At 41.3% G+C, this 72,089-nt stretch overlaps 4 protein-coding genes across 5 annotated transcripts in view; 1 reads left to right on the forward strand and 3 right to left on the reverse strand.

Annotated features, from left to right (window-relative positions):
* Window positions 1-1,137: 1,137 nt before the first annotated feature.
* On the forward strand, window positions 1,138-7,092 carry LOC100699533 (uncharacterized). The gene is made up of 7 exons (XM_013267502.3): window positions 1,138-1,161; window positions 1,268-1,365; window positions 2,003-2,044; window positions 2,120-2,371; window positions 3,491-3,730; window positions 4,038-4,271; window positions 5,151-7,092. Exons 2-7 carry the CDS (start codon window positions 1,335-1,337, stop codon window positions 5,264-5,266), a joined length of 915 nt encoding a protein of 304 aa, XP_013122956.1. The 5' UTR covers window positions 1,138-1,161; window positions 1,268-1,334; the 3' UTR covers window positions 5,267-7,092.
* Window positions 7,093-17,267: 10,175 nt separating this feature from the next.
* On the reverse strand, window positions 17,268-23,902 carry LOC100699257 (uncharacterized). The gene is made up of 6 exons (XM_005465685.4): window positions 23,759-23,902; window positions 20,914-21,257; window positions 20,689-20,826; window positions 19,811-20,140; window positions 18,195-18,521; window positions 17,268-17,860 (listed from the first exon to the last, which is right to left on the reverse strand). Exons 1-6 carry the CDS (start codon window positions 23,830-23,832, stop codon window positions 17,781-17,783), a joined length of 1,293 nt encoding a protein of 430 aa, XP_005465742.1. The 5' UTR covers window positions 23,833-23,902; the 3' UTR covers window positions 17,268-17,780.
* A 1,466-nt stretch (window positions 23,903-25,368) lies between these two features.
* Window positions 25,369-40,013, reverse strand: LOC100698992 (NACHT, LRR and PYD domains-containing protein 12). Of its 2 annotated transcripts, XM_019357228.2 has the most exons (8): window positions 39,821-40,013; window positions 37,906-38,184; window positions 37,765-37,818; window positions 34,197-36,042; window positions 33,730-33,903; window positions 28,172-28,345; window positions 27,238-27,284; window positions 25,369-27,055 (listed from the first exon to the last, which is right to left on the reverse strand). In XM_019357228.2, the coding sequence occupies exons 2-8, from the start codon at window positions 38,177-38,179 to the stop codon at window positions 26,508-26,510; spliced, it is 3,117 nt and encodes a 1,038-aa protein (XP_019212773.2). In that variant the 5' UTR covers window positions 38,180-38,184; window positions 39,821-40,013; the 3' UTR covers window positions 25,369-26,507. The 2 variants fall into 2 exon arrangements, with proteins under 2 accessions (XP_019212773.2, XP_025761200.1); XM_025905415.1 differs by lacking the exons at window positions 37,765-37,818; window positions 37,906-38,184; window positions 39,821-40,013 and adding an exon at window positions 36,249-36,494 and having other exon boundaries at window positions 25,371-27,055.
* Window positions 40,014-70,576: 30,563 nt separating this feature from the next.
* LOC112846030 (uncharacterized) overlaps window positions 70,577-72,089 on the reverse strand; it is a 15,652-nt gene continuing 14,139 nt past the window's right edge. The window contains exons 9-10 of the mRNA XM_025905254.1: window positions 70,771-70,812; window positions 70,577-70,605 (exon numbers count right to left, since the gene is read on the reverse strand). Of these exons, the coding sequence (XP_025761039.1) occupies window positions 70,577-70,605; window positions 70,771-70,812 (71 nt within the window). The remainder of the gene's footprint in view (window positions 70,606-70,770; window positions 70,813-72,089) is intronic.

The following is a 72,089-nucleotide window of genomic DNA, read 5'->3' on the forward strand; positions in this document are numbered from 1 at the left end:
AATATATCTATGTCCTGTTTCTTACATTGAGGAGGCTGACTTTGCCTCTAAACAGGAAATGGACAGAGAAGAGGTTAAAGTGGTGGAGGAACCTTTAAACCAATCACAGTGCAGCAAACTAACCTGCAGAAGATTTTCATGCAGACTTTAAACCACACAGTCAGTCTGCCTCAGTTTGTTTAGCAGCAGGTTTCACAGTGTGAACAAACATAACATTTGATTTAAACACGAGGACTTACATCATAGCTTTAAATGAGCATCCTCCCCTTTAAATCTAAGCTCTCTTCTTCCTCTCCTGTCCTTCTTTCTTATCTTTCTCCAAATCCTATCAGATAAGTTGGCGTGTCTTAGAAAACTGAATCTGTCCTGATAACTTTCTCAGTCCTTGGATACATGGATAAGCTCCAGTTTAGCCTCTGTGTTCCTGTAGAGTCAGTCTCTTCTCCCAGCATCATCTTTCTGAGCGTGTAATAAAACATCTTCTCTGGTTTCATCTTTTATTTTATAATAAATAATAATGCCCCGGCAAACGTGTCTTCCTGAGCCCACAGTGAGTCAGTGTGGGTGAGCTGTGGGCAGGACAAACCCACAGTTATCACCCACAGGGCCCCTGCAGTTTCACGCATAAAGGCCTATAGGTTTAGTAAAATGTAGGTGGGATCACGTGGACTAACTGTGGGTTTGTCCTGGCCACAGCTCACCCACATTGACTCAATGTGAGCTTGTTTTACTTCTTATTTTCATCCAGTTCACTCTGGTGCATTTCACATGTCTCCTGTCCAACACGAGCCACTGAGAGTTAAAAAGACTCATGTCTGGACACGAGACCCACTTTAGAGGTCCAGTAGAAGAGCTGGAGGTCAGATTCAAACCAGTCACTGCTGGTCAGACGTGGTCTGCAGCTGTGTGTGCATCCAAAGAGAAGCCTCTCAACTCACAGGCAGGTGATGTGAGCAGGTGAGGAGCTTCTGTGGAGTGCTGCAGGAACTCATTAGCTCAGAGGTGGTGACGCTGCAGTCATGTGACTGTGGTGGAGTTTGTTTATAGACTAACAATCTCAGCTGTTACTTTAGTCGTACTTGTGTTTTCTTCAGACTGACAGAAGGATCTTTGATAGACTCACACAGCTCGCGAAGGATTTCTAAACTGCAGCGTTTGCAGGTCAGTTTTAAAAAGGCCGTACTTGAACATGATTGGCTCAGAGCTCAGACCTTTGCTCCTGTTACCCCTCCTTATACTGAGGCTTCCGTCTTTAATGTGGTAACAGGCGGCTGTGAAAGAGCTGAAGTGAAAGTCTGCAGCTCACACTGACCCTCGGTGCTGATCTAGACACCATGAAGACTGCACCTGTGGCTCTGCTCCCCGGTGAGTCACACACAGCAATCCTACACCCACTCACCCACTCAGTGATCCCAGCTACCACAGAGTGAGTCCAGCTCCAGGTAAAGGACGGACACTGGATGACCTGTGAGTTTACTCCGTGTTGTCGGGGGAGAAAACAGGAAGTTGGCTCAGTTCTGTTCTGTGTAAATCCAGAAAATAATCCAATCAGAAATCTTTAATATTCCGAAGGGTCAGGGTCTGTAGTTTAGAGTCACGGGTCTCTGTAAAAGATGTGCTTGTTTTTTAAATGTTCATTCTTAATATAGACACAAACAACAAAGGACACAATAAATATTACAAATGAGGAAAGAAAAGCAGGAACTGGGATTCTGGAAGGTTTTTGAAACCTTTAAAGTTTTTATATTTTGTCCCATTTAAACATAGGAGGAAACTTACATAATGATCTAAAAGCTGAAAACAATTTGGCTGTGATGATTCAGCAGTACTTCAGGTGCTTTATAGTGAGGAATGTGGTAACCAAGAAAATATTGGTCTTTCGTCCCGGATGGTCCAATCTTCTTCCTGATCTAACCGTGTGGACGTCTGCCACAGTATGTTAGTGTACACCTCTGAGGACATGAGAGGAAGCTCAAGTCTGTGGATTTTCCTCCTGTTGCAGGTGTGTGTGTGCTGCTGCTGTCTGCATCAACTGTTTCTGCAGGTGAGTTGATGAAGTGAAAACGATCAGTGAGACTCCAACAAGAACACAAATACATTTACTCTGTGTCTCCTCCAGTGTCTCTGTCTGTCAGTCCAAACCTTCAGCAGGTCTTCAGTGGATCCTCTCCAGTGTCTCTGAGCTGTGATGATGGATGGACGGTGAGGAGGACCAGAGGAAACCAGACTGATGAGTGTGGACCAGCGGCAGACTTCAGGAGACTTAATGAGTCCTTGTGTGTTCAGGACTTGCAAACAACCTTCACAGCGATTTACTGGTGTGAAACCAGTTCTGGGCAGAAGAGTGATGAAGTCACCATCAGTGTTTCAGGTAAAGTAAGTTGTTTCTTTTCTTCTTTTTTTCACAGTTGCTCTGGACATTTAAGGGCAATACAGTATCAGGACCACCTGTGACAGGTGAAGTACAACCATATATTTATTTTTATATATATATGCAGGTGGTGGGCATTTAGCATAAAAAGCGCCTTGAATGTGTGAATAACAGCTTGATCCATAGGCTAGTTCAACAATGTGGTGCTTATGTGGAGATGAGCCGTTAGAATCCAGTTTATACTTCAAATGACACGTTGTCTGAATTTTACTTTCATGTTGTTTTAATAGATGTTTAAATTAATGTCTCAGATTTTTGTTCATATTGTTTTGGATTTTTTAGGCTAGGAAACACTGATATACTTAAAATACTTGTAATTAGGAGATACTTAAATACTTAGAACTCACTGCTACACTAAACTAGATGGTGTTAAATCTGCTGCACTGTGGTACAGAACAGCCATTGACCTGCGGGGCTGAAAGTTCCTGCAGTTCCTCTAATGTCCACCAGAGGCTCCAGCAGGGAGTTAGCCCTCACAGGCTCTCATGTTAAAATATCTAATAAATAAATAAGTTAATCTAATTTTGCCCTTTATAACAATAAAACGGGAGAGAATTTTTTGTAACGCACCTGTTTAAACTGTATTAAAGTTTCATCAGTGGGGGCGTGGCCTCTTTAAGTGACAGGCCCTTGATAGGCAGCTGTGGTTACTAGCAAAGTTACCTCTGGAACGTGTTTATGCTTTTGGACCAATAGGATGGCTGCTGGTTAGTTAATTGTAATAACAGACTGTCTCAGAAATTTTTGCTGTACTTCAGTGAAATTCCAGTTTTAATTTGGACGATATGTAGCACTGATTAGCAAACATCAGTATGGTCTATGGAAGCAGCTTGACAGCTACACTAGCTATCTGTTCTTCTCCCTCATAACTAGAAGAAAATGCCTCTGAGTGATCATTATAAAAGCAGAGGGTCAGACTGCAGTGGCCACACCATCTTTTACAGTCTGTGATGATGAACGTTGATGAATTCAGTCCTATGACATCATCATTTGACCTCCTGCATGCTGTCTCCAGAAGCTTCCTGTCTAAATGTCTGTACTTTTGTCTCTGTCATCCAGAAAAAGGAGTGATCCTGGAGATCCCGGCACTTCCTGTGATAAAAGGAAGTAATCTCACTCTGCGTTGCAGGCTCAGCACTGGTGACACGGTGGCAGCTTACTTCTTCTACAGTGGACGTCATCTTGTATCTGGACATAAAGAGCACACCATCTCCAACGTGCAGCAGTCTAATGAGGGTTTCTACTGGTGTGCTACTGATCTGAGTGGATCATCTGCTCATAGCTACCTGAGGGTCAGAGGTCAGAACACTGACATCATTTGCTGTCATCATAAATTGGACCCCTTTTGTGTTTTTCTAATGTCCTTGACCTCAATGGAGAGGAGGTGGAGCAAAGAGAGAGAATTCATCACTCTGAGATTTGACTGTGGTTATTATCACAATCAATAATAATGTAATAACTAGCATGCTCCTCTTCAGCATCTAATACTAATAGATGGAAATGAAAGCCTGTGTTGGTGGTGTAGCCTCGTTGCACTGATCACATTGAGCCTTTCTATCGAACCCTGAGTGAATGAACTGAAGATGCTTCCTTATCTCTCCTGCAGATCCCCCGACGACCTCCGTCAGATCATCTGTCCATTCTCGTGAAACCATGTCCCCCATTCCCTCTCTTCCCCCTCCTCCCACCAACTGTTCCTCACCTCGTCCTCCTCCTGCTCCTTCTTCCTGTGCGCCTGTGTTGAGACTCCTCTCCCACCTGCTGGCCTTTTGTATTTACTCCATCACCACCGGCCTGCTGCTGTCCATCTGCTTGGACCGGCTGGCCACCAGGCGCTCAGGTAGATACCTCCACACAGGTCCATCACTGCTGCCATCCTGCTGGCAGCTGTGACTGTAAAATCACAAACGTCTGCACTGCATTTTTGATTATTACAATAACCGGACTGCTAAAGCCAAACCATAGCTTTAATCTGATATTTCACCTCTCTTAACCAGGATTAGACTCACATACTAACCTTTATACACCCAAATAACAGCAGAAAAGAACCAAAGGTAACAACTTCTAGTGTCTGAAACTATTTTAAGAAGTTGGAACTTGATTGTGAGCGCTTCAACTGTGACCTGGTGCAGTAAAAGGTGTACTGAACTGTAGCTGCACAGACCTCCAGAGCTGCATGGTTTAAAGCAGAGATCTCTTTGAGAGCTATTGTCCTGTAGCTTTTATGCAGAGAAACAGCTGAATCAAATGGTTGAATTACCTCTTCAGCATGTCATCAAGTTAGGCAAAGGCCTGGTAACAAGCCATTCATTTGATTCAGGTGTGTTGAAACAAAGATGCATCTAAAAGCTGCAGGACGGTAGCTCTGAGGACTGGAGTTGGAGACCCCAAAGCTGGAAGACATGATCGAGACAAGGCTAAAGGACTGGAGCTTGAGGTCACTGTGGAGGATCAGCATCAGATTACAGAAGACATCCACGTGACTGTCACACAAACATGTAGGATGAAAACCTGCATCTTAACCTGAACCCAGTGTCCTGTATCAATGAGTCACAGCCCTACAGTTCACCCACAGCTGCCCACTGTGCGCCTGCTGTGGGCCAACTTGGACATACGATGGTGCCCGCGGTGCAGCATGTTTCCAGTGAAAAGCAGCGATCAATGAGGACTGTATGCATATGTGTGGAGACTAACATTCACCCCGATGCTTTGCCCACAGGAAACAGACTTCCCGTCTCCGTGGAGATGACCCAGTGCATTGAACAAAACTACGAGGCGGTGGTTGACATCACAGGTGAGCGCGCGCTCTACGAGGACTCTGAATACTCTGAATGAGTCTGCTGCTCTGACTCCGGTAACGTTTCATCACATGTGAGCAGAGGGAAGCGTCCATCATGCGGGAAGCTCCAGCTTCTCATTTCTCAGACTGCACATGTGATACTGTTTCCTTCCCGCTCCTCACAGTCACTTCCTGAAAGATTTTTTACTAAATCATGTCACGTACTGTGGACATGCCTTTGTTCAGAGTCCAGGGTTTTCCCCCCTGCTCTCTGCTCACTCTCCTGTTGACTCTTTGAATCGCAGCTTTTGTGTATCGGCTCACAGATGAACGTCTGATGTTGGAGGTTAAACTGCTGTAACAGTGAAGCCCAGAGAGGGTTTCCCACTTTTACTAATAACATAACGTTTCAATCTGTATATGTTTAACTTTACACCTTGTAACAGTTTAATGCTGGAACTATTTTCTCTGTACTGTCTTCATCCGCCAGCCATATAACAGCTGGATGATGTTACAGCTCAGCTGATGGGGGGGGAAGCTTCCTGTGGTGTTGTCATGCCATGTTCTCTACAGTCATACAGCCACACTGTGGAAACTAAAACTCAAGACTAAAACCAACTGTGAAGAAAATATTGTCATCACATGATATAAAATTAACTAAACTAAAACAACTGAAACAATATTGGAAAAAAATAAAATGATATATTAAAATAATCCTAGACTTTTGTTGAGGTTTTTTTTAACAGAATTATTCAGAGGAGGCTTTAGTTTAGTTGAGCTTTGATGTAATTATGAGTCACGTTTTTATGTCTTCATGCATTTTCTAAATTCCTAAATGCGCCCCAGACGAGTGCCATAATATTAGAGTTAGCCTGCTTTTATTAGTGGACACATATCAGCTGAATAACAGAATCTGCTATTTAACACTTTTTTAACTTCGTCATGGTTTTTAACTGCTATTATGCGTGAAACTGCCCATAGGCCGGAGGGTGAACTGTAACCTAACCGACTCAGAGACAAGCGCAAACAAGTTTAACTCTTCAAAGCTCACGTTACCACACAGTTATGATGTTTTTATTCTCTTTCATCATTTTGATCTTCTTACATTCTCACATTTCATCATGTTTCCAGCCCGAGTCTCTTACATGACACACACTCCTGCAGTTCACTTTGTTCACTGTTACTAAGGTGAAAACCCAGCAGAGTTTCAGTCTGACACTTATTTAAAACCATCACCGCCCACAATGACCGAGAAACTTTAGTTTTCTATGTAATTTTATAAAATGCTCCATTTAAAGGAAACAACATTTACTGGATTGGCATACATTCAGTTTAACACATTTGAAAACATTTTCATTAATTATTTAAATAGACAAATAATTTAAAAAATATACATTTTAGTTGCATTTTTTTCTAAATGTTTGCTTCATGCTTTTTAGACGCAGCTGACTCGGAGAGCTCACAGATAAACCACGTGCAGCACTTTATAATAAAGTTATACTATTAAACATTAGTGAGTATTAGCAAATGCTTCATTACTGAGTCACTCATAAATACAGACATGTTGTTACTGTTAGAGTTGCTGATATCAGCTGTTACTGCTGCTGATAATCATGATCACAGTCATAATAACACATCTGTGTTTATCTGTGTTCATAAAGGTAAACTAAGGAGCAGTAATGGTATATAGAAGATTGATAAGACATACACTAAACTGTATTTATACACATCTATATAAATGTACACAGAGTACTCCTTATAAACTTTGTAAACAAACGTCACATCTGTGGTGGTCATTTTTAACACTTGGTTTGTGTTTTTGTGTCTCTCGTCTGACCAGAATCCTGAACTGAGATCAGTAAATAAAGCTTGTTTCCTCTTATCCACTTCTCTGGGCAGTGTCTCAGTTTCACTATCGGTCAGTGTCACTTCTTCTTTGCTTCAGCATTAATGGTCATGTCTGATAACCTGCAGTACAAACATGAGCTGTAACTGTGAATGTGGAGAAAGATGAAAGTAGAAGGCTGGCACGTGTTTTCAGTGTGAGTGGTGTGTGAGGTGTGTTCACAGCTCTAAATAAATGTGCCTGCACTGAGACCGGGATGCATTACACTTTAGGTTTATTGCTTTTTAATAAATGCTCAAAAAAGTTAAAATATGTAAAACAGCTCCACATGAGTCAGCCTGTCAATGGAAAATTGTACTTAGTAGTCAGTATAATCTTTTAATGATATAAGTTTCCATATATGCTTAGAGGTGTATAATCGATTGAGTAGTGATAGGATGTGTGATCTTTAGTAGACTTTGTGTGCATTCCAGGGTGTTCTGGTTTTCAAACCCACATCCTGGGAGCATGGGAGAGGTCATACCTTGTTTTATTGTTTTATGATAGGATAAACGTATCTATGTCTGTTTTAGGCTAAGTGCATTTTGTTTAGATGAACTGCTGGACTTCCAGACCAGCAGGTTTAGGGAAGTCGTTTATGGACACACACACACACACACACACACACCTAAACATTAAACATCCACATTCCAATGTAAAGAACAAACACCCACTGATGTATAAATAAAGACCAGGGCAGTCTCAGAGCGCGTGTCACAGAGCCCTGCTCTGTGCTGCCCTTGTATACAAGTAAAACTGTGTTTCTCCTCTCTGATTCTCAACTGAAGAAGTGTTTTAGAATAATTCTCCTGACATTTGTTTTGGTCCTTCGTAGCCGGAGCAGAAACATCAGAACTGTTATCTGTGACTCTGCTCTAGGATCTGGCGGACTGAGTCCTGACGCTGTGGGAAGCCAGCACCAAAGTCTGTGCACAGCCCTTTTAGAATTTGGGTCCGGACCGGTGTTTATAGTCTGGTCCACTGCGGTGGGATTCAGTCTGACGATCCAAACCACCAGTGAGTCGTCTGAGGGTGAGAAACACTATTTTGATATATAAAACGGCCGCAGAGGTTTAATGAAACGCGTAAAATAGGTTAGGGTTCGCTGAAAGGAACTGTGTTTAGACTGGTTTTAGAGGTAGCCGTAATTACTTCGTAACAAATTGTAAAAGCGCGCAAATGTCTATATGTGTGTGTGTGCATTGTGTAACAGTAATCTGCATTAAGCTTAAGGTTGCTCAAATTCAGTACAATGACATATGAGATGAAGTAAAATAGGTAAATATTTGAACTAATGACGTGCATAGAGGCACTTGACCTGTTTGAAAGACTGTCATCCTAATATGAGCCATTGTTGAGATATAGAGCACAGATATGAAAACAACTAATATGCTGAACCCTGTATGAAACCGTTGAAAACTATATGATGGAGAAGCTGAATTGAATATGAAAGTGCAAGTCTTTGACACTGTGGGCAAAGCACACAACCACTATGTGAGGTTGAGTTTCTGTCTCTTCTGAGCTGATTAGCAAGCTTCACATTATCAGATCGAGAGCTGCTGAGAACTCATTAAAGAGAGAGAAACAGAACTATGATAATTATGATAACTGGAGTGTGCAGCGTTTCCGTGAGTTCTTTCAGATGCGCAGCAGTTTTCCTGTCTCTTGACTCAGTGTGTAGAGTGTTTATAGCATCAGCATCATGTTTCTGTTTATTTGTTTTGTTGGGTTGAAAACTAACTAGATAAACTTGTGATCATACTTATGGATCACCATGGCACATATCATCAGCCATATGGTTTATTTATGCAGATGAAAAAGTGAGTGTGAATGTGTCTGACGTCGCAGTGTGTGTGTGCGCTGTGTAAAAGTAACTTTTAAGCCTCCAATTGTGAGAACAGTGATTCTGCAGGTCACCATGCAAAAAAAAAAAAAAAAAAAGAAAAAGAAAAAAAAAGTGTAGAGTAAAGAAAAGACAAAATTTACATTGAAAATGAAAAAAAAAAATCATAGGGAAAAGGTTTTGTGTTTATCAGCCAAGAACAAGACAGGAGAGTTCAAAAAAAGAAAAGAAAGGAGAGTTCTGTGTGTTGGTTAAACAGTGATGATAATAATGAAAAATGTCTTAGTTTTATCACTTTCAGATGAAAAGCAGACCTGGATTGATTTTCCACATGCAGCAGTCGGAATAAAGTTATAGTTTAACATCATTGGAAACATTCAGGCCAATTTCTGGCTAACTTATTTACAGCACCATGTGTCCCTCAACCTCGCAAGCGAGCTCTCACTCCTCCCTGAAGACAAGGAATGCAGTTCCAAAGAGCAATAACATGGCAGATAAAGAGACAGCAGCAAAGTCCTGAGCAAAGAGACCCAGCAAGCAGCAGCAGTGTGGACAAACAGCATCGGAGAAGAAGAGCAAACCATCATCCTGACTGGATGAATGACACTGTGTTTCCAACAAGCTGCAACTTCACTGTGCTTGTGAAAAGGACTTTTGAGGAGAACTGAGGAGACTGTTGGAGGTTGACATTTGCCGCCTTTGGAGAAAATGGCAAGAAGAGACAGTGGAACACAGGACAAAGCTGAAGAAGAACTGCCGGCTGTTGGACTGTTGAAGTGGGAGAGGACAACAGAGTGGGAGCAGTAGGTGAGAACACAGAGGAAAGCTGTTGTTTAATGTGGGAAATCAAAATTTGGGTTAGCAAACCTGGGGAAAAGAAAACTGACTGCTTAAGTGGAAAATTGAGAAGGAATCTGAAACACTGCAAAAAGAAACATATACAAAATCACACACACAAGCAGAACATGCATTAACCCTACTAACACAAACACAAGAGAGCTCATGAAGATTAGACAGCATCTTGAGCATGTGAGTCTGTTTATCATCTTGTCCAAGTCACCTCGTGTGATGCAAAGACCAGTGGACTCATAGCACATTAGTTACAAAATGATCAATTAATAGCAGAGAAGTGTGTAGGAAAGGCAGCTTTAAGAACATGCCCTGCTGGAGATGTAGCTCCAGACACATTGATTAAACCTGCCTAATAACACAAACACACATGCAATGAAGATCAGCTTGTTATCTCTCATCAGTGTTAAAATAGTGTAAATTTAACAGACACTTGTTATCAAATGCTGAATTTATCCAATGCTGACAGTTAACTCTCTGGGTTGCAGGACAACAGTTTAATTTTTGTGGGAAAAGAGATTCTGGTTTGACCAACCAGTGATCAGACAATAAATTTAGTTGTTAATATAGTAAATTGGGAGATGCTTTCTGCCTGACTGATGCAGCACAAGTAATTTACTGTATGAGGGAAATTCCATTTTTGTGATAATATTTTGAACATGCATTTCTGTTGTCCTGTCAACTTAGTGGGTTAATAGCTGATATGCAAATTAGTTGGTTGTTCTTTGATTAATGAAAGGTGATTGAATTCTAGCACGAGTGAATGAGATGTGTTGGAGTTTGTTGGAGTGGAGACTCTAAAACACTGAGTTTCCTGTTGTGATGTGCAAGTGAATCCTGCACCCAGATACACAACTCTGAATACATAAGAACAAACTTCTTTTGTGAAATGTATGACAACATGTCACATGTTTTATGATGAAGGGGAAAAAAGGAAAACTAAATAAAATCTGTGGCCTAAATGAGTAAAAAGTACAGATTAAATTCATAGCTAATAAGACATTAGGCTTATGTTGTGTGTTGTGCGGCTGATGGTTGGTTTGGAATTAATCTAGCTGATGATTTTTCTTTTGTTGTGAAGTTGAGCCTGCCAATTAGTATGATGGTATGATAAATCATGCTAATAGTATGATTTACCCGCCTGAGATGAGGAGCGTGTGTCATGACTGAACAAGGCCTTTTTATTTTGATACTTTCACAGTGCACTGAAAGTTTCGGTTGATAGAATAGAATAGAATTCAACTTTATTGTCATTGCACATGTCACAGGTACAGGGCAACGAAATGCAGTTTGCATCCATCCAGAAGTGCTTTAGTGATATAGATATATTACAATATATATTAGCAATAATATAGATATGCAAGTATATTACAGAAATGGGTCTATTGTGGTATGTTATAATGTACATGGTATGAAGTATGTTGTGAATATTCTATAACTATAGGTATGTACAGGCTGTAGTGAGTACAAGCTATGTACAGGATATGAACAGGATATAAATATGAAAAACTATACAGAATATGAAATAAATAACTTTACAGAAATATGAGATATACAGTTATACAGAAATGGGAACTATGCAAGTTGTAAACAGTTGTAAGGTTAAAAATTATTGTATGTACAGAATGATTATTTACACAGAACTATACAGTAGTGCAGTTAAGATAAGTGAGGGTGTGGATAATTTCTACAGAGGCTGTCAGATGTCAGGAGGCAGAAATGATCTCTGTTTGAGCAGATCTGCACGATTAGAACAGAAGCGCTATACGACATGTCGAGAAAACCGTTGCAAGTGACTTTCTCCAAAAAATTAAAATGGGCTCAGGAGAAAGTCACTTATCTGGGACAATTAAAATGAAAGTCCCTGTCAAAAAGGATTCAGCGAGGTAATCCAGTCTAAATTCTTTTTTTGAAATTTTCTTTTTTAAAATGACATCATCTTGCTATGAGTGGAAACTAAATGCGAAGATAGGTTCCTCTATCAGCAAAGAAAGAATGAATGAATGCATGAATGAATGAGTGGAAGAGAGAAAAGAAAAAAAACTGACTGACTGGTAAAAGCTGACAGAAGCTGACAGACTGACTGACATCACTGTGCGAAGTTAACCCCCAGCTGACAAACATGCAGATGAATTTATGTGTGTTTCTTTTACAAGGAGCAGGAAGATGATAACACCATCCTAGGTTGCATAACGATTTAACCTTTTAAATGCCACTTTCTGTGTCTGTGCATCTACCAGGGGTGTTATTCACTACCTTGTGTTGCTCACAGAGGTAACTGTGAGAAAGTGTGTGTACACCTGCGCAGCGCTAACATTTCTACAGCATGACAGTTCTTCATGTGATTTGATCATGTGATTTATACCAGGATGGCTGGTTGATGTTTTTCTACTACAGGATTTCTGGGTTCATGTGTGAAGAAAACAGGTTATGAGTTGGTGATGCTGTTACACTGTGTTGTTGGGGAAATGTGAAGGTTACTTTGACGATGTGAATAATATGTGAGACATTTCCTGTGTTGAAACTAGTGTTACTTCTTTCCACAGCTATGGATGGCTAACTTTATGGTCTTTTTATAGCACCTCTGGAACCTGTCAATTTGTGCCTGACCTCCAGGATTGTCCATGTGTGTTGCTGATGTTTGTTTTTTCTAAGATTGCATGTAGAGGATTCAGCAGAGACGGACAAGTAACATGAGAAAGCAAATAAGAGATGCAGTGTTTATGGAATAGTTTGATATGGGGCTCATTAGCTGGCCACTACTGAGCTCCTAGTGTTAAATACGTGGAGTGACTTTGTTAAGGGAAGTCACCGATTACATTAATGTTAACTGAGTACATGGGATGATCCATGTCTGAGGCAAATTATGGCAATAATTGTAGTTTTCTAATTTGAGAAAACCTGCACATGATACTTGTCCTGTTGATGCTGAATGCTTTATTACTCTAATGATACAGTTGTTTATAAGTGTGAAGTTTGATTTCACTTCCAGGTCTTCTTTTCCAGGCCATGATGGTGTGTATGCAGGCTCCTGGCGGAGTCGGGTTTTAAGCAAACTTAATATGCAAAACACACTAACAGCTTTTATTGCAGGGTTATAGGTCCGGGGTGGTGCTGCTCCAGAGGGGGAGACGCCCGGATGTTGCCTGGGACATGATCTAGCTAACCTTTTTCTTTCAGACAGGAATCTAGGTTTCATGAGTTGACTCATGGGAGTGTCCATGCGTCAAGAGGAGGGGTCCAGAATTATAGAGTTACATGAAACTATCTTTTCTATGTTTTCTAAACTATGTTTTTATGATTTTTGTGTGATTAACAGTTCATCTACGGGTATTAAACCTATGCAAGTGGTGCATCTGTTTTCAGATGAGGCTTTGATGGTTCATAAATGAAGCTCACTGAACTAAAGAATGTGGTTTGATGATGATTGACATGCTTTCCAAATAGAGGTTTTTCCTCCTAGCAAGGAAATACAGGTGCAGCAGTTAAAGTATTGCTGAAAGGAATCTCCTGAGAAATCTTCAGAGGCCCAGTGACAAGCAAACCCATTCCAGGCATAGCTGACAGCCCAGGCAGTGGTTGAGGTCAAAGGTCGAGCTGGTTGGGGCCCATCATGAGATCAGACTTTGGAGCCACAGCAAGGACCATGAAGCTGTGAAGGATGAGAGCTGTGCCAAGGGGGCTTTCCAGAGGCCAACAGAGGAGATTGTGGACGACAGACGGGCACCTGAAGGATGAGGGGAGCGTGCCAAGCTCCATCGACAACGCAGGGGGAGTCCAAGGAAGGCATCATGATTCTGTGAGAAGCACAGGAACCAGAAGCGATGGTGGTGATGACAGCAGTTTCCTATGAACATCACCTAATGCTGTGTCACTGTACTGTGCACACGATGGCACACTGAAGACTGCTGGGATCATAACAGCAGTAAGATAACGGGATCCAGTACCCTTTCCACAGAGGGTTTTCCTGCAGAGGATGGACAATGGAGGAGTCAAATGTCCCCCACAGAACAGAGGCCATAAAACTAGAGTGCTGACGAGGTCTGCAGCTTTGAAGATAGCTGAGACCCATGTTGACAAACAACAAACTCAACTGGTATGTTTGAATGTCTATTCTACATACATTTGGACTCTGGTCCTATGGACAGTGATGGAAACAACTGGAAGAGACATTTATGACGCCCTGCAGAACTTAAACCACTCTGCAGAAAGATGTGATTTACATGTCTTGCGGAAGAGCACCATCAAGCTGGAGTGATCATGAAAATGTTAATTTCTTATTTTGACCATTAACAATTCATTTGTTCACTTGTAGGATGCAGGTTACCATTGAAGGAGATCAATGAGAACTTGGATAACTGCTAATATGTTTGTCAAACTGTGTATGTTTACATATGCTGAGTATAAAAATGGTTGCATTAACACTATCAGACATGAGGTGTTCATAACTGGGGACTTTTACAGCATAACTGCCGAAAGAGGAGAATGTTGGATTTGTATTATTTATGTTTACAGCTATCTACTCATATATGCTTAGGGCTTTGTAATTAGTTGTAGATAGTGCATTTTGTGCATTTTGTTTAGATGAACTGCTGGACTTCCAGACCAGCAGGTTTAGGGAAGTCGTTTATGGACACACACACACACACACACACACACACACACACACCCCTAAACATTAAACATCCACATTCCAATGTAAAGAACAAACACCCACTGATGTATAAATAAAGACCAGGGCAGTCTCAGAGCGCGTGTCACAGAGCCCTGCTCTGTGCTGCCCTTGTATACAAGTAAAACTGTGTTTCTCCTCTCTGATTCTCAGCTGAAGAAGTGTTTTAGAATAATTCTCCTGACACAGCCCTACATAATTAATTAGCTTAGTGAGGGGTACACAGCCAATTCAGGTATAAGGACCAGTTTAATCTACAGCATAGACCTGTATGCATAATTACAACCACACACACATCACAGTTATAAAACTACAACAGCCTATCCCACCTTTCCATGACCTTGATGATCTCATCGAGGTCATAGAAAGGTGGTTTGGAGGATTACAAAGGAACAGCTTTCATTGATGATGAATGAAAGTCTGAGCTGCAGCCTGTCAGCATCAACGGGGAGTGTGTGGAAAGGGTCTCCAGTTTCAAGTTTCTGGGTGTGCACATAGACACAGACCTCCAATGGAGCTCTAACACCTCTGCGGTTTTAAAGAAGGCCCAACAGCGTCTCCACTTTCTGAGAATCCTCAGAAAAATGGACCTGAAGAAGGAGCTGCTGACCGTCTTCTACCGCTGCTCCATTGAAAGTGTGCTGACATATTGCATCGGTGTGTGGTTCTCTAGCTGCACCACAGCACACAGAAAGGCACTCCAAAGGGTCATCAATATGGCCCAAAAAATCATTGGACATCCTCTTCCCTCCCTGAAGGACCTGTACAGCACTCGCTGTCTCAAGAGGGCACGCAGCATCCTACGGGACGGTACACACCCAGGACACCGGCTGTTTAACCTGCTGCCGTCTGGCAGGAGGTTCAGGCTGCTGAGGTCCCGAACAAATAGACTCAAGGACAGCTTTTACAACAGGGCAATAGCCCTGATCAATGCAAATAGCTGACCTGACTGGCTACCTACCTGGACTTACCGTTAACAACGGTAAAAACAGTAATAATAATAATATTTATATTTATAACAAGGTGCAATAATAATTAATGTGCAATAATAACAGTAATACACATACACTTATTCTTCTTTTTTATTACTAAGTTATTATACTGTGTTGTGTTGTTTGTGTTGCGTTGTGATGTGTCGTATCGTGTCGTGTTGTGTTACATGTAGTGCCGACGTAGGACAGTTTTCCAATTTCATTGTACTATTGTACTATGTATGACTGTGCAATGACAATAAAGAGTTATCTTATGTTCAAACTACAGTGTTCAGAGATGGACGGCACCTCAACCTGCTGTGACCCAGATGTTTTTATGGAGGTCATATAAACAAGCTTTCTTTATTATACATGTTTGACGTTTAAAGAAGAACATTAAGGGTCAGATTCACTGCAGCACAAAGACTTCTTTACACATGGAGACCTTTGAGGTTTATTACAGAGGCTCAGAGTCAGTGACAGCCATAAACAGGAGTAAACACATCTCAGGAGTGAGAACACATCTCCTGAGATTTATAGTTAACCTCACATGTGTTGATGTCAGTGAAAGAGTCACTTAAAAACATCCAGCTGTGAATGTTTCACACCACCTTAGGGGTTCTTAGAGTGCTTCTTCTCTCTGAAGCTTTAGAGCTGCTCTGAGGAGTTTGCAGCTTTGAGCAGAGGAGACAAACCAGAGACAGTCTCAGCTCGGAGACCACGACTCTCTCTGCAGTGAATCATACTTATTATTAATCTCTGTCTCTCTTCCACAGCATGTCTTTATCCTGTCTTCCTTCTCTCACCCCAACCGGTTGTTGTGATTTGGCACTATATAAATAAAATTGAATTGAACTGAAATGACCCCGCTGAACCACATGACCACAGCGGTTAATACAGAAAACACCAGCCTTTAAAAGAAATGTGTAGTATCAGTCTGACATCTGCCCAGTTTCACTTTCAGTGTCAGAGTAAATGTGTGCTGTCGGACGGGGAACACAATGATTTCACAGCAGATGACAGTGAGAGAGCTTCTAGTCTGTGTCACTCATCTTCCCATCATGCACTGCCTCTCAATGACCTCTGTGATGTGTTTACTGACCTCTGACAGAGTCAGTTTTCTCTGTCTAAGGATGTAGACACCACTGTGGTTGGGATGGGGGTGTTTCAGGGTCAGACTGAGGTCTGTGGTTGTCAGTGGCTCTTCTTTCATCTCAGTGGGGCCTCGATGTTGACTTCACAGATTCACTACAATGTTCTCCCTCTGTGTTCTCTCTCGTCTGTAAAACCAAACAGTGTCAGACACTCGGCTCCTTTCCTGTGACTGTGGGTTCTGTATCTCACAGAACTTTAAAGCACGTTGAACTCTTATTTGCACAAGTAAATACACACACAAGGCCACTTTATTAGGTACACCATGCCGGTGCCCTGTTCCCTTGCTTGTCAATGGCACAGATTCATCACAGTCCTGGAAACATCCTCAGAGGATGTCACTCTACCAAAGATGCTCTGCTGGACCGAGATCTGTGACTGTGGAGGCGTCTGAGTGCAGTGAACTCATCGTCATGCCTGATCTGAGCTTTGTTTTCCTGCTGGAAACATCACAGGATGATGCACTGAGGTCATTACGGGATGGACACGGACAGCAGCACCGTCACATCACCATGTGCAGGAGTTCATGCAGCGTTAGCTGTTAGCCAGCAGTCTTGGAAGGTGAGACGTTATCAGCCAGTGTGAGCTCAGAGCTACAATCTCTACATCCACGTAATCCCCCAGATTACTGAGGATTAGTTTCTTCTATGCCCTCCACCCAAACCTGATTCATACATCAGAAAGCGACAGATGATGGAGTTTATTTCTTTTCTCTTCAGCAGCATTTTACAAAAACATTCTGTTCTTTTTCTTTGTACACTTCATTAGCTACATGTATATTAAAGTGTTAGTTGTCTTATATTTTGTGCAGTTTTACAGACACAGCCAACACTAAAGCCTCACACATGTAGGAGCTCTGTAATCTACCTGCTCAGAACGTGCAGACATGAGGTCAAAACATCAGCTAAACAGCACCCTGATCACAGCTGAGACCTGAACACCCAGGCATTATGGGTAAGTAAAATATAAAGTAACAATAAAATGCACATCATGAGTGTTGTTTGTGCTAAGGTAATGTGGTAACAAATCAAACAGCTGATGCTACATGAGTGAGCTGAGCTACGGTCACTGCAGGGTTCAGCTGTGTGAACAGCTCAGAAAACATCCTCACAGAACGTGGAGGAACTCAGCATCGTTCCCTCTTCATCCCCTTCAGTCCATTACTGGCGTTTTCTCTCTGACTCACAGACCAGTCAGATTAAGCTGATTGTTGGTCCATCAGAGGAGTCATTTCAATAGTGTTGTTGTCCTCGGCTTGATCCTGGACCTGATCTCTCCCTGCAGAGGAAACACAAGAAGTCACAAAAAAACACTCAGAGCTAAACTAACACTTTGATGTTTTAATTACTACATGCTGACCTTTGACCCTGAAGCATTACAGACTAAAACAGTGTACTGAAATCTTTGGCTTCTATAAGCTGTGTGTGTGTCTGACTTAGTGAAACTATGTAGCATCATTGTGACCTTGTAGGGCATCATAGTGAAAAAACAAAAAGTGTGTTGCACTTTAGTTAACTTTTTAAAGTTAACTAAACTGCTGACAAACAGACAGAACTGGTTAGATATAAGATAGGACAGTACATTAGACACATTCATACAGATTACAACTAACCTTTAACTGTGAGCCACACCCTCTTGTATCTCCAGGCTCCCTTGCTGTTGACCTCACAGGCGTATCTCCCACTATCTCCCACTGTGGGGTGTCCCAGGGTCAGACTGAGGTCTCCAGTGTTCAGCAGGTCTTTCTTCATCTCAGTGCGACCTCTGTAATGGTCGTCCTGTTTGTCGGGCCGATCAGAGCCGTTCTCATACACATAGACCTTCATGTATTCGGGTTCATGCCGTTTCCACTCCACATCACTGTCCTCAGGCAGGTTTTCTGTGGTTTTGAAGGGCAGCAGGACAGACTCCACCCCCTCCACCACCTCCACCTGACACTCTGAGAGGACAACAACACAACATGAGCTGTACGAAGACACAGCATTCATGTTTGTCAATTAATTTTAATTTATGCAGCATTGGAAACACATGTTCATCATGAAGCCACAGAATCATCACATCGAAGTCTCAGCAGCAACATCACTAAGTCATCAGGTTCATCTCTATATGCTGGTCCCAGCTGCTCTGTTAGACTGATCAAGTCAGTCATTTGAAGGCAAGGGGCCTGAAGATGTCTGATCAGTGACTTAGTTCAGAAATGCAGTTACATTGTTACTAAAAAAGCCATAATGTTTGCAGTTCATCTACATATCAGTCTAACTAAAAATGCATTGAAGTCACAAACATACTCATTAAAGAGGTCTGTCCAACACTAGGTTTGCTACAATCTTTATAGTTTTTCTTCACACAAATACACTGAATTGTTCTATAAGGAGGGTTGATTTTATAACTTTTATAAAGATTTGTACATCAGCAGAAATGCAGCACAAACATGGCTGAAAAAGCCCTGTTGTATATACATGGAAGTGTAATTACATCTTTCACTCTAAACAATGAATAATCATGACAAATGGAAATGATATTGTTATATAGTTGTTTTTAAATCTATCTGATTAGAGTCCTTGTTGTTTGATGCTGGTGCCTCACTTGGCCTTTATAAAACTAACTGTCATTATTTATTTACTGATTTGTTTCTAATTGCTTTCACAGTGTACAATACACATGTTTAAGATTCAGAGTAGAGTGCAGTCCTACTTTGTACCACATGAAGGCAGGAGCGTCCAGTATCAGCTGTTCCTGCTTTCTTCGCATATCAGCAGTAGTCTCTTGTTTCCATCACTGATAGAACAGTGCTCATCAGCCAAATGACAGACAACAGCATCATGTTCCTCAAAGACTCACTGCTGTTTCTCAGAGAACACATGAATGTTCCCCTGAACTCACATCTGTTCAGCAGCTGTTCAAACCTGCACTGTAACATCCCATCAAAGACAAAGTCCACTACTGGCCATATTTCTACCAGTGAGCAAACAGGAAGACCTAATGAAGTCCCTCCTCTGACAGGAAGAACAAAGATGGCCTCTGTGTTTGTCAGTATAACAGAGCTGCTGCAGAGCAGATGTGTGAGGATATTTGTTTGGAAAGTCTCTGTAGTCTCTTTCATTGGTAAGTGTGTGACAGGCAAAGTCAAAGACACACTCTGTGAGAAAATATAGAGACGGCTGATAAAACCTGTCAATAATGACCACATCTATTGAAACAGAAAATAATATCCAAAGCAGCACTGACCTTTGATTTTCAGCTCCACCTGTTTCTCCATTAGTTCTTTTCCCTCCCCGTTGTAGACGGTGCAGGTGTAGGTGTCTCTGTCTGTGTTTGTGGGGTATTTCAGGGTCAGACTGAGGTCTCCAGTCTTCTGTGGGTCTTTCTTCATCTCTGTTCGGTTTCTGTAACGTCTGTGCGGTTTTTCAGCCTGCTCAGAGTCTTTCTGATATATGTGGACCTTCCTCTCATTTCTGTCCTTCCACTCCACTTTAGCACCATCAGGCAGGGGCTGAACTGTGCTTCTGCAGGACAGCACAACGGACTCATCACCTGGTTCTGCTGTGACCTGAACGACTGAGAAGAGAACAAAGCACAACATGACCTATACAGACGGCATCAGCAGCACTGAGGAAATTTTCTTTGACTTGTCTTGTAATGAAAGATATTTGAAAGGTTCAAGCCTGTCTTTGCAATAGGAATAATACACTGGCTTACAGTAAGAGTAATGGCCATTAGACACAGAGTGTGTGGCATAAAAACAACACTAAGTTCTGATTTGTACGGATCCGAACTTGACTTGTAACCTACATACATCTGAACTCTTGTTAGCAGAGCTGTGACCACATATGAGGAGAAACCATTTCAGCTGCAGTATAGTTCTGCTGTGTCTGAGGTAAAATAGTATTTCTTTAAAAAAAGGATTTCCATGTCATTGCATATTCAGTGTTCAGTACCAGAAATAATACAAATTTAAATGTACTATCAGGGCCTGTAACTCAGAACATAGGTTAGATTATTAACAATCTAAAGTGCTGTAGGTCATCATAAGGTTTTGTAATGAGTGAATGAATGAGTGGGAAACACTGACTGATGTTCATGGAGTGGTCTAATAACACACATACCTTCTTTGTTCTTTAACTTTTTATATCTAAAATACATGAAGACACCAAAGCCAACAGCCAGGAGAACCACAGGAACCAGGACACCCGAGACAACTTTGGGCCAGACTGGAGGAGGAGTGGGACCAGGAGGAGGACGTTCTGTCCACACAAACAAACAACCTGAACATCACCCAACAGATTCTCAGAGTATGACTCTGACCTCTGACCTTTATCGACAGCACTGACCTGCCACCTTCAGTTGCAAATGGGTCTTGCTCTGATCTTGTCCATATCTTCGGGTGGTGCAGGTGTAGGTGCCGGTGTCATTGACTATGGGGTTCCTCAGAGTGAGGCTGAGGTCTCCAGTCTGCAGAGCGTCGGCTCTCATCGATGTTCGGTTGAAGTAAATAACATTCTGTTTCGTGAGATCATCCCCGCTCTGCAGACGCAGATGGACTGTTGGGATGCTGAGGTCCTTGCGATCCCAAACCACTGCAGTGGCGTCCCAGTAAACATCCTCTGGTACCTGACAGGGCAGCATGACAGACTCCGCCCCCTCATACACCTCAAGCCCGAGACATGCTTGAAAACTGAGAGGAGAAGCAGGAAACAGGTGAGAGCTGTGATGTTTTTAAAGCCCGTGAAACAGAGAATGACTTCAAACACTTTACTAATGTAAAGATGTGTGCATAAGTGACCGATCGAGCTCAGCAGGCAAAACCAAAAGAACTAGAGCGGGAAAAAACTGGGAATAGAAATGATCCAAAAACTGTCACCCAGACTCTGGTTTTAAGCTGTGTTAAGAGATTTCTCAGGATTTTGGTATTTTTATTATTATTTTATTTTATTACTTTATCCTCTGCTCTTTATGTTTATGTTTGCTCTCTCAGTAAGTCACACTTTGTGCAGACTCCTAAATGGGGAAGTTACACAGGAAGCCTGCAGTTCTATTTTCTCTCTTCCTGTATGTGATCTCTGAATAAAGACTCTTTCTTTTTACTGCAGCGGTGCGAGTCTCCCTCGACCGTGTACACGTAAACCTGTCTGAGCCTTTTTATTCCGACCTGGGTTGCAATACAGGAAAACTCCTGACAAGCTGGAAAACACATTTACTTCTTCTTTTTTCCATTACTGAAGGTCTCTCTAATATCAATGAATTAATGTTCACCAAGTTTCAATGTTGTTTCTTTGTGTAACTATTCAAGGGTTCCTCTGGCCGGCTGAATAAAGCTGGCAACTACAGCCATATAAAAAAAAAAAAAGGAACTTACAAAGAGCGAGCCCAGTCTTCATGCTGCTGCTTCTCTGCCTTAAAAACCACCAGGGAGAGAAAAACCCTGACACCTGCATGCAGCTACAAATAAACAGGCGGCCCTAAGAGAACCAGCACCATGCAAATCCATGAAGTCTTTTGAATTTTCCAAGTAAAGTGCATATGTAATGTTTTTCTTTCTTATTTTAGTCACTATTAGCAGATTTTTGAAACTGACCCACAGAAATGGGACTTCAAAGAACTCAAGCAAGTTGAAAAAAGTGTAGGACCTTTGGCTTAGTGCACCCACCCTTTTTACTCATCAGCCATAAAAGACTGACGGTCCAGTCGTGGGATTCCCAAACTGATACCATGGTGCAGCTTCATCTTGGATCAGTTTGAATCTCAGTGACCATCATTGACCATCCCAAGGTCAGAGGTCACCTTAGGATTTTCCCATTCGTATGACAGATGCATCTACTGGGAAGCTGAGGGGTGTCAGTACTTTAAATACAGCGTATTTTAGATGGCAACACATGTAACAGTGGACTGCAGTATTACCACACATTATACTTTTATGACAGCCCATTACAGCAGAGAGGCTTTAATAGGCTGCTGGGTCCCTTTCCCTCTCCTGGGAAGAACTGCCTGTGTCCTGAGCCGGCTGTGAGGACACGAGTGCAGCACTCCGGACACAAAACTAACAAAGCTGAGAAATTTAGGAACCGAATACAAAGTAAGAAGTACTGTGGCTAGGATCAGGAACAGAGAGCACACAGCACAGAGGGAAGACACGACAACAAGGTAACATAACATACGGGACCAGGGACTTTCAAAATAAAGCAGGAAACACAGCTCAGAGACAGAGACCGGGACTTCAGGCATATAAACCTGACACTGGACAAGGCGAACAACCACAGAGACGAAGCGCAGAGAGCAAGGAGACACGACTGGGGACAGAGAGTGGATGGACTTCCACAGGAGACGCTGAGGACAAAGAGACAGGAAACAGGAAACTGAGACACTGGAATGACCTAAACAGCACAAAGATGGAGCTCCAGTCATCATGATTCCAGGACAAACCTCACAACACAAAGACACGAAGTCACATATCTAACAAACTATACTTTAAATAGTCTGATGCTAATAATAACCTCACAGCTGATATTTATCATGAGAGCAGGGACGGTGTGTTCTTAGGTTTTACAACAGAGAGAAACATCTGTTATCACCTAACGTCACGCCCTGCTTTACCCACAACATGCCACACATACCACAGCAGCCACAAACATGAACACGAACAACCTGTTTCACCAGGACTTATAAGCATGTTTCCTCATTACAGTCTCACATCACTAATGAAGCCACAGCAACCGTTTGTAAAAGCTTTATTAGAAACAGCCAAACCATTACCCTCACATGCTGCTAACATTGCTAACTACATGCTACATTCATCCATCAATGACGCCTCCCCACATAAAGGTCTCCTCCTCCGTCAGTGATGCCGCTCAGAGACGTGTCTGTGTTTCGGGCTTTCACGTGTGTCACGGGGAGCTGATTCTTTCAGCGGGACAGGGAGCTACAGACGGCACAAGTCACTGCACCGCGGTCTGTAACCCGTCTGTACCTCACTGTGTGTGTGTCAGGAGGCTCCTGCACAGACGAACACGACAGGCCAGTCTGTGGGCGGCTGTGTGTGCTGCCGTGGGGTCGGTTAGCTAGAGCGGTCCGTGTTTTCCTGTCGGCTTTCTCACCTTTGAACTTTTTAGTTATGCCGGTCTTCGCGCGCGCCTGTGTGTGCGCGCGCCCATTCAGAGAGGATAGGAGTGGGTTTCTTACCGTGGGGCTTCTTTATCCTCCATGAAGACTCCCGTAAACACAGAAAAGCACAGCAAAACACCGACAGCTCTCATAGCGGTACTTTGTCATGCCACGCCCACTGTGACGTGGCTTTTAACTTTCGGTTTCAGGGGAGTTCCCGGGGATCACGCGTGTGTGGGTAAATATGGGGCAGGAGTTACAGGTATGCTGGGTGGAGGAAAGGTGGGGCTGATTTAGACTGTAGAGGAATTCTGTGATGGATTCATTTTCATAAAGTGGAAACAAAATAAAATATATAATCACACTGAAGCAGCTCACACGTAACAAAACACACCTCAAAGATCACGAGTGATAATATTGTCTCAGATATGAGGGAGTAGAAGCAGGAAGTACCAGAGCATGGCAATATTACATGTAATACCTCAGAGTCAGTGGACTGAGTCTCATCCTGTGCTGTGGGTTAGTTACATCATGTAGTTTATGTAGCTGTAGGATAAATACACATTAGACAGGAGTCTAGATGCATTCTCAATCATCCAGGTAAGTAAATCTCCAAAAGTTGATTCTGTTCATCTGGATGTAGCGTTTTCAGTGGGAGAAACGTTTCATCACTCAGAAGTCACTTGGATTAGACACGAGTGAAAACATAAGTCAGGTTTATTTCTCTCAGCTTTGCACTAACAAATTAAAATCCCTTAAATAACCGAGAAACAAAGAGAAGAAGAAGAGGAGCAGAGTGAAGGTTGTCCATCAGACCGAGTGTGTCCTAAGCTCCCTGTTCAGAGACAAACATCACTGATGTCAGCTGTTAGCTGTTCATCTCTGACCCCTGTAACACTGATCAATGCACAACACCTGGATCAGCTGACTGCTCTGATACAGACCTGAAGAAAGAAACAGAAAATGAAGAAAGACAAGAAGCTGCAGAAAAAGAAGGTCAGAGGTTGTGCCACAGCCAGGCTGGTCCTGGATCAGATTCTGTCGGGGTGCTCCACATAAACCTGTCTGTGTGTTTCCAGGCTGATTTAGCTCTGCTGATGGAGGACGACGGCGCTGACGCCAAACACAAACACTTCAACTACAACAAGGTCATGGATCAGCAGAACCTGAGCAAGAAGAAGAGGAAGAAGCTGCTGAAAAAAGAGGAGGAGACTTCCGGGTGAAAATCCTGATCTCACATATAATCCAGCAGTGATCCAGCATTGTCTGTCTTGCTCGCTGTTAGCCCACAATAGAGTAGAATAGAGTAATCTTTGTTGTTCCTGTATGAAAACAAAAAAGTTTAGACTCTCTCCTTTTACAAATAGTAAAAAAAAGACCTTATTACACTTTATTATCATTATTATTAATATCACTGCAAGCTTTCCTACTGCATGTGGAGCTTGGTTCTGATTTGTCTGTACGCAACAGGATCATTTGGTAATTAATAAGCAAACGGGTGTTCCTGTTTAGGCTCAGATCGTTTTGATGTTTAGAGACTCGCAGTGACGTGAAACAACCCAAATGTATTAAAGCAAATGTAAGGAGCCTGTTTTGAAAATGTAAGTAGAAAGTACATTTAAAGTGCTTAAAAAAAGAGAATTACTCAGGTACCTGAAAATTCTACTTAAATACAGAAAAAAAAAGTATTTGCACTTTGTTACTTCCCACCTCTGCGGATCAGTCAAATCCACATCTTTGCAATTATGTAATACAATGTGCAGGAGTTTAGCTCTGTTGCCTCTCAGCAAGAACGTCCTAGGTTTGAATCCAGTCTAGGTTCCTTCTGTGTGGAGTTTGCATGTTCTGCCTGTCTATGTGGGTTCTCTCTGGCTTCCTCCCACAGTCCCAACACATGCATGGACTTAATTGGTGATTCTATATCGGCTGTAAGTGTGAATGTGAGTGTGAATGGTGGGAAACATGGAAACAGTCATGGGAGAGGAGAGAGACAGAGAGACACGTTAAGAGGGACATGATAGGCTGGGAAGAACATACTTGATACACATGTGTTTCATGGGGTGAGGAAACATGTAAGCAAAAAGGGGAGACCAAACACAAAGGCATGACTGGGACCCAGGGAACAAGAAAGTGAGAGACACAGAGGGGGGGGAGACGTAAACACAGATGTAACAGTGGCACTTCCTGTCTGTTTCACACTTCTGTACCACCTTTAGGAGTCAGTCCAGCAACAAGCTTTTGAAGTGCAAGCAAGACCAGGTACTTTTCTTTCAAAAAAGATGTTTAATGAGACTTAAAATTAACATGGCAATACTCAGGCCAAAAAAAGCTGCGTTGCTTCCAGCCTGACTCCCCACATGTAATTACCATATACCAAAATACCAAAAAGCACATCAGAACTTCACATTTCCATATCCTATGTTTTTACCATAACAGTATTGGGAAATTAACTGGAAATTATATATTTAACAACAAAAATTTATATTTCTCATTTTAATCATTTTACCAGTACCAAGAAACTAGCCTTTAATTGGCTCTTACAACAGATGTCACAACAGACACATACTGGAAACACGGAGGAGAGACCAAAACATAACGGGAACCTAACACACAAGGAAGTAAACAGGGAACACAAGGAACTCAGAACACAGAATAACCTCAAGACTAACTAATGAACCTAAAATCATTATACATAACAATCACAAAAACACAAGAAAGTCATAGTCCTGGGTCAAATGACCCAGACCCATGACACACCAAGTTGACTAGGATTACTGATTTTTGAGTACCACCCTGAACTGAAACGGTTCTGTGGAGGCTTCCCCCACTACAGAGAGCAAAGAGACACTGAAGAACCGTATGACAATAACCAGAACCCAGGATAAAGAGTTTGAGTGAATGTGGTGTTGAAGGTGTGGAGGTGGTTCAGAGTGTCATCAGAGGAGACTCTGTAGAAGGACAGAGTGCCAGCAGGACAGTCCACATACACTGCTACTCTGTTAGAGACAGAGGAGGAGGAGGAGGAGAAGGAGAGGTCTGTTCTCCTGTTATTGTGACACACAGAGTACTGATCAGCATCGGAGCACCTCAAACTCCACGACTGACTGTTTACTCCAAACCTGCTGTCATTGCTGCCTCCTCTCCCTGTGACTCCTCTGTAAGTCACTGAAATGTGAACCTCTCCGCTCCACTTAACCTCCCAGTAACAGCGACCAGTCAGACCATTTGTACACAGCAGCTGAAGCCAGTACTCAAACCTCTCTGGGTGATCAGGATAAGGCTGCTCCTCTGTTACTGCCGTCACTCTTCTGTTGTTGTCGGACAGTTTAAGTTTTCTGTGCACTGAGTTTGTGTCCAGTTTAAGATCACAGGAATCTGACGGAGAGAAGAAGAAACAACAACAGCGGTTTATCACCTGAAGACTTCATCTGCTGCCTTATCCACAGACTGATGGAGACAACTTCACAGTGATTCATCCTCTAGAATCTTTAGTGTGATTTAAACTAGTGTAATGCGTGCTGTCTTATTTTCATAAATATAAGTGAGCACACACTCACACTTCCTCAGACCAGGTTTCAGCCTGTGCTGTCCACCATGGTCCAGCCTGGAAGAAGAAACAAATTTGAATTCATCTTTAAAGCAGAGACAAAGAGACACAGGGACATGAAAGAAATACATGAAAGGCCTTAAAATGCTTCTACTCATTTAAAAGACTTTCAAATTGCAATTCTGCTGTATGGTACCAACAGCCATGGGTAACCCTGGATCCAACAGAGACGCTGAGGCAGGAACATGGAAACTAGTTGATGGTATGAAAATATATGAAACAACCAGAATATCAATACATGTTTCTGATCCTCTACATCATGGAAAATCAAGATCAATGAGCTCCTGGCCTTCTGCTCCATGGGAGGTTTCTGTCTGTCCTGAGCTTGTGTTAGTGCGCCTATGTTACACTTTAACAGGTGTACTGTCCCAGTCCCCACCTTCCACTGACACCGGAACAGCACTGAGTAAATGAAAAATTGGAATGATGAAGTGAGAGGCTGAGGTTTCATGGTTCATTAAGAAACTGGACGAAAGCGCAGGAGATTGGAAAAAAGATTCACAGCTTTTTATTTCAAGGAAAGTACAAAGAACCAGGAGAACATGTGACCCATCTAACAAACAAGGTGAATTGCTATTTTGTTGGTGATGGTTTAGATTAGAGCATTTTTGTCAGATAAATACTCCTCCCTCAAGTCGGATTGATTAATGATCAGATTAATGTTTCAGGTGAGAGTTACCTACAACAAATATTGTAACTGCTACTGTGTTAAGAGAATACTGCTGTTAAAAAGCACGCTATTTGTTTAAAAGCTTTAAAACTGAATATTATACTACTCATAAAACAGCACTTTTAAAATAAGCATGTAATAAACTAATATAATATTACATGTAGCAATGTGATTAATCGATGACGAGCATTAATAAATACTGAAACTATCATACCTGAGAGTGCTCAGTCTCCAGCGTGGATCATCCAGTAAGCTAGACAGCAGCTTCATGCCCGAGTCTCCTGGATGATTGTAGCTCAGGTCTAGCTCTCTCAAATGTGAGGGGTTGGAGTTCAGAGCTAATACCAGAGAAGTACAACCATCCTGAGTGATCAGACAGCCTGAGAGCCTGAGAACAAACACAAAGATATAAAACATAAAGCAAAGAGAATTATGTATTTTATATTGATATATATCTTTAAGCTTGGTTCCAAAAAAATATGCTTTTATTTTTTCAGAGATACTGATTCACTCTATGGCACATGGATTCTTTACTGAACGATTGTCTCCAGAAAATATATTGAATCACACAGATCTATAATTCTTGAGGAAGCTGGATTTGAGAGCACTGTAAATACAACATGCTTCTATTACAGTGTAGATTCACTGTTTGCGTGATTTGTTTCAGGGTTGAAAAGTGTAGCAACGGCATGTTTCCAGCATCGTGCAAATTAGCATTGCTCTCTAGAAACAGTTTTCCCTTTTGTTTCAGGTGTAAAGGGACAGGAGAAGGGATTAAGACTGGGCTAAGATTTAAAGTTTTAAATGATCGAGGACATCCCTGTTGCTAGCCATTTGTTTGGTTGTGACTCAGCTAACATATTTGTGCTTTTTGTAGCACTTTAAATGTGTTTATCTAAAGTCCGTGATCATGCCTTTTTTATGGTGATGTGTGTTAGTGCTATGGCTTGTGTGTGCTCCAGTTTGGCCGTTTTTCTGTTTGTTTTGGTTTCCATGTTGAGGTCCAGCGTACTATGTGTATAATCTTTTGGTATTATTAATCTCTGGCTCTCTTCCACAGCATGTCTTTGTCCTATCTTCAATCTATTATGTTAAGTCTTTACCTTACAATATGAAGTGCCTTGAGTCAATTATTGTTGTGATTTGGCACTAAAGTTGAATGAAAAAATAAATAGCACTGAATATTGTCACATCCCACTACCTCACCAGAGCCAGGCATATCATAAAAGGCTCCTCACACTTTGGCCGTAAACACTTCCTGTTGCTATCAACAGTCACTGACCCACTAAGTCCTTTTTGACAACCTTGACATTACAGTGCACTTTATACAATTCTGTTTAACAGGTTCTCATTTTATATGGTTAGTTATATATACACAAGGGCGTAGATTTGGTTTTGGCATTGGTGGGGACGGATGATTCAACCACCGAACCCTGCCCTGTTTCTTATTTTTTTCCTTTTTGTCTTTGCTTCTTGATAAAAAAAGGAGAAATATACTTGCCTACATATGCTATTCTACATGCTTTTAAACCATTTAAAATTACAATTCATAGTTTTATATGTGAATTATATAATGTTAAATTACTATTAAACAAATTACTGACTAAGTATTTTAGACTTTAGTTTACTTCAGCCATATTCCATATAAATCAGTTATCATACAAAAATAAAAATAGCTTCAAATACAGTCATGACAATAAAAGAATGTGACTTTAAGGACTTAACAACATTACTTCAGTTATAGTACACCAACATCTCTAATACATTAGCACTAAGGGAACACTGAATGAGCTGGTCGTTTTTCTACATAAAACTAATCTAAGATTACCACAAAGTGAAAGATCTGTCAGCAAAATTATGCAACATTTTAGGCACATTATTGACCCAATCAGTTCAGTGAGCTGGGATTCTTTTATTCTAAACATGAACTACTGTTACAACAACAGACATGGACTACTGGTGCCCCACACAACAACTCAATGTCCACTATGTGAAGGAGCCAAACACATGCCTTCTCCTCTCGTTAATCTATAGCACCAAATCATCAGTCAGTCACCTGTGACCTCGCCTCTTCACCTCTGTCCGAGCTACAACATGGCAGAGCTGCCTCCGTCACCTGATAAATAACAGTGAGACATTCCAAATACATGCAGTCACACATGTGCTTCAAATACAGTCATGAACCACCAAGTCATCATCCAATTTCACCTGTGACCTTGTATCAACATTACTCTCTGAGCTTTGTGTTGGTTCTTCTGTCACCTGACAAATAGGACATACATGACAATAAGAATAAAATAGCTGCTTCAGTGTTTCTGTCTGTGCAGATCTTGACTCATCAGTAATGTTTGTAGGGTGAGTGCATTTTTAAAACAATTTGTGCAAACTGCACTACAAGGTGGAATATTTGCACAATCATGACTACCTCATGATATTTTGTCTCAAACATTAACCCTATGAATATGTCAGTACCATTAGGATGAAATTATTGTGTCACCAACATTTTAACGTTAGACATATAATTTTAACAGCCTCTGTAAACTAATATCCTGGCTTGCTCGAGGCTCCGTTTTCTCTGACAGTTTCAATCAAAATTAGAAATGCTGCTCTGAGACTGAGATAACTAATAGTGCTGCATGTCGTGCATTTAGTTTCCAAAACACGTTATTCATGGTTACATACAATTTTAGACTGATGTGGGCCAAAGCCTAGCATAGCCTGTAACGTTATTATGACGGACACATTCTATGAGTGAACTTGACTTTAAGTGACTTACAGGTTTCTTTGAAAAATACTTTCTTATATCCAGGTTCTTCCTTTTTGCTGCCATCCTCCTCTCCTCCTTTCAGGTCCTCGCAGCCAGTGGCGTGTCTAGAAAATTTTTGTTGGGGGGGCCAGGTAGGGGCACAGATTTGGAGAAGGGTGGCAGATGTAATTGGCAGATAACGTTAAAAAAAAAAAATCTACCAACCGTTAACCATCATTCAATAACCCTGTAAACCTAATAACTGAATTTGCTTTTGACTCTTATTAGAATGAGGTTTTAACCACTACGGTGCAAAGTTTTTAGATACTACGTTGATGAAGTACAAGAGATACAATCAGTGCTTTGTCAGTGTTTACTCAGCATTCAAGGACAGCAATATTTGCAAAGTATTTTTACGGACATATAGCGCACATATGTTTTGGGCAAAAACATTTTTGAATATTAAAATACAAACATTTTTAACATACAATTGCCAAATTAGCCAATGCAAAACTTAATCTGCCTATTAAAAAAAAGAAGATAATCTTCTTACAAACTAGTGTTTGATTTTGAAACAGGAAAAAAGTGGGGAAACAAATGAAAAGACTAACATTTGAATGAAACCTGAAAGCAAGTAAATACTTTCTATGCTGCCTTATGGTAAACTTTGGTAATATTGATGTATAAAGAACAACACTGGCTGATGATGAAATACAGTCAGCTGGCATGGTGACACTGCCAGTATTAACCTGCAGGGCTGGACTGGGACAAAAAATTGGGCATTTTGACTACAGACCGGCCAACCAGGTATTAAAGCCATAAAGCCTTTGAATGAAAACAAACGCTGTTGTGACAGTGATGTACAGTCTTGTTGGTGTATGTATGATTTCTATAAATTTTACGTCAGATAAAAACTTTGTTCGCAAGATTCAGATAATTATTTAATAAAAGCGAGATATTTTAAATGAGAATAAGTAAGAAAAGTATTTCTTTGTGCCCCCCTTTCCCTGTTAATGCCCTACCTGGCCCCCTGGCATAACTTTGCTAGATCCGCCCCTGCACAGTTACCAGCTGTCAGCTACGTAGAAAAGGATCCTGGTGTTATTTGTCTCTCAGAAACAGTTCATAACTTCCCTTCAACTCATTCATGTCACCTAAAAGGTAAACCTGTTTCTCCATCACCTGTTCAGCTCTGATTCAGTAAGGTCATCTCCTGGTTTCATCTTCATGTTTCCCTCTCACCAGATAACCAAACCGATATCATGACCAGCAGCTTTACAGCTGTGGCTCCAGCAAACATCAGCTGATACTAGAAATTAATATTAAATAAATTCTAACAACAGCTGATCAAGATTAAACGTGCTGCTGTTGTTTAGCGCGACAACCGCTGGCTTCCTCTTTCTGGCGCAAAGTGGGCGATAAACAAACAAGAGAGAAAAGCTGATCAGCTGATCATTGATCAGTTTCATGATTGAAGTAGCAACAGGAGAGAGAGGGGAGAGAATGAGAGAAGAGGAGGCAGCTGTGCAGCAAAGACACAGAATAACTCCAGCTTTGTGTCTTTTTCATTGTAGCTGAAGTTCGGGACAAACTGCGTCTCTTCTCAACTCAATACAAAACCTGTAATATTTTCTCTGAACGAGGGACCATTCCATTTTTAAGGAGCCGTTGGCAACTCTACTAACTAACCTTATGAATAAAATAAAGTTCACTATCAGTAACATCACAGCATCCGCCCAGCTGTATAGAAACTCTGTCATGCTAGCTAGTACGCAGTACGAGTTATTGTAACTGACTGTAAAAAGTCAGCACAACGAAAATAAACTCCACCTAAACTTGGTTTATATCTGACCCAGATAGACTGCAGGTCATAACTTCTTACCTGAAGTTCAGTTCACCTGACACTCGGACTGGCGGCTGCCTCGGGTCTCTCCTCCTCCTGCCTACACTTCCCTCATCCACCTGCTAGCCGCCGTGGAAGCTCCGCCATGCTCGATGGCCAGTCCACCTATGTTAAACTGTTAATCTTTCGCCGAAAAACTGTTTTCTGTGATGCTGTCTTTCGTGCTTGGCTCTCCTACCTTTGCTAACATGATGCTCATAGCGCAGAAGCCAATGCTGCATTCACTTACACTCGGATATCTGAGCTTCACTGTGAAAACATAATCGTACATTTGATATTTCATTGAATTTTATTGTTTTGGCTTCGGGGTGGCACCTGGGGTGGCCAGTCTGGTTGGGGGGGTGGCCTGTGCCCCCCCAGGCCACCCCGCTGGACACGCCACAGCTCGCAGCGCAGGCTTGCCGCTGCTAAAACTAAACAGAGCTCCCTGAAAGGCGTAGCCAATCACATTTGCCATAATTGTCACATGACGTAGGACTCCAGTAGAGAACTTTCTGCACCGCTGGGTGAATGAGATGTTGACAGATCGTTTTTTTTCTCTTTCTATCGGGTTTGTTTTTCTTCACTTGAAGAGATCAAATTATTGGTGGGGACAATTCAATAATGGCTGGATATTGGTTTGGACATGTCCCTTTCGTCCATGCCAAATCTACGCCCTTCTATATACATATATTTTAGTCATCTTGTGTGAATGTGTGTGATTGTGACTTTTTAATGCACCTGATAGTGGAGCAAATTTCCTGATTTAATTGTAAGTTCTACATCAATGACAATAAAGGCACATTACTTTTTTGGTAGTAAAATGAAAATATTATTTAACATATTTGCAATAATTAGTGGGTATCTGTATTTGTACCTTGTATCTATACATTGTATGAATGTGCCTTGTTGGCATGCCCAAAATGCAAACCAAAAAGGTTCATAATTCTGCACCACAAACCAATGATTGACATCAATGTGGCTATGAATTTTATATGCCATTTATCTAAATACACAAATAAAAGAGGGCTTATTATGACTGCATCATCAAATACCGCTTAAGTAGTTAATTAATGTGTATATAAAGCTACATATCAAGAAAGTCATCTGCTGGTCATCCACTAAAGATAAGCCGAACCCTAACCTCAGAGCCTCCAGTGTACAGTGTAGACTCTCCAATCCCACAGACAGCAGCTTCACTCCAGAATCCCACAGGTCATTGTTATTCAGGTCCAGTTCTCTTAGATTAGTCGACCGTGAGCTGATGACTGATAACATAGCTCCACAACTTCTTTCTGACAGATTGCAGCCACTTAGCCTGGAGAACAGATAAAGACACACAGTGAAACTGATTCTATGATAGACAGTGTAAAACGCTGTCAGGTTATTTCAGTTAAAGTTTCATGAGGAAAAAAAGATGGTAGTTGAGTAGTGCTTTTATGGTGCTATTTCACAGGATAATCTCAGCTATAATTCAAATATTAAACTTAAAGTAAGCTTTATACTAAATCTAAAGCCATAATTAATGTTAGCATGTAGTTATATGAAGATCTGCTGACTGAGAATTACTAGTTGATAACAGCCCTGTGTCACAGTTTTTCGTGCACTCACAGAGCTCTGTGGGAGGCTTTGACAACTGGCAACAGCCTCAGAAGAGCCTCCTCTGAAGCAGAGTATTTCTTCAGGTCAAACACATCCAGATCTTTTTCTGATGACAGTAAGATGAAGACCAGAGCTGACCACTGAGCAGAAGACAGTTGATCTGTGGAGAGACTTCCTGAACTCAGGGACTGTTGGATCTCCTCCACCAGAGAACGATCATTTAGCTCATTCAGACAGTGGAACAGATTGATGCATCTGTCTGGAGACAGATTCTCATTGAGCTTCTTCTTGATGTATTGGACTGTTTTCCGATTGGTCTCTGTGCCACTATCTTTCGTCATTAACAGGTCCTGCAGTTTATCCTGATTGGTCTGCAGTGATAGACCCAGGAGGAAGCGAAGGAATAAGTCCAGGTGTCCATTTGGACTCTGCAAGGCCCTGTCAATGGAAATCCTGTGGATCTTCTTTGAAGATGTCTTACTTAAAAGCAGTCGAAGGTTTTTCAGTGATGGTTGTGGTAAAGGCATGACATTTATGTTGCTGTTATTAAGTGACATCCTTACATAAAGAGCAGCCAGAAACTCCTGAACACTCAGATGGACAAAGCTGAACATCTCATCTTTCCCTTTCCTTCCTCGCTCTTCTTTGAAGATCTCTGTGAACACTCCTGAGCATACCGAGGCTTCACTAACATCAGTGCTGCTCTTTCTCAGATCTTTTTCATAGAAGATCAGGTTGCCCTTGTCCAGTTGCTGAAAGGCAAGTTTTGCTAATGACTTAATGTATTCAATGCTTTTCTGTGGGCCATACTTTTCTTTTGTCCGATCAATCTGAAACACCAGGAACTCTGCATACATCTCAGTCAGGGTCTTGGGCAGCTGTCCTCCTCTGGTTTTCAGCACATCTTCTAGAACTGTAGCAGTGATCCAGCAGAAGACTGGGATATGGCACATGATGTGGAGGCTTCCTGTTGTCTTGATGTGGGAGATGATTTTGACAGCTTGCTCCTTACCTTTGAATCTCTTCCTGAAGTACTCCTCCTTCTGTGGGTCAGTGAACCCTCTGACCTCTGTTGTGCTGCTGATAAACTCTCGAGGGATCTGATTGGCTGCTGCAGGCCGTGTGGTTATCCAGATGTGAGCAGAGCGTAGTAATTTTCCATTGATGAGTTTTCTCAACAAGACATCTGTTTTAGTTGACTTTGTTACATCGACAGAGCGAATATCTTCAGAATGAAAGTCGAGATGAAGGCGGCTCTCATCCAGCCCATCAAACACAAACAGAAGTTTGAATTTACTTTTGTCATAGTTGGTGATTCCCGATGACTGAATATCTTTAAAGATGTAATTAAGAGCCTCCTCTGTGATGCCTACAGTTTCTGGGATACATTCATGAATGAGCTCTGCCAAACTGAACTTTTCTCCCTTCAGTCGATTCAGCTGACGGAAGGTGAAGGGGAAAACCAGATGCACATCTTGATTGGATCTTTGTTCAGCCCAGTCCAACACAAACTTGTGAACAAGGAAAGTTTTTCCAATTCCTGCGATTCCATTGGTCATCACTGTTTTAATGGGTCTGTATTCTCCAGAAGGATGTTTGAATATGTCTGTGGGTTTAACAGCTTTCTCTGTTTCTTCCGGCTTCCATGCCTTTTCAATCTGCCGGACCTCATGCTGTATGTTGATATGTATGTCATACCCAGCTGTGATGTATAGTTCTGTGTAGATATCAGCCAGATGCTGTATATCTTCTGCCCACCCTTCTTGTGCACACATAAACTTGTCCTGGAAGTTTGATTGAAGCATCTGTTGGTAATGCGTGATGGGTTGAGGCTCTGGTACTGGAACCATCACATCTGTGTCAAACAGGGTAATAAAAATATTGTGTACAACTCATAGTGCTGTCATGTCATTCTCTAAAATGCAAAACTATGACTGGACTACTGGAGATGTATTGGCCATCTGCAGCTGACCATTTTTTCTGGAGTGATTTTATGCACGTCTATTAGTGGTCTGCATCTTTTGAACTCAAATGAATAAATGTGAATGGTATGAATCTCACTTGATCATCATGAACTTGAGGGATCACAATGTCTAGCGAGCCACAGTGAATCCATATCAGCTGATTTGGTGAACTGGAGAAAGAACAGGACAACTCCTGAAAATGGGAAGCATTTAGCACAGGCGTGGGGAACTCCAGGCCTCGAAGGACGGTGTCCTGCAGGTTTTGGATGTGTCCTTGATCCAACACAGCTGATTTAATTAGCTTGAAGTTCTCCAGAGGCCTAATAATGAACTAATCATTTGATTCAGTTGTGTTGACCCAGGGTGAGATCTAAAACCTGCAGGACACCGGCCCTCGAGGCCTGGAGTTTGACACCCCTGATATAGCATGTGGTGGCCATAGAGCAGGGGTGGGCACCGAGGGCCGGTGTCCCTGCAGGTTTTACATGTGTCCTTGAACCAACACAGCTGATTTAAATGGCTAAATTATCTCCTCAACATGTCCTGATGTTCTCCAGAGGCCTGGTAACAAACTAATCATGTGATTCAGGTGTGTTGACCCAAGGTGAGATCTAAAACCTGCTGGAACCTGTTTTATTACCGAAGCTCTCTCATTCTAGTCTAAACAACAGTGTCTCAGTAACCTTCCACTAGAGATAGTCTCCTCTTATCTACATTTTTCCCAGGCATGTGTGAGCGAGAGTCTGCAGCTTTCTACTCCCCAAGGACACATGGTCTCTTGCCTTTATTTTTCAGGGCTGTGTCAGCTTAATACTACACTACATAACTTTATAACACGTATTAATAAAAAGCATAGCTTTATTGAGGCACAGAAAATTTATTTATTCCCAACACAAGCTATCATTAAAGAACTGCACTAACTGAGGCTGTAATAATGTACTGCAGTAACTGAATTTACTACTGCAGTGAGCTAAACAATTCTAAAGACAATAGCAACACTGAAAAAAACATTTTTAAATAAACTTGGAGGATACCAATATACATGGGGCGACCATGGTTCAGGCGGTTGGGAAGTTCGACTTGTAACCGGAAGGTTGCTGGTTCGATCCCCAGCTCTGTCTCTCTTGGTCGTTGTGTCCTTGGGCAAGACACTTCACCTACCGCCTACTGGTGATGGCCAGATATGGTGCAGCCTCGCTTCTGTCAGTTTGCCCCAGGACAGCTGTGGCTACAACTGTAGCTTGCCTCCACCAGTGTGTGAATGTGAGAGTGAATGAACAGTGGAATTGTAAAGCGCTTTGAGGTCTCGAAAAGCGCTATATAAATGCAATCCATTATTATAAAGGTTTAGAGCTGTGCACCTCAAAGGGCTAACACTGGAATTTTTAACAAGTTCCTTTACAGTGGACAGTGGAGTTCAACATTATAAATGACTATAAAACAACAAAGAATTATGGGTAAAACCAGGTGACAGTTCAATATCCTGCTCACACAGTTACTGCTAGTATATGTTAAGTGATCTTTTTTTCCTCTATGTCCACAATGTGATCTTCACATTGAGATGTTTGGAGTAAAGAAACCTGGAATGTATGAAAAACAAAGCAGTGACTTACCTTCAGTCTGAGGAAGAGGAGCCTGAGTCTGAGAGGTCAAATCACTGACATTCACTGACAAACAGATGTTGAAAGTATTAAAGCTCTATAAAACTTTCTCAGTCTGCACTGACTTCCTGTTTGTCCCTTGCTGTGACTCACCTTCGGGTCTGGACCTGATAACAGACAAACTGAGCAGCAGGTCATTCCTGCTGATCCTCTCTAAAACCCTTCTGGTCACCTCAACAGCTCCAGAAAGTCTGTAGGTCTGCACCATCAGGTCCACGGTGTCCCACCTGCTTGTTGTTTCCAGTCGGCTCTTCTTGATGGTCATGGGGCCTTGAATGACATCGGTCTGCTGTAGGAACCACTTGAATTTATTAAACTCTTCATCTCCCAGATCTTCCAGAGTGTTTAAAAGGTCCTCTGACATCATCACAGCTGAATGAAGATAGATTAGCTGTTAAGTTAAGCCAGCAAGTATGGAACAGCTAGACAGATCTGAGTTTTCCGCCCTTCTATATATTATTAGTATAACACTCATACATAAAATGTTAAAATTATAACTATGTAACTGACATAATTTCTGGTTGTAATAGAGTGATGTTAACGATTGTATTAATAATGAGTATTGTTGCATGGCCCAGTGGAGCCACAGTTATGTTGAGCTAAGTACAATACTTAATTCTTGATGTTGGTGTTCTATATTTTCACTGGTATTGTATTTATGTTTTTAGTATTTATATGTTTTCTGTCATGGTCTGTGTGCAGGCAGGCTGGAGGAGAACCCAAGTGCAGGACTTATGGAGGCAAAAGTGAACTTAACAGAACCACAGCTTTATTGCTGGCTAAAATACAAAACTGAAATAACATAAGAACGGAACAAACAAGCAGAAATGATGGTATGACGCGACAACAAGCACCGAAGGACACGCACCATAAATACACAGACAGGAACGGGGGAGAACGAGGAACAGGTGAAATAACAGCTGGAACCAATTGGACAAGGTGCGGAAGACAGAATACACCAACAGAAGACACAGACTTTAAAAGTAAAAACAGGAAATCCATAGGCAAATCTCAGAGGCACAGAACTAAACTTATAAAACACTACAGATAACAAATTACAATAACAATACACAAAACACTCAGTCACTGACCGAGGACCGTGACATTATCTCATTGTATGTTCAGCACTTTTTTCAGTGCTGGCTGTTTTGCTTTATAAATAAAGTTGGCTTGGCTTTATTCAATTAAATTCAACTTTATTTATATTGCCCCAATTAACAACAACAGTTCCCTCAGTAAAATAAACCTTACAATAACAAACACAATATATTAGCACAGTAGTATAGTCTGTAGAATAGTTTAGTAGCCGCTATTTTGCCAAACTATTAGCAAAATAGTTCAATAGCATCAATCTAACTCAGAGTATGACCGCCATCAAAAACAGCCCCCGGATCCTCCTCAGTGCCTGGTGACCTGGCTATGTTGCCCACCTGCTGGGACTGTCTTAAATGTTTAAACTAAATTATCTAATTTTTCATCTGTTTTGTAATGCCTAAACACAAATGTAAGAAAATCATTGGCCAATTCTCTGTCGAATAATAGATTTTAATCTGAAACAACTTCATGGTTGAAAAATACAATATGAAAAAAACAACAGGGTGTCGCTGTAAGCTAATTATGTCACCATAAATACAGCATCAATAATAATGTAATCACCTTTAAATATAAACGGTTCTAAGTGTATATGATTAATTTATAGAGTACATATATATACTGATAAATAGAACAGAGGACTTCTCCCTTTCATTGTGCTGCTCTGAGGTTACAGCTGAAGGGAAAGTTCTGGACTTGTGAAATTTCCTGTTTAGCCTCATATTTCTTCACAGTAAATCGCAGGAAGTGTGTTTAATTCCCCATAAAAGCAGATAAATCAGATAAAAAAACCTCAAACACTATTACTACTAACTAGTAACTAATAATACTACTAACTACTACTACTAACTAGAATAAGCTGTCGTCAGGTCAGTTAAAGCCGTGAGCAGAAGGTGGGAATGTATTTCAGACTTACACAGAAACAGGAGCGCTGTTGATGCTTTGGAGGGTTTCTGATCCGAGCAGCTGTGAAAGACGGCAGGAAGAGGAAGACTGGGTAATATGAGGCAAGTATGAAATGTGCTCACACCCTTGCTGACTATTACACATGAAGCCTTAAAACAGATCCAACTGCAGCTCTAATGACTGAGACTGAAGAATTACTCCACCTGCTCTGAAGCCTTTTATAATCAATCAAAGGACATCAGGACTTTAACAGGCTTAATTTCTCAGTGTGAACAGAACAGAGGAAAAAGCAGGACTTTCTGTTCTAAACCATAAGAACATAATCTGTCCTCAAGGGGGCAGCAAACCCTCACATACGAGTCAGAGCAGCTCTCTATGTCAGTGTGAAAAATCAGAAATCAGCATTTTAATCTGCTGATTAAAATACTGCGTAGTCTGAAGCAAAAAAACAAAAACATGCTCACCAACAAGAGCTGAGAAATCAAGCAGTTCCTCTGCTGCACAGGCAGCAGTGAGTCAGTCCCACAGACTCTCATGTTAAAACTTTCCAGCAGTCACTGTTATCCCCCATCTCTCTCTCACACACACACACACACACACACTGAACTGCGTGGAACTCCATAATTAACCTAAAACTGGTCAGTGATAGCCCATAATTATCTAAGACAGCTGACTGGGAAGGTAGTCTGTCAGGTCCTTTTTGATCCCTGGGTCATCTGCAGGAATCACACTGTGATACATATCCAGTTTAGGCCATTCCTCCTCTTCTTGTAGGGAACTTCTGGACCATTTAACCATCTGCACATTTGAGGAAATCCCCAGCTTTCATACTTCTGGATGGGTCATCTCTGCAAGGTTCTCCTTGGAGGAAACATCTCTCCACTGATTCACATCTGTTGCTTCTCGAATGACAGAAATTCTGTTTGCAACAAAGATACTAAATGTTTGGTTTTCATTGGAGATGCATTGTATTAGTCCAGAAAAATGATTTGTCCAACCTTATCTGCAACTCTTTTTGCAGAAGCATGTTCACTGGAACTGAAAGAACTGCAGCAGTGAATTCCAGCCTGGGAATTGTAGTTTTCTTAAGAGGAGCAACTCTAGCTTTTCCCAGGATAAAGGCAACATGTGAGATGTTATTCTTTTTCAGTTTTAAATATGACACTGTTCCATAACCATCTTGACTTGCATCAGAAGAATGATGAAGTTGTGCCTTATCTGGTCTTCCATAGAAACTCAGTTTAATGCAGCGTTTCACTTTTAAATCAGCTGGTGATCTTCCAGCCAATCACACCACCGCTGGGATAGAGTGGGGAATAACTTCATCCCACTTCAAATTTTGTCAACCAATCTCCTGAAGCAACAGTTTAGATAGCATACTGTAGGGAGACAAGATTCCCAAAGGTCCATACAATGAGCTGACCACAGACTAAATGCGCCTTCTGGTTGGTGGATGGTCCTGCACAAAGGTGAACTCATCTGTTTCTATGCACCACTGTAAACCCATGGCTCTCTCACTTGGAAGTTGATCTGTGTCCAAATCCAGATCCTTGATTTCCTTTGCTCTCCTTTCCTGTGGGATTGACATGAGCACTGTGCGACTATTGCTGATCCATTAGTACAAATATCAGTCAGGCTCTTCGCCATATGTACTTTTTCTTCTTATGAAGCAATAGATTTCATCAACATAAAACTTATTTTTGACTGTATTCACCACTTCAGCTGGAAACTGTTGTGCATTATCATTTGCAGTTCTCTGCAGAGCATAATTTGGACAGCTTGGTGAAGATACTCCTCCAAAAAAAATGCACTTTCATCCTATACTCCTGTGTCACCATGTTGCCACCACAGGAAAGAGACACTTGACATGTTTCTCTAATATGTAAACTTGGTGAAACATGGCATCAATGTCAGCCATTAGTGCAACAGGCTCTTGTCTAAATCGGATGAGAACTCGTACGATCTGCAGACACAAATTCAGCATATCCTTCCAGCATGTTGTTTACACATGCGGTGTATTCGTCTTTATAGCGAGCATCCTTTTCAAATCTCCTTTTGAGGCTCTAGAGGCACTGCTTTTCAAATCAAATCAATTTACATAGCGCCAAATCATAACAACAGTCGCCTCATGGTGCTTTATATTGTAGGTAGACCCTACAATAATACATACAGAGAAAATCCCAACAATCATATGACCTCCTATGAGCAAGAACTTTGGCGACAGTGGGAAGGAAAAACTCCCTTTTAACAGGAAGAAACCTGCAGCAGTACCAGGCTCAGGGAGGGGCGGCCATCTGCTGCGACCGGTTGGGGTGAGAGAAGGAAAACAGGATAAAGACATGAGCTGTGTCCCAAAACGCAGGCTGAATCCTTTGGAGGTCGCATTTGAAGGCGGATTACATCATAGCCAGGTGACAAAGGCTGTCCCAATTCGTCGACTCCTTCAAATGCGGCCGACAAATGCGTCCTTCCCCGAATTTGAAGGATGGGTCGGGTGTGTCCTTCGTGGCCCACCATATCCCAGAATTCATATGCTCTGCCGATTCGAGTTTCCAGCAATGGCGGCAGCTATGGAGGTGGTAGAAACAGTGGTCGAGGACAACTACATTTTTAAATGTAAGTTGTTTTTGAAGTAGCGACACAAATGTTACCACTTTGATGTTAAAGTTAATAAGGCAGTTCAATGGAAGTAATTTTTACAGTCGTTAAACTTATGACATGTACATCAATCACGTAGACGTACAGTTCCGCTCATTTTTAAACATTAAAAGGTTAGTTAATATTACTCTTTCTGTGTCACAAAATAATATAAAGGTTTATCAAGACATCACATAATTGCAAAAGTGCTCCGACGTTTTTGGACACGTCTGTTACCCACCAGCTCGATAGCTAGCCGGGAGCCGGCGAGAACACTGGCTAGTTGTCAGTTTTCCGACCCCGCTCTATCTTTCGCTACTATTTTAAACATGATATATAAGTCACTTAAATAACTTCTAAGTGACTTCACATAACTTCTATGTTCAGTGTTTTATTTGTTCCTCAGTAAATCGGTTTGGTTGAGATTAAAGTTATAGTAGTTTTCACACAGCTGAATGAACATCAAACAGAAAATCCATTAAACAGAAATGTGATATGGTTGATTGTACTCCAATGTCCTGTTATGTTTTAGCGAGCAAAGAGCAGACAACTGAGTTCATTAAACTCCGGAGCGACAATAAGCACCTGTTTACCGGTGCCACTGTGGGTTGGAGGTACAGCAACAGTGTGCCGTTTTTAATCTGTTAAGATAAGAGATAAGATAAGATAAAACTTTATTAATCCCTCGGGTGGGTTCCTCTGGGAAATTCGGTTTCCAAAAGCACAGCACCGACAGAAGTTACAGAGCGTGAGCAGAATATTATATATACACACATATAAATACAGAGACATATATAAATAAAATATACGAAGGGGATAATAGAATAAATAGGAATAAAAAATAAAAATAAAAATAAAAATACAAGTGAATTGCACATTTCCAGTATTGAAGTCTATTGCACCATTGACAATTAACAAAAGTATTGCACAAAAGTATTGCACAGTGAAGTGAAGAGGCACTACAGCTTAGTTGTTCCCCCCTCCTTTGTCCTCCTGTTTCCCCTCCCTCTCCCCTCCAGAGAGGAGTTAAACAGTCTGATGGCGTGGCGTTAGGCATAAGGGAGCATGCTTATTCTTTCTTTTAGTCCGAAGTTTGTACATTTTGCTGTGGATGCTGTTCAGGAATTAACAAGAGCGATATGTTTTATTGCTTTCTGTCTGTTAGGCGATTCTTGAGAAGATGGGTCTGCAGGGAAAAGTCACCCCTTTGCAGGCCCAAAAAAATGGGACAATTAAAAAAGAAATACAAAGTATGTACAGCTGTATTCAAATACGGTTTTTTAACTAGTTATTAACTTATTCATGTAAACCTATACAGTTGCTTTTTTTGTCAACTGCCACTTTATTTCCTCTGCCTTTAGGATTTCAAGTATCCAGGGTCAGGCAAGGGAATAGCAGGAAGCCCACTGCTGCTACATGGCCCTGGTTTGCTCTCATGCATGAGGCGTTAGGACAGAGGCCTTCTACCAGGCCTCCAGTGCTAATTGCCTCCATCCATGAGGACACTCCAGGACCCAGCAGTGGGCAACCAAGTGTTGGATGAAGAAGAGCAGGAGGATGAGGGCCAGGTGGAGCAATAAGAGAGACAAAAAGAAAGAAGGACAGGGATGATGAGTTGTTGGATTTAATCAGAGAGGACATGAGATTGCAGAGGAAAATGGAGGAAAGAAGAGCACAGGAGGCAAGAGAGAATGGACAGACTGTTTGGTTTGCTTGAGAAACTTGTTGGAAAAAAATAGATTAAATTTCTGTAAATAAAAATGTAAATGTTTCACCTTTATTTGCATTGTTTTTCTTTTTACAACATAAATTTTCTTAACACAATTAATTAAAATGTCTGAAAAGAGTAACAATGGGAAAAAAACAAAAAACATTTTTATTATTACAGTCCAGGATTAACCTGTGTCCCAGTAAGCACAGGTACTTTTAACCAGGCCTGATCTTTGGCTGAGCAGGAAGTCTCGAGCAGTGCTGCTGAATGTGCTGGACCAGCACCAGAGAGATGGAGGAGGTGCCACAAGCAAGACCTTGGTTTGTATTTCCAGTGGAGCATCATGCAGGGTGATCTCCATAAGGTCTAGGGATGCTCGTTTCCACTGTCCACCGCATCATCTGTCACCTGGGTTTGCAGGGCTGATGTAACTGACGGCTGCCATGTCACTAAGATGTATTCAGAAAGATGCAAAACAAGTGGTGAAAACAATCCTGTCAATAAAGATCTAATCCCTAAAAAATGCACTACTAACAGAAAACTTGCCTGCTAAAAATAATCATGGTCCTGGGGTAGCTCCTTCAGGGCAGATTTAAATCCCGTGGGAGTATCCCAAGGAGGGACCAAAGAACCCCCTGATGATCCTCTACCTAATCACATGAGACAAGGTGTGAAAATGGGTGTGGGTCACAATCAGCCAGGGTTTCGGATGAGCTCATAATGAAACCTAGCCCCACCCTATCATGTGATTTCCTGAGGTCAGATGGCCCAGGGTGTGAGTGGGCGTTAAGCTGTCTGGGAAGGATCTCAAAACTGGATTTGGACAGGCTAGTAGTCCAGCCTGGAAGTACTAAATGCATGAACTAGTTTTTCAGCATCACTCTGAGACAGGATATTTCTAATTTTAGAGATGTTGCGCAAATGGAAGTAAGCAGTCTTACATATTTGTTAAATATGTGCATTAAAGGACATGTCCTGGTCAAAGATGACTCCAAGATTTTTCACAGTGTTACTGGAGGCCAAGGTAATGCCATCCAGAGTAAGAATCTGGTGGTGGAAATGTTTTGTTATTTTATTGCCAAATGTCAGGTGGAACAATGAGAAATAAAATGTTGTTTTTGTTTTTTTTTTACCACTTTTTGAACTTCTGACATCAGATTAAGTTAACTTTCATTTATGTTTAAGCTGTAAGTAATTTTCAACTTGATTTTTGGTTTATATCTTACCACGATATAAACGCCATATATTATCAAAGAATCAGTTCAGAAGTGCGTTCTAAAACAAACCACCCGTTAAATGGCACTACAGCATGTAGTGCCATTTTTGGGAGCATTTCAAGTTGTTGTACATCAATGCAACCATTATATCCCAAATTTTAATAATATGTATGCATTAAGTCCATAGTATCTACATAAATTGCAAAAAAAGTGCAATAAACGAAAAAAAAATGAAAATTGATTTTTTTTTGCACATATTTCTTGTTTTATATATGTTACTAAATTTAAGAGGTTTATACCTCAAAACTGTAAATATAAAAAAGTTGCACAAAATAGTTTCCAACCACAGGAAATTTATTTTGAGTCTTCATGGTTTTATTTTTGAGATATACCACTTTTTATGTACTGAAGGAAACACAAAAATCAATAATATAATCCAAATTTGCTAAAAAAAAAACAAAACCCAAAACAAAACAAAAAACAAAAAACCCTCGTGTGGATCAAAAAGTATTTCCTAAACATCCCAGAAAATACACAGAAAGGCATAAAGTCAAACATGACTTTTAAAAACACCAGTAAATCTTTATAAATGTCTTTAGGGAAAAAACTATGTTTCTCATGAAATATGAGGTCACTTCTATTTTCGGGAAGGTAATGGTGGAAATGTGATAGTTAGCGCTGACGTCTATTCCAATGTAGGAAGTGTTATGAACAGCTGATCGGATCGGCAAAGCGTGTTTCTGGAATATTATGTTTTTGTTGCTGCAAATGCTCCTGGCTCTTGGCGAAGGCAGTCCCACTTTTCTCCTCTCCCTTCCCTTATCTTTTCTGCTTAGCTTCTTGTGTCCTTGTCGAGTCTCATCTATCTTTTTTTACTCTTTCCCTGGAACACTCTCTCACAGTCTGTTCTCTAAAACCTAAAAGAGGAATTATGGATTTCATCAACTGGTCCCTGAATACAATTGACACCCTCTACTCAATGAGAAGCCTGGGCTCGGGTGAGCCTGAGTGTTCTGGAGGTACTTTCCCTGCCAGATACACGATGGACGGGTGGCAAAACTGGAGGGTCGTGTGCCTGGCGGAACTGTTGATTAAGGACATTGAAGATATCTACCTTTTCGGAACCATAATAACAGGGTTCTTGCTGATTGGATGTCATGGTCCTGGGTCTTTGGAACCAGCGTTTTGTGTTTTCTATTTTTGTGATGTATTTTGGTTCTGGTTTTCTATTTCTTTGGTTTTTGGTTCAGTTCTTCCTCAGTTTAGTGTAAGTGTCATTTCTGCCTGTGTATTCCTGTGTCAAGTCTGTGTTTCTTAGTCTGTGTCTTTGCATTTGTGAGTTCCTGTTTTATTTTGTAGGTCTGTGTCTCCCGTCAGTGTTTCCAGTTTCACCTCCCCTTGTCTCGTTATGTCCAATTACTCCCAGCCGTGCCTCACTCCTGTTTCCCATTCCCTGATTGCCCTGTGTGTATTTAAGCCCTGTGTTTTCTCGTGTGTGTTGCTGGTTCGGCTGTGTATCTCCCTCCGTCGTAAAATGTAATAAATAAATCATATAATACAAAAACCAACTAGTCACTGTTCAACTTTTAACTATTTAAATTTTCAGCTTTTCCTTTTAAACAAATTTAAAATGAAACAACACAAAACACTGCAAACCACAGCACAATTAAATATAAATTAAAATATGAAAAAGAAGATGCATATTCTCTGTCATATGGGCCTGCATGAATAAACTTTCTGAATCCTTTATCATCCGCAACTGAAAATAGTTGTGGATGATTACTATACCTTTCTAATGTGACGTTATTGTCCCTGGCTCTCTTTCTCTCTCTCTCCCTCCCGCTCTGTTCTTGTGCTACTGCCACTGTAACTACCGCCCCTCCCCCCTCTGCCCAGCGCAAAGCACAAGGCTCGCGTGCGGAGTGAAGCGGGAAAAAAAGTGCGAGAGAGAGGGTGAGAGAAGGAAAAAAAAACAACCCACGGCTCGCGATAAGGAGCCGGCTCGCATCGTTCACTTCAAAGATCCGGCTCTAAGAGCCATTTCGTTTGCGAACGACCCATCACTACGGCACCGACATAGGCCTGTGGGCACGGTCAAACGGTCACCAGGATCGTTCAACCTTACAACATGATCACCAACATACATAAATGCCATTAGAGTTCCTAGGGGTGTGCCCAATGAATTCAAGTTAGCTGACCAAATTGCTGGAGGATTTAAAAAATCTCCCAATAATTTCTGCATTCTTTCCAGTAACCCCTAGCGAAAATGACGATCGCAAACCTTACCAGGGATGCAGTTGAAGGGCTTGCTGAACAGTTGGGTCCACATCTTTAATGGCAGTACAAAATCTGATGGCGTTAGACATGTCGCTGGGAGAAAAAGGGGGCATTTGCACGATGTTTGGGGATTTGTGTTGTACTTTCATTCCAAATAACACAGCACCCGATGGCTCTGTAACCCGAGCTCTGGAAAGCCTGAGGACGTTGTCCACCACAATATCTCAGTCAATTTTATCTCAGTCGGCCTGGACGGGTTGGGTTTAAAAGTGTCCAAAATTACATATGCAACCTTGTCACCGACGTTAAGAAGTGATCTGCTGTCGTAGACTATAAAACTAGAGGATTTGGGGATGTAAAACAGAGCAAAAAATAAGTGAACAACTAAAACGGCACAGGAAGGAAGTCGTCATGACGTCACCGGGCCATCTTAGACTTAGATAAAATATAATTTTCTGTTGTAACCCTCAAACTGAATGGTAATTAACGATACTTATTTTTCACTTTTTCACACTTTGTGGGTACTCTTGACAGCGGGAGCGGGGTGTTTATTTATGGGTGTGCGCACTTTGGCACACGGCGAGTCCTACCTTTGCGCTGATAGTAGGCTACGCTGCGGAGCCTCGCCATTGACCGTCAGTTTGTCGATCCTGTGACTGTTCCCATCGATCTCCTCTTTGCTCACAATTTGCAGATGGTTTGTGGCGTTACCCGATCCTTGACAGCTAAAAATGGAACGCCGCTTTCTTCTCTGTTCAATGCACTCTATGTTTACATACACGCTACACGGCTTTTCGTCAATGACTACTTCCGTGGCATAGGTCATTCAACCGCAGCTGTGTTTAAAAAATGTGCTTGAAGGGAAAAATATGATCTAATTTGGTTTTGGTCCTTGCTTTTATATTTAATTTGTTTGTATTGCAGTGTGGCCGTCTGAGAAAAAATAGTTTTGAATACATTTGAAAAAAAAGAAAGTGTGTTTGTGTGTCTTTTTTTCCTTTTTTTAGGCATGGACTATGGTGGCCCTGAGAGGCCAAACCGACTGCAACTTCAGAAAACACTTGCAAAAAGAAAAATGCTGCAAAAAGAAAAACGCCTGCAAAAAGAAAAACACCTGCAAAAGGACACAAGACACAACGGAAATGTTTCTGGGGAGACAATAACCCGACGGACCAGTTGCACGAACCAAAACATGCTAACAAGTGCACTGGGACTGGGAGACACTTCAAAGAAGTGGAAGCGGGGCGGCCAAAGAGTAAACTGTCAGAAGTAAGTACTGAATATGATGTCACTTATTTATGTGCAAATGTTTAATAATGAAGAACATTAAAACATTACTGTTGGCCACATGCCGGCAAAGTTATGTGACATTAGCGATGTTTGTACTTTCAGCGTTTACTTGGTTTTAAAGCCTTTACTTTATATGCCGTTCGATAGTTGACCTTAATCTTACAGAGAATCTGATGATTTTGTGGATAATTAAAGTCAGTCATATATCCACAAACACAACAAGCTGAAAGTCAGTGATGCTGCTCGGTTTGCAGTCCTGAATATGACGGCACAAGCAGGATTCACTGCACTGTTAATGTTAGCTATGTTATATTGCTGCCTCTGTTCGGTGGTGTCGAGCCAAACGGACTTTAACGTGTGTTTGAACGAGCTGACGGTTCACTCGTTAAGCTGAAAGAAAGATGCTTTAATCACAGGAGTCACACATGTGTCCACTGCACCATCTGGGAACTCTTCTTGTTTAGCACTCGTAATAACACAAACACTAAATCCTCCTTCTCTTGTGCTGTTTTGTAGCAGTGTATACACCTGAGACTGTCACCTGTCTGTCTGTCCTGCACTCTCTCTCTGTTTCTTTCTCTCTGATTGTGGAATAAAAGTATGAACATGTATTTATAAGTTACACTTAGTGATCGGTAGATGAGGCCTCCTGAAGCGTTTCAGCACATTCCCCAAACTGTATCGATACTGTGTCGACACAGTGTTGCTGTTTTGCTCCATACTGACACCTGCTGGACCTTAAATATCATTGCAGGGAACTTACTTGAGACTCACAACAGACACTGATTCAATGACATAGTCACACGTGTATACACTGTAAGGTATTGCACTTTCCATGGAATCATTTTATATGTTTTACATTGCAAATATTGTAGACATCTTTAAAATATATTGTGAATGACATAAAGTAAAAATTAAAATGAAAGTATTGTGAATATAATATTACCCATTTAAATGTAATTGACTCAGAGTTTATTATAAATTTCTATTCAGAAAAATAAGTTTATCCAATCCTTTTGCATTCAGTCTATTGCGGGGGGTTTTTTCACACCATTTCCCCAGCTTTGGAAAACTCACAGGCACAGATGAAGCTGGGGTACACAAAAACTGTAAAGTCAGGTGGAAAAGGTTCTGATAAGATGTCTTCCTATTCCCCCAGTACGTTAAAGGATCCTCTAATCTTGGAATGTTTCTCTCCGACACTCTCCAAAATACTAAGGGGTTGGCAGTCCCTTATAATAAACTTCAGGACTGCCTGGTCCAGAACAGTCTTCCTAGATGCTTGATTTCAAAATAATAAAACACATATTAATAAAAAAAAAAAGTGTTGATAAAGCTGTTCAGTGTCTATATAGGCCGACCTGTGTTCATTCTCAGTGTGTTTGTCTCCTCATTTTCATGTTTGGCTCTGTAATGCCTAAACACTGAGGAGCAAGAAATGCAGAACAGATGTGACATTTAACCTGCATAAAATGAAATAAATAATTTACACTGTAGGGTCACATTGCTGTTTTTCCTATTCTGATAGATCACACTGAAACAAAGACAGACAAACTATTTGCAGGTAAAAGATCAAAATGATCCCACACAGCAGAAACATTTCCATTTTGTTATGGAGAGATGTGTATTTTTATTTATCTTTGCGAGAGTCAATTTGTGGGGGTGTTTTGGTGGCGACTCGTTCCGTTGACAGATGCGGATGCGGTACCTTTTAAACACAGCTTGGCGCGTTGGTAATGAGCGATACAGCAGCTGTATCGATCACGTGACTTTTTCTTAAAGCGACGCACGCACCGATACAGGCATCGCTAGGTGAGCTTGATACATGCGCCGGTGCGTCAGTGTTGCAGGACCCATCACTAGTTACACTTGTGTTTGAATCCTGCAGCTTATCACACATTTGATTTCCATGTGTGACAACTGCAAGTGTCCAGAGTGAGGACAGACTGAGGGACCCACTGCTGCACATCATCTGTGAGGCTTTGCACCCCTGATGATCCACCAGGACAAACTCAGCAGTGTCATGAAACGCTGTGTAGCAGGCAGGAGATGAGGACTCAAAGTGCAGACTCACAGACTCAGGGGATGAACTCAAAATCACAGCTTTATTGGCTGGACGCAGAGAAACGAGCATACAAAGTAAACTAAGCTAAACTGGGAAACAATGAACTAAAACTCACAGGGAGACACCGGGAGATCCACACAGCAAGAGGGTTGAAGAGACATTAACGACGCGACAGTGAGCACAGGAAAACACAGGGCTTAAATACGCTGAGGCAGTAATCAAGGGATGAGAGACAGGAGGGAAACACACCTGGGGAAAATCACAACTGACGAGGCAGGGGAAACGTAAACTGAACATACTCACGTAAGACAAGGACCTTCAGAATAAAGCAGGAAACTAACAGGCACAGGACCAGACAAGACACCATGGACAGACAGAGGGACATACGGGCAGAGAAGACTAAGCACCAGCAAAACTAAACATGAGGGCAAGATAACAAAGCCTAACCAGAAACAATAACCACCATCATCACCATCATCATCGTGCTACAGAATCAGAACATAATTATAATCAAAACAGTATCACAAAGAAACAGCATATAACTAATAATCCCGAGAATAGCCATACACATAAGAATTAATCCCTCACCAAGAATAAGACATATTCATAATCACAATCGCAGCACCAGAGGATAAGGAACAATCCATAATGCAGAAAATAAACCAAAACATAAGAAACTCAAAATGCTGGGTCGAACCGACCCAGGACCGTGACAAGCAGTGTGTGAGGAAGAGGAGGAGGAAGAGCCAGCAGCAGCTGACAGATGGAGAGAATAGACAGACTGTTCCCTGTTTGTGAAGGACTGCTAGAAAAGTTATAACTAATTGTCTGTCCTGAATCAGTCTTATTAAGTAATTTTCAAATAATGTTATCATCCCAGTGTTTTCAGTGTGGGAGAAAGTACTCAGGGCCTTCAAGTTACACACTATGAAAGGCAGCAACAAGTTTAATATTCAGAAACCTAAAGTATGTATCAGCAGCAGAATGGAGCTAAAAATAAATGTTTGTTTCAGTTCTATGAAGCTTTGAGTATTTTGGATTAGTAGCACTGCTGTGTTTGTTGCATCATATTGCTGTAATTGTTTATATGCTTTATATATTCTGAGGTAAGTTGATCTATAGTGTTACATCATATTCTATAAGGATGTTATGTGTTTGTATAGTTTCTGCCCAGTTTGACCCATTTAGCAGAAGTCAGCCTGTTTAAGGCTCTGATATCTATTCTGTATGACTTAAAGCAGTTATGACATGGTCTGATTTTCTCACCCAATAAAGGAATATTTAATATATCAGTCTGATCTTCATTCTATCAGAAACAGTTTTCACAGCTCGTACATTTTCTTTCTACACATATTTGTAAGCACTGAGCCAAATTTTGTAATGCCAACATGATAAAATAACAATATTTGTCTCTTATATATAATACATCTATAGATACATTGAAAAAAATACTTGTCTTTGAGTGAAGCTATAAATTGATAGGAAATATAAATAACTGCAACTTGAATCTTTACTGAAGCTCAGTATTTGACACAGAGTTCAAGTTAACTGCTGTAATAACTAATATTGATTAATATAATAATAACTTTATTATTGGCCATATTATATTTACATTACCAAAGTGAGATGACTTTAGTCTCATGAACAACATTAGGTAATTGTTATTTACTAGCTAATCTTAAAATGACTGTTCAGTACAGAAATGAAGCCCAACAATCATATTTTTACAGTCCTGTGGTCTCAGCCTCAGATACTTATCAAATCACACAAAGCTCATATAAAAACAAACAAACGAACAAAATATGTTCTCCTTCATTTCTGTCAAACAAAGCTGTATGAAACGTTTCCAGCAGTTAGTATCATGGTTGCTAGGCAACCTGGGTAGCGCGACGCAGGCTAGACCGTCCCCTTTCACAAGCCTCGCACTTCCGGCCTTAGCGGTCTTTGAGTATGTGGCCCTTGTGGACCTTTAAGGCTGCAGACCCTGAATTGGGATACAGCCATACTACATGTTTTGGTTCGTGCAACTGGCCCGTCAGGTTATTGTCTCCCCAGAAACATTTCCGTTGTGTCTTGTGCGCTTTTGCAGGTGTTTTTCTTTTTGCAACTGTTTTTCTTTTTGCAGGTGTTTTTTTTGCAGCATATTTCTTTTTGCAGCATTTTTCTTTTTGCAAGTGTTTTTCTTTTTGCAGGTGTTTTTCTTTTTGCAGCATTTTTCTTTTTGCAAGTGTTTTCTGAAGTTGCAGTCCATTTGGCCTCTCAGGTACGGTGGCTGGGAAGTGCAAAGCGCAACAAATTAAAAATTCACAACAAATTAAAAATCCGCAACAAATTAAAAAACCACAACAAATTAAAAATCCACAACAAATTAAAAATCTACAACAAATTAAAAATCCACAACAAATTAAAAAACCGCAACAAAATTAAAAATCCACAACAAATTAAAAAACCGCAACAAATTAAAAATCCACAACAAATTAAAAAATGGCAACAAATTAAAAATCCTTGACGTAAAGGGATTGTCTGAAATACCGGAAGTGACACAACGAATAGCCTAATAGGGCTTTTGGAGAGTGATGTCACGAGAGGGGGCGTGGCCAGGATTTTTGGTTGAGGCGCCATGTTTGTGGGCCGAACAAAGTGCTAGCTAGGGATGGTCTGCCAAATGTAGGTGAAAGTGAAGATTCTGATGCAGTTGTTATTATTAGTGGGGATAACAGGGTGGATATAAGTGTGGTTGAACTAAACCCTGAAACACTGTTTACAGAAAAAGAGTCTGATCCACCTCATCACACATTGTCTCTCTCACCGGGGCTGACAGGAGAGGCCAATATTCCTGACCAAGCACCCCCTGAACCATGATCTTGTCCCGTAACACTGACTGTTAGAAGAGGTCATTGTCTTACTGATTTGATCAGTGCCTTTAAGGACTCAAACATTATTTCATCTGAGGTCAATATCAAAATGTTGTTACCAAATGGAGAGCTTGAACAGGGGGAAGGAAGTGGTGTTTTGCGGGACTGCCTGACAGAATTTTGGATGGATTTCTATGACAGCTGCACATTGGGAGTTGATGTGAAAGTCCCATTCATCCGTCATGACTTTCAGTGTGAAGAATGGCAGGCTATAGCTAGAGTGTTTGTTGTAGGGTGGAAACAAGCTGGTTACTTCCCAGTGAAGCTTGCAATACCCTTTCTGGAGGAGATATTGTACGGTTCGACAACCAGTAGTTTAAAAGATTCCTTTCTTTTGTACGTCTCACAAGAAGAGCGATCTGTTCTCCTGAAGGCTTTGGATGACTTCAATTCAGTGGATACAGATGAATTGCTGGAAGTACTTGATGCACATGAGTGCAAGCAGGTCCCTACCAAGGACACACTGCTCCCTGTTTTGGCACAGATAGGACACAAAGTACTTATTCAGGCCCCAATGTTTGTAATCAAGTGCTGGCGTCCCGTTGTGGGTTCTGTAGCTGGTTTACTCCCACCAGAAGGACTGCATCATTTCATTGCAGAAAAAAAACCAACTGTAAAAACAGTGAAGGAGCTCCTAATCTTTCCAGAGGAGATGACAGCTGCCCAGTCAACAGTTTCTCGTTACCTGAAAAGGTACATTGGAGAAATTGATTTCAATTATCTTCAGCTTTTCCTGCGGTTCTGTACAGGATCCAATCTGTTGGATAAAGCCATACTAATTGAATTCATAGAAACTACAGATTTCCTCCGCAGACCACAATCCCACACATGTGGATGTGTACTAAAGCTGGCCCTTGGTTATCACAGCTATCCAGACTTTCGCAGTGAATTTAACAGCATTCTCGCAAGCTCTATGTGGGTGATGGATGTGGTGTAGGTCAGTGTTACCCAACCTTGGTCCTCAAGGCACACTGCCCTACACGTTTTAGGTTTTCCACCCTAACAGTTCATAGAAACACGGGTGTAGTTAACAGTAACATGAAGGAGTGAATGTGAATGTTCAATAGACTGGGTGGTTAAGTTCTCTTAACAGTGTAGCCTGTTGTGCCTTTTTCATGTGCAGCCTTTTTTTTTTTTTCATCTGGTCAATAAGTGCTTTCTTAGTTTCTCCCCCCAATTAAAATAGTAAGCTAAAGGGAATGTTCAGGTTTTTTGAAGTGGAGTTACCTGTGGTAGACAGCACTTAGCACTCTGACTTTGCAGAAGCAGCAGTGAGTGTTGGGGACAAAATTAGACAAGAAATTGCTTGGGGAATGAGACCACAAAACAACACCAGTTGAAAATACATGTACATATTTAAATAATATTTTCAGTGCTTCACCTGGTAGGAATCCGTACACTAAACATAGAAGTGCATCTGTTCCTGCTGCACACATTGTTACTGTGTTTCTGGTTAGTGCCAAAATAAATTACTAATTTTAACATTCTAATACTTTTTTACTACAGGAAGAGTAACAAATATTTCGAATATAGCATACAGTAACAGTTCTACAAACTGGAAGATTGCTGAGTGCTGTCTACTGTATATACAAACATAAGTACAACACCATTACAAATACCATATTCCAACTGATTAAGCATGTTCTATATTAAAGTATTTCAGATGTTTGCAGAAATCTTAATAGAAACAAGAATGTGAACCTTTATGTTCCTAATGGGCTTAGAAGAAAAGTTGTCAATTACAGAGATTGATTACATTGTAAAGAGGTTTGTATAACATTTTAGAAATAACTGTTATTTTATCCTGTTATTATATGCAAAATACAACCTGTTTTTGAGTATGGTGTATTTTGAAAGACACCAGTAAACCATTCTCATTTGTACAAAACATTGTCCTCTCTGTTACATTCTATACATCTTTAAACATGAACATGTCTATTGACACCGCTGAAAGTTATTTAACTACTCATTCTATAATGTCATACACGTGCTGTGATTTTTTAACAAAAGAAGCCGTTCTTTATCAAACATGGGATTGCTTTAATCTATTCCACAATAACAAAATTATAGGCTCAAGAAACATTTGGAGCATTGGTGACACAACTATGATTCTACACTTTAGCCGACTTGGTCTTCTTGTCTAATTGATCACAACATTAGATATATTGCCAGTCTATGTGGTTGTTATCCAAGGTGCTCTTGTTTCTGTTAGAAATGAACACATTTTTGCTACCAAAAACTATTATGAACAACTTTTGATGCTTTAACAGTGTGATAAGTTTAACTCAATCCCAAAAGGATTTATTTTTTCTAACCTGTATCATATTTTAGTTTAATACTCCACGCTTTGTAGCTACCAAGAGCAAGCAACACTTCATGATGAGTTCATTTACTGACATGGGTAAAATGAAAATTATGTTATACAGTCTTTTCTGATAATTTTGATACAAAGACAAGATAACTACACACTGGAGAAAAATAATTACTTAATAATAAGTACATTAAGCTGTAGGAATACGTACTAAAGTACAAAATGTACTACATTTGTATGTTTGTGTCCATTTAAGTAGCCTCAAATAACTGTGAACGAACTGTATCCCTGAGATGAAAATATAAATCAAGGGCCTGGGACATGGTAGATGGGAATTCCAAGCTTGATTCCTCCATTATTATTGTGCACAAATCAAACACTTCCACATCACATGGGACTGAACTAACAAAAGTGCAGCTATTTTTACACAAGGTCAAATCTTCTGCCAGTGGAACGAGACAGTCTTCTGCACCCCAAAGGTGAGGGGCCATGTGCATGACATCAGGTATCCCACAGGGCACGTTGTTATTCTTTGAGGGCCTTATACGGTGAGCATTCCAAACACTCCGGATGTCATCCAATACATCCTGATGAAGAAACAAGAATTAGGTCAGAGCTGAAATACAATGAATTTTTAAAATGTCATTATGGCCTAAAATAAGTGTGGTGTATCCTTAAATGAATTGAAAAGCAGCAATGTTTGGATGCAGTTTAATGAAAACCAAAGGAAGAGGGAGTGATGGCAAAAAAAGAAAAGAAAGAACCACACCAGGCAAACCACTGAGTTGTGGGATCTGGGCTTTATACTAATACTAATACTAATCTTGGTGCGGATGCGCAAAGCTTTTCAACTTTATGCGCATAATACAGGTGACAAAATCAATATTTTTCAGTCCCATGAGGGTGTCCAATATCATCTTGGACCTGAATGTACCAATGATAGAGCGCTGAAGAGTTACTGATGCGTGAAGCCTCTGACTGCTTTTGACAGACTGGCAGTGACAGATCGGTAGCTGCAGCATAACTGCTGATGCAGAGTGAGCGCAGACAAGGATAATGTCCTCCGATCAGAAAAAAAAAACAACAACATTTAAGTCGTGCTGACTTCTGATCAGTTCAATTGGCAAAATGTTCCCTGATTTCAAAACTTTGCCTGGGTTGATGCTTCAGCCTCCATTACGCACATACAGAGCGCAGTTGACCTACTTCCACAATGTTAGGAATACATTGCATTTACCGTTTGGTAAAGGTAACGTCGTTTTAACGATATAAACGGTAATTTTGTTACCCTTACTGCTAAAACAGCGTAATTTAATGTAATTAATTACCACCACTGGTTATCATAATATGGGCCATTTACCTGAATGATTGGCATGAAGCAGAACTGTGACAGAGCTTTGTCAATGAAATCCCCAAAGAAGAATCCTTCGTCCTTCAGTTCTCCTAGAAGCGTGATCCATGGCTCGACTCCTTCTTTTCTCATCACTCCCCACCAGGTCTCAATTCTCTGGTTTGCGGTAGTTGCTCCTGTGACGTAGCTTCTGTCTCCTGCTCTATCATCCCCGTCATTTCTCCGTAAATAACGCTGGAGGTCTCTGACCAACACGTTCTCAGTGCCCATGTCAGTTCGTACGAGCCTGGGGAAACCCCCATGACTCTCCACTGCTTCCACAAAGTAACCTCCGATAACCTTTGGGTCACTGTTAGTGTGTGCGGCCCGCAGCCAAATGATGTTGTGTGAGAAACCGTCAATGCATCCATTAATACATATGGCTTCAGTTTGTCATAAGAGGCTATGTGCCACACAAAGTTAGGCCCTTGAGCAAAATATTGCCTCCTTCTGAGACGTCTGGTCTGGCGAACCTTTGAACCTACTGGGTCCAGTAAAGAGATGAGGATCCTGACGTTTTCTTTTCTGATCCCGGCGTCCAGGTCGTACTTACGTCTGTAAAGCGACTTGGCTCTCAATATCCGGTTTAAATGTCTCTCCGTAATAATGGTTCCTTGCATTGCCAGGCTTTTCAAAATGCATTTGTAGCTCATTCCCAGCCTAAAATAAAACTCAATCAGACTGTCTCTGTCCATGGTGTATAGGTTCAGCCTACTCTTATGCTTGTGTCTCTACGCAGCTGTCCAGGAATTGTATCAATATGATGTGCGCACGTTATCTATTTCGTGGCCACAAATGTGTAATTCGTGGCCGCGTTATACCTATTTAGTGGCCTCGAGGTATTATTTCGTGGACACAATGTATTTATTTTTTGGCCCATGTCATCAGAGGGGCTCCGTACAATACATTGAAAATGGCTTGAAATGAAAGAAACGCTAAAGGCCCCAAAATGGTTCCAGGAACACTTAGGGTTGGAGTTTTGTAGGGCTTGTCTTTCTGGAGCTGTCTAGAGTGGTCTTTCTGGAGCTGTCCAGATCGGCCTTTGTAGGTCGTTCTAGAGCGGTGTTTGCTGGATCTTTCTAGAACGGTGTTGCTAGATCCTTCTAGAGAGGGCTCTAGATCGGGAGAGATCTAGAAAGAGCTATCCGGAAAACGGGATCTAGATCTTTCTAGATCATGCGGAAAAGTCCAGAAAACGGGATCTAGATCTTTCTAGATCATGCGGAAAGCTCCAGAAAACGGGATCTAGATCTTTCTAGATCATGCGGTAAACTCCAGAAAACGGGATCTAGATCTTTCTAGATCATGCAGAAAACTCCAGAAAATGGGATCTAGATCTTTCTAGATCATGCCGGATCTAGAGCCCTCTCCAGATGGATCCAGAAATTACTGTTCTAGAAAGACCTACAAAATACCACTCTAGAACGACCTACAAAGGCCGATCTACAAAGATCTAGAAAAAAAACCGCTCTTGAAGGACCTAGAAAGGCCCATCTGGAAGACCCACAAAGACCACTCTAGAAAACCATTATAAACGCTATTTTGCATTGCACGATTTTTATAACTACATTTAATGCCATCCTCCAAGTGAGGGTGACACTTTGGAGGCCGGCCCTTAACATTTTCTTTTTATTTGGCCACTAGTTGGCGCCATTTCTTCATGAGCGTGTCGTTCGTTTAATGAATCTTTTTTAGAACTTAGATAAACTGTTCATGTCCAAAATCTTTCCAAACAGCAAATCTATATACAAGCTTTACATGAAAGGAAGCAAACGCAAAATCAGGTATTATCTGTACAAATATTTTAAAGTGTTTCCAAAACAATCAAGTACATATACAATAAGATAGCACACAAATGATTTGTGCCACTACAAAAAAATAGTTCCTGTACACCAGCAGATATTAAGACACATCACAGGCCTGACAACAGGAAGTGTATCACTCCTAATAACAACACACTCCAGAGAGAAGTGAGAGCAGAGCAGCCAATCAGATGGGTTCAGGGCTGAGGAGGTGGAGCTGCAGACTGAGGTGGAGCAGAGTGGACTGTACATGACAGACTGCAGATGATAAACTTTGACAATAATTCATTGATGAACGTGTGTTTATGTGAGGTCAGATTATAAATGTCCTCAGTCAGCTGTTCAGTCTGTGTTTAGATCTTATGTTAGCGCAAACATTATTGCGTGTTACCCACAATTCATGTGAAACTTTCACAGTGGAATCGTTCACATCCATGTGTTAGCTGTTGTACTGCTGGACCATTTCTTATGTGCATTTAACTGTATGATCTCTAATCAATGATCCAAATCATTGATTCAATTCATCAAAGCCCCCAAATGGACTTCAAATGTCACAAATTGAGTATTTCAAGTCAAATGTGAAGAAATGATTTCTGTCATTACTGCTGCTGCTGCAGACATACAAATATCAAAGCTGAGTTTGTGTCAAAGTACAGACATGATGAAAAATGTGCGTTTCATTGTTTTCCATATCCTAATAAACATACACATAGGGATGCACTGATACCGGTATCGGGGTCAAAATATGTGTGTACTCATACTCGTAAAAGTTAACTGATACCGTGAACTGATACCAACTTATTTCATGAGTCAGAGGTTGGCTTGTCATTTCTGTTGTAATTTTTTAGACTGCTCGCTAGGGGGTTAGGTGAGTGAGACTGGCAGCTCCTGTAGCTACGCTAAACAAAATGTCAGCAGTGTGGACTTCATAATATGTGAAGATGACAGAAGCAAGGCCGAATGCAAACTGTGTACTGGTAAGGTGTACAGGGGAGGGAAGGAGAGTACTTCGTTCAATACAAGCAATTTAATAAAACATCTGAGGACACATCATGCGCTGGAGTACACAGAGTTTTCTAGGGCTAACACAATTCATGAATCCCCCGGCAGTTAAAATAACAGAGGCTCTGACTCAAAACGTAGGATTTTGCCGTCTTCTCAGCATACAAGAGCCGCGATATGAAATTCCCAGCCGCCCATAAATCATGGACATAATGATGCCAAAACTTTTTGAAGAGTAGAAAAAACATGTACATAACCTCATGCAGGAGGTTTCAGCCTTAAGTTTCACTACAGACATTTGGACAAGCAGTGTGTGCCCAACGCAAGAAATATGATAAAGGCCATGAGTGATGCTGAGCTGCCCAGCCTACCTTGTATACTCACATTCTCCAGCTGGTTGTTCATGAGGGACTTCTGTCACAGACGAGTGTTGCTGATGCAGTGGTAGTTGGCCGCAAAATAATTGGACATTTTAAACATTCTGCTGTGGGCAGATCAACCAGGCTGTGAAGCGGCTAAACCAAGACGGTCAGACCCGCTGGAACAGCACCTTTTATATGATACAGTCTTTGATCCAGCAGAAACGGGCTCTGGGAATATTCGTGTCTGAATATGGACTCCCTGATACGCTCATGGCTCACCAGTGGACACTGCTGAGGAAGGTGATATCTGTTGTGGGTATGTGAGTGAAGTTGCCACCCCCACCTTCTTCAAATCCAACAAAAGTGGTATCAAATGTTTGTGCTACGTTTGTGGTGCAAAAATTTTCGTTTGTGCTGCTATCATTTTAAAGACATTAATTAAAATTTCTAGAGGTCAACCAGCCCCCCCCACATTAATGGAATCAAACAAAATTTGATGTCAAACGTTTGTGCTGCAAAAACTTTTGTTTGTGCTGCTATCATTTTAAAAATTTTAATAAAATAACGTCTTGATGCGTGCTTAATCATCCAGGTAAGTAAATCCCAAAAGGTTGATTCTGTTCATCTGGACATTTTCAGCTGGAGAAACGTTTCGTCACTCATCCAAGTGACTTCTTCAGTCTCAGCTGACTGCAGGTTTCCCCAAGCTTATAAACACATGTGAGTGAAGTTGGCCCCCCTACCTTCTTCAAATCGAACAAAATTGATGTCAAACATTTGTCCTGCAAATTATTTTGTTTGTGCAGGTTATGTTTCCCTAATTTTCTAAACAGTACATGTACAGTGAGAGAGAGATGTTCTGTCTTCACTTGCATCCCAGTCATAGAAGCGTTGGAGGTAGTTCATAAGAGATTACAGGATCACCCCAACCTCAGCAACAGGACCACTCTCAGCACTGATCAACTGTGTTTGCTTTTGGAACTGTGTCTTAATTCCACCTATTTTGCATAAGGGTCAGTACTACAGGCAGCCTAGGTGTGCCATGGGTTCCCCCAGGCCCCTGGTCAAAGTCACCAAACCAGTTCGTAAGCAGGTACAGGTGTGGCCAGAAGGGTCCTCAGAGGCACTGCAAGACTGTAACAGGGGTCACCAGCCTTTTTTAAAACAGAGCTAGATAAAATTGTGAACAGTTTGGTTCATCTTTAGTTATATGGTTCTGTCTAGTATATTCTATCTTGATAAGCTATGTCTTATCACAGGTTAATTTTTCAAAAATATTAACAATGATATAAGCAAGGAAAGGTCTACATGTCAACATACAACTCTTTATTTCTATTAATGTCTTACTTCATTCCTACCTGATTGACATGTCTAGGAATTATGAGAGATTGGCACACTGTAGTGGTAAAAGTTGCTACCAATCAAATTATGATATGTTAAAGTTAAAACAAAACACAACTGACTGTTTTGTATTATATCTAATATATATTATGTAATTATCCTTAATAATTACAAAATGTTTTATGTAAGATTTATGTTTTGTGATTTAAATCTGACATCACAAAAGTATTTTGTAACTGCAGTACACATAATACTAATTTTGAACAATTCTGTCCAGGTTCCTTGCCACCGGGGACTCCTTCAGGACCATCGCGTTCAGTTTCAGAGTCGGTGTGTCCACGGTGTGCCAGATCACCCCCCAGGTAGCGACGGCCATCTGGGACTGTCTAGTGGACGACTTCATGGCTGTGCCTTCACCTGGAGACTGGCGGTCCATCACAGAGGGATTCCAGGAGCGCTGGAACTTCCCTCTCTGCTGTGGAGCTCTGGATGGGAAGCACGTCCAGACAAAGGCACCCCATATATCATATAGGAGACACACACTGATATACACTAAATATTTATTTCATTTCTTTTTTGTGGTGCCCAAATTTATGCACCTGCTTGATTTTGTTTAAACAGTTATTGCACACGTTTTGTAAATCCAGTAAACTTCTTTTCACTTCTCAAATATCTGTGTGTCTCCTGTATGATATATTTAACTGACATTTTTTATTGTAACAACCAACGATTTATACAGGAAAATAATGGCTATTAACAAGGTTGCCCAAACTTTTGCATCCCACTGTATTAGTATATTTTGTCATTAGTATAATATGAAATAAATTCTACATGTGTCAAGCCGTGTGCCAACATTTGCTGTGTAGTAGAACTGAGACATTAGTCATTATAAAAATTTATTTGAAGTAATATTAAAATTCTCAAACAGAAAAACATTAAACATAAATATATAAAATATAACTATTTACAGAGAGACAGGAATACAAAAAGGACCCAGCATGCTCTCCAGAGCAGGAACAAGGCTGAGGAGGAAATGCTCCATTGCAGACTGGCGTGGCCTCTTCAGGGACTCCAGGATGGCCAGCTCCACCGCCGATGGACCGTCCTGGGACCCGTCCCTCATCTGCCTCGGAGCTGTCCTCCTCTCTGGGCCTGTAAAACACAGCACAAAACACAAAGAAATGAGAAGGCTGCTACTAGATTTTAATTTCCACATTGAAAACAAAAACAGGATATAATCAGATTGGTTGTAGATATTTAGTAAAGGTGATCACAAGGCAATAACACCGAGTAAAAAGTTATCAGTGCTTGCTGTACATCTGATGCTACAATTACATACCTGTGGGTGCAGCAGCAGGAGCTCAGGGACTGGGGAGCCAGGAGAAGCAACAGGGGATGGCTCTGCTGCAGAATCAGTTGGCTCTGTCAAGACAACATTAAATGTTAACAGGTTGAAAACAATAGTCATAGGGAAAGTATTTACAGTGGTCCCCCTTTTATTGCAGCAGGGGTTCTCAGAATAACTAGCCCCTCGCCACGCACTTTATACACTTCCCCCCCACACACGAACATTAGTCACAGTTCTCACAAGTTGATTCTCAAAGTGCAAACCTTTGTAGATTGCAAAACGTAAAAGTATTTTTATGCCGCGTTTTGTCTTCGTCTGCCTGCCACTTGTGCGCCTTTTTCCCTCGCGGTGCAGGTGTGCATTTCCGAATGAGAGTCATAGTTATGGGTGTTTTTGTGCTGTTTTATCTATTGGATGTGATGGTTATCAAAACCAAACATGATAAATTCGGCAAGCGCAGGAGACACGACACGGAGGAGATTTGTCAGTCAGGCTGCAGAATGCAATGCTGTACTGTGCAAACAAAAAAAAAAAAACAAAAAAAAAAAAATCAGCGAAAAAGCGAGGCAGTGACGGATGAGCGGGACCACTGTGTGCTGTTTATTAATAAACAATATATTCCTATATGACAACATGCATAAAACCAGAACGGTATTTGTAGATCAGTGGGAAAATAGCGGGACAGTAGGCGGGCTTGCTAGCTTTTGCGCGGCTTCATCGGGTCAGTCTGAAAATTAAAAAGAATGAATGAACTTACCAGGTTGCCCGATCTCCTCACTTATGTGCCTCCAAGCTCGGTCCTTTTTATTCCTGTCTCGGTAGAAGTAGCAGCTAGCATCATATAGCTCTGGATGATTAGCCACAGCACTGATGAGCTTTTCCTCCATACTGAATGAAGAATGAAGGGCTTTGGCTGGATCTGCCCCTTTGACCTAGGTCAGAGCAACGTCACCAGGCTCCTGATTGGTTGTCGCGGCGCGATTTGACGCTGGAGTTCAGATTTTCCAACTCAAGCAGAAGAGGCGAAACGCGCGTATGCACAAAATGCAACACAAAAACTGACACGCGTGGTTTTTTTCGCGAGTCAAACACGGCGGACGCGGTACACTGACGCACGTTTCACGCGTTTTCGCGACACAAATCTGCTTCCGAATTTTCGCGGGACCCGCAATCGCGGGTCATCGCGCTTTTCCATTGACTTTACATGTAAACCTGATGCTCTGGCTGCCTCTTTCGCGTTCAGTGTGAACACACCGTAACACTTAACAGGATAGTTTTTGTCATGACCTTTCAAATTTATCAAATAATTAACCATCAGCTGTTGCTTTCTAATATACAGTGGCATTTCTCCCAATTCCACTTGTAGAGCACATATTGGTGTTGTTTTAACTGCCCCTAAGCAAAGTCTCAGTGCTCGAGCTTGGATTACGTCCAGCTTCTTTAAGGAAGTTTTAGCCGCTGATCCATATACCACACACCCATAATCTAATCATGATCGAATTAACGTGACATAAATACTTTTAAGTGCATCAAAATTTGCACCCCATGTCAGTCCTGCTAAACACCTCAACACATTAAGTGTAATATGGATTCCTTACCAGAGCTAATATCAAACCATGTCGTCTTCTGGTCAAACAGACCAGATTTTTATTGTCAAGAAATTCCTCTAACACTTCCCCATTGTAGTCTGTTTTCTCACTCCCCTATAACGAAGGGTGAGCATTAAACCACCACCATTTCCTTCTTCCCCATCATATCTAACAGCAATATAGCCATACACTCTAAAACCTTCTTCTTCTTCTACATTTTAATGGCGGTTGGCAAAAAACTTTTAGGTGCATTTACCGCCACCTTCTGGAAAGGAGTGTGGATCAGAACGGTTTTGTAAGCTACAGTCTTGGATACACACCCGTCAATCTTAAAAAGCCAAACACTGCCCTATAAACAACATCCCCTGCATCCCTTTGAAATATGTCTCTCACCCTTAGGTGAGCACTATTTCCTTGCAATTCAGACTTCAATCTGTCCCTTTCTCGCTTGTACTTACCGCACTCCAACACTACATGCTCAAACGTCTCCTCCTGTCCACAGAAGTCACAAGTCCCCGTGTCATGTTTGCCCATCTTTTTAAGCGTGCTATTCAAGCCTGTGTGACCAAGTCTTACTCTCGACATTATATCCTCGTCTCTTCTACTTCTAAAGCTCCTTCTACATTGCCCGACTGTTTTCTGCATGCTATAATAATACCTGCCTTTCCCGTCCCTGTTCCATTGTGCCTGCCACTTCTCCTTCAACTTTACCTTGATTAAACTTTTCACCTCACTTTTACTGTATTTGATAGTCAAACCCACATAACTTCTTCTTGCTGCACTTTTTGCAAACTTATCAGCCTGTTCATTACCATCAACACCGATATGCGCAGGAACCCATAAGAAAACCACTTCTAGCCCTCTATGTTTAATCCTATACAATAAATGAAATATCTCAAAAACAATATCTTGTCTAGAGTCCGAAGACATATTACCTATACTCACCAGTGCGCTGCTAGAGTCTGAGCAAACCAAATACCTCCCCAGTGGTGCATCCTCCACCCAGGTCAAAGCCATTAAAATTGCTACAAGCTCCCCAGTATAAACTGCAAAACCATCTGTAATTCATACACTCACCTCTTGTCTGAATCTGGTAGAGACTGGTTTTAAATAGGGCCATCAATTTCCCTCCAATTAGCCCAGCCAGTACCACTCACTCAAACTGAGGGATCTAAAACTCTACACAGATGATCTAAAAAGACACAAACCTCTTCACACTTCTAATATGCACATTTACACAACTAAATGGCGGTATTAATGAAAAGAAAAACATTCAACAAATCCCTTTAAACCTTAACACAAACAAAAGGAAGCATTTCTATGGAAAAAGAAACCCCTCCACTTGGTTTGACCTGCTGATGTCATGTGTGACATCATCAGAACTTTAAAATGACGGTTGAGCATGTACTCCTTAGTTGTAGGAAGTATGCACGTCACAGGAGGGTGATGTGGGGTGGAATGAGTGGTGGAATGAGTGGTGGAATGAGTGGTGGAATGAGTGGTGGAATGAGTGGTGGAATGAGTGGTGGAATGAGTGGTGGAATGAGTGGTGGAATGGAACTGCCGTTTGAACAAGAGGTTAATAAGTTAAGTCATGGTGAAGGGAAAGTGGTGGTTTTTCGTTTTTTGAGAAATACTGGTCTCATCAAGAGGATCTAAGGATTCAGGAGTGACGGACGATTAACAGCCAGGAGATGGCAGTAATGCAACAATTTTGGATGCAAGCTGCCGTTAAACTTGACTGAAGAAGAAGAAGAAGAAGAACTTTAAAATGAGGAAAAGCTAGGTGGACGTTTCCCCACACCTGACCCTCATGAAGACTGAAAAGACAGAACAAAGTAAGTATGAACGAATGACTTAATCTGTAACATAATAAAATATAAAGAAACATGTAACTGAGTATTTGCCTTAATTTGCATAATGTTTGATTTGCCGGCAACAGAATGCTTACACAAACAAACCTGGGATAGTGAGTGAAGCAATGTTACTTGACAAATAGCAAATCATAGCAAATAAATAGAAACAGAATGTGTATAATGTGCAAAAAAAAAAAAAAAAAAAGTCAACACATATGGCGACAAATTGAAAGCATTGCAAATGCTCCTCCACTTTGTCACACGCACCACTGGTTAATGTTTTTTCTGCCACATGGTTACTGGTTTTTGTGTCAAGGGAACTGTGTTTACAGGCTGTGTGTTGGTTGTGCTATTACACTGTGTTGTTGAGAAAATGTTGACTATAGTGTGAGACACATACTGTGTTGAGACCAGTATTACTTCTTTTTACAGCAGTGTTAACTTTATGACCTTTTATAGCACCTCTGGAGCCTGTTGACCTACGCCTGACCACCAGGATGATCTGTGTGTTTTGCTAATGTTTGTTTTTCTTTAAGAGTGCTTGTAGAGCATTCAGCACAGACGGACAAGTGACATGAGAAAATAAGACGTGCAGTGATTACAGAATAGTTTAATATTGGGCTCATTATCTGACCACTATTGAGCTCATGAGTGGGGTGACATTGCTTAAGGAAAGTCACTGATTACAATGTGGAATAAATGGGGATGATTCATGATTTGGGGCAAATTATAGCAATAGTAATGGGCTTAATGATTTGAATAAACCTGCAGTGATACTTGTCTCTGTGATGCTGAATACTTTATTACTCTTATGAGATACAGTTGGTTGCAAATGTGAAGTTTGACTAACTTACAGATTTGTCTTCTAGGAGACAGGCTCCAGGTGGAGCTGGGAGTTGAACAATCTTAACATTTAATCACTGGCTAATGTTTTCTTATGACAGGGTTACAGGCCTGGAGTAGAGTTACTCCAAGGGAGAAGCCCTGGGAATTATTTGAGAGAGGATGTGCAACTTTCTTGTGCATCTTTAATTGTGTGGAGTTGACGCATGGCAAGGTCCATGTGCCAAAAGACGGTTTTCTGGGGAGTTTCATTTTTCAGTTACAGGTGGAGCGATGGAGTTATGGTTCTGTAAGCAGTACAGACACCAGGAGCATGCGGTGCCAGAGAAGTGGGTCTGTCGGAAAGGGCTCAAGAGGAAGAGGTCGGGTCCAAGCTGGACCAGATAATTCGAGGTGGAGAGGATCTCACACAGAGTCCACTTGAAAGGGAAAGTGAGACCTGGCACTACGGGAGCCAGTGTGCTGTGGCGGAAGAGCCTAGGTCTGGAAGGCTCTGTGAGGTCACAGAGTAACTGGTGGTGCTGCCAGAGATCATCTGTAAGACTCTGTGATCCATCTGTGATCAGAGATATTGATCTGGTGTTGATCAATGGCCTCCACCTTCTCCTACAATAAATATACATTCTAGGTTAAAGACGCCTACTGTGATCCTGATCCACACAGGAAATGATGAGACTTCATGGTTACATCAATATTACAGGGCTTTATTAACACAGGCCTTATCATACTATGGCAGAGAACTTTATTTCATAAATGTCCTTCACTTTGGATAATTATCCATCCATGGATCTTCTGCTAATCCAGTTCATTAGCTGCTCACACCTATGAGAAGTTACCAGTTAACCTAACCCCACTAACTGCATGGAATGGACTGTCGGAGGAACCCACAGAGACATGGAGAGAACATGCAAACAGAGTCAGGACCTTGTTGCTGTGAGGTAACAGTGCTAACCACTGTGCAAACATACTACCCACTTGGATTATTAATGACTAATATTTCACTTCAGGGATGTAGATGGGTTAAAATCCTTGACTGAGAGGAGTGGTGCATTGTGGGTAAGTAATGAGTACAGTCACAGAGGTACAGATGACCATTCAGGTTTTTTGTGGGAGGTTTGCATGATGTCCCTGCACAAGTCTCTGTGCCTATGATGTAAAACACAACAGTGATATTAATACACCGGGCCAATGAACTTAAAGGACATATCCACACTGAAAATAAAATGGGAGTATTGTGCTGTACCTGAATATTACAAAGAGTGAACCCAGACCATATGAACACACTTGTAATCATGAGATGAACGGCGTACAACAATAACATAGGTTCAAAGTTCATATTTATGGTATTTTCTAACTTTAATGCCCTGAACAAAACACTTGGGGTACTGCAAGTATCCTCACTCTAGTGATGTCATAAACCACGTGACCTCATACAGTTTTCTTTTTTTTGGCTAGGTCAAGAAATCAACAGTTGGCTTATAGCAGTTAGTTTTTGGCCCTTTGAGCTCACTAACCAGTCCACTGTTTAGAGTCAAGCTCATTCTACCAGAGATGTTACATGATTATTTTGAACAGCCATTAAACCGTAAAGCCCAGCTGTAACAGCGAGCGGCTCTTATTGGACTTTATATTGAATGTGTTATTAAATCCAACCACAAATGCAAACCTGGTCATACTTTTCACAGCTGAGGTGTTTAATCAGTGATGGAGAGACTATGACCTCATGTGACATCTGCTGGAATCACTAGGATGGTATTTATCTATCAGTCACTGTGCTGCACCACAACCCACTCACCTCACAAGCTCCACCCTCACAGTACGAGGTCACTGCGGCCTGTCGACCTGAGGAAGGCTACTGGTCCTGACAGTGACCTAAACCAGCTGGAAGGAGTCTGTCCCACACTGCCTGAAGTCCTCCTCTATCATTAAACCCCATATTTCCAGCTTCATCAACTACTGACACCACCCTCCCCTGTAGGTGTGTCCCTTTACTGGTGCTCTATAGAGAGCATATTGACTCACAGCTGCACCGCGGCTCAGAGGAAAACATTAAGATGGAAAATCGATGGCTGCCCTCTGCCCACACTGGAAGAACCCCACAGCTCCATCAGAACATGACGGACCCTCCACCAGGTCATTCACTGTTTGAACAGGCAGATCCATCAGAGCAGGACAGCCTGATCTAAACACAGTTTTGACCCAACAGCAGTGAACACAAAGCACAAACATGAGTGTGTTTGTGCAGCTGCAACACAACAGCACAGTGTTTGTCTGTTTCATTACTGACATGTTTGTATAGACTGTGTCATTTCTGACAGTGTTGCTGCTGGTGGACTCAATCCTACAATTCAGCCTTCAGCAAAGATGTTAGCAAGCCACAGGTTATCTGTTAGCATCCAGAATATCTGACATTTGTATTTAAGTGAGGGACAGAGCTCACATTAAACTTCTAAAGAACAGTATGAGAAAATGTTTAAATACTGTATATGTGACAGAGAGACACAGAGACATCATGTTAATATGTAAAAACATTTAATGTGGTTCATACAGCACCAACATCACAACATCAGTGACCTCAGGGTGGTTTATATGGATATATACGATACTGATGGAGGCAGCTGTCAATCACAGGCACTGACAGGAAGTGTGGGTGTGGCCTCAGGGCCTCCATCATGGGTCCTTCCTGCTCTGATTGGAGAGGGGGTGTTTCATGATGTTTGTCTGAAGCTTCCTGACAGTCAGCAGCTTTGACCTTTGAGCCACATGGAGCTAACATGTGACACAGAGTCAGGACACTCTGTGTAGATCCATCAGAGGAACGTCTTCATGGTTCCTGTTCCTGAGGACACAGAGGACAGACAGAGCAGCTTAGACAGTGGACAGGGAGAGAGGCAGGGCAGCTGAGGACAAAGGTGAACTGGTACCTCCACCAGAATCTTAATATTGTCTCATCCTGTAATCATACATGGACATATTTGGACACAGTTAGACAGGATGAACATACCTGTGTTCCTGGTCAGACTGTGCTCGCTGTACACTCCACTGCCTGTAACACAGACAATGTGGAAGCATCTCAGCCATGGTGCCCATCAGGGTTGCTGCAGAGGAGAGGAGAGAGGTTCAGCTCTGATCACAGACAGTATAAAACATGATAACCACCCGACAGAAACAGCTGTGGATGCACACAGACTCTGGTCCTACAGGAGTCTATAGGGAAACAGCTTCCTGACCTCTGCACACTTTACTGCTGACTCACTTATTCTGGCTCAGATTAAACACAATATTAGCACAATTTATCTTATCTTTCAAAGTGGAAAATTTGGTGCATTTTATCCACTTGCTAATTGCTAATAACTTGTCAATAACGTTAGCCAATGAGCAAGTAGTCAGACCGCCCAACTGAGTCACACGCAGTCAAAGTAAAGGTGAGGAGGGATCGGCAGTCTGGGAATGATTGTATGAGCAAATCAACGGTTTAAGAAGGTTTAAGAAGCACCGTTTAAAGAACACATGGATCCATCGTCTGTGGTTAATAATCTAATAATAATCAGAGACCTGAGCCCACAGGGAGCTTTAGGCCTTCTGACCTGACTCTGAGCTGGAATCACCAGCGTACTTGATGATGTCACAGGTCTGGAGTTTTCACTGCCGTCCCCTCTTAATTTAACTGTGAGTAACATGTTATGAAGCTTAACTTTAATCACAGCCAAACCGGTTTACTCAGGAACAAATAAAACACTGAAATAAACCAAACATTAACATTTAGAAGTGATCTAAGTGACTTATATATCATGTTTAACCTCAGCAGCGAAATCTCTATTAATAAAAATAGTGTACATGTATGTCTTAATACCTCCTTTCATTATCTCAAAAGTGTGCCTTATGTATGAATTCTGGTTGTGCTTACTGACCTCGAACCGATTTTATGTGCTACACGGCGCTCAAAATCTGTCAAAAAATGTTTTAGTATGACCTTTAGTAAGCTACGAAGCTGCACCGCTTGATCGATTGTTGGAGAATTACGGCTGCCGTAGTCAGGAGCCTCGTGGAGTAATACGTACTCTGCTTCAACATAATATTACTGTATTGTGTGTGTAAAATGGCTCCTGTTCAGAGACATGCTTATGAAGCAGATTTTAAATTCAAGGCTATCAGTCACGCAGTAGAACACGGGAATAGAGCAGCTGCGAGAGAATTCAACATTAATGAATCAATGATAGTGGAGGAAGCAAGAAGAATGAGTAAAGTTTGATTTACCTGACTGTTTTGTTTAACACCTTATAATCCGGTGAGCTATGGTCTGAAAATACTTATCTTTCTTGT

Source organism: Oreochromis niloticus, linkage group LG3 (genome assembly GCF_001858045.2).
Source record: "Oreochromis niloticus isolate F11D_XX linkage group LG3, O_niloticus_UMD_NMBU, whole genome shotgun sequence".
NCBI lineage: Eukaryota > Metazoa > Chordata > Actinopteri > Cichliformes > Cichlidae > Oreochromis > Oreochromis niloticus.

Bases quoted from the DNA above. Each gene is read 5' to 3' on its own strand.
- LOC100699533 (XM_013267502.3), top strand. From the start codon at position 1,335: ATGAAGACTGCACCTGTGGCTCTGCTCCCCG. The intron at 2,045-2,119 runs GTGAGTTGATGA...TGTCTCCTCCAG, and splicing joins TGCATCAACTGTTTCTGCAG to TGTCTCTGTCTGTCAGTCCA. The intron at 3,731-4,037 runs GTCAGAACACTG...TCTCTCCTGCAG, and splicing joins TAGCTACCTGAGGGTCAGAG to ATCCCCCGACGACCTCCGTC.
- LOC100699257 (XM_005465685.4), bottom strand. From the start codon at position 23,832: ATGAGAGCTGTCGGTGTTTTGCTGTGCTTTTCTGTGTTTACGGGAGTC. The intron at 20,141-20,688 runs GTATGTGTGTTA...TTCTCTTCTCAG, and splicing joins AAAGTTAAAGAACAAAGAAG to TCGTTCAGGTCACAGCAGAA. The intron at 17,861-18,194 runs GTTAGTTGTAAT...TTTCCTCTGCAG, and splicing joins GGTGTGGCTCACAGTTAAAG to GGAGAGATCAGGTCCAGGAT.
- LOC100698992 (XM_019357228.2), bottom strand. From the start codon at position 38,179: ATGATGTCAGAGGACCTTTTAAACACTCTGGAAGATCTGGGAGATGAA. The intron at 36,043-37,764 runs GTAAGTCACTGC...TGTTTGACACAG, and splicing joins TCCTCTTCCTCAGACTGAAG to ATGTGATGGTTCCAGTACCA. The intron at 27,056-27,237 runs GTGAGTGTGTGC...TCTCTCCGTCAG, and splicing joins GAAACCTGGTCTGAGGAAGT to ATTCCTGTGATCTTAAACTG.